This window comes from Triticum aestivum, chromosome 4A (genome assembly GCF_018294505.1).
Source record: "Triticum aestivum cultivar Chinese Spring chromosome 4A, IWGSC CS RefSeq v2.1, whole genome shotgun sequence".
NCBI lineage: Eukaryota > Viridiplantae > Streptophyta > Magnoliopsida > Poales > Poaceae > Triticum > Triticum aestivum.
Window position 1 is genome coordinate 589813987 of NC_057803.1, and position 72089 is coordinate 589886075.

Below are 72089 nucleotides of genomic sequence, written 5' to 3' on the forward strand. Positions count from 1 at the left end.
CCAAAGAGTTTACTAGTGTCACTAAACTAGTTCACATCATCACGTGATTAAGACTCAATGAGTTCTGGGTTTGATCATGTTTTGCTTGTGAGAGAGGTTTTAGCCAACAGGTCTGCAACATTCAGATCCGTATGTACTTCGCAAATCTCTATGTCATCTTGTAGATGCAGCTACTACGCTATATCTAGAGCTATTCCAAATAACTGTTCTACTATACAAATCTAGTTTACTACTCAGAATAATATGGATTAGTGTCAAAGTTTGCATCGGCGTAACCCTTTACGACGAACTCTTTTACCACCTCCATAATCAAGAAAATTCCTTAGTCCACTAGTTACTAAGGATAACTTTGACCGTTGTCCTGTGATCCATTCTTAGATCACTCTTGTACCCCTTGACTGACTCATGGCAAGGCACATTTCAGGTGCGATACACAACATAGTATACTGTAGAGCCTATGTCTTAAGCATAGGGGACGACCTTCGTCCTTTCTCTCTATTCTGCCGCGGTCGAGCTTTAAGTCTTAACTTCATACCTTACAACTCAGGCAAGAACTCCTTCTTTGACTGATCCATCTTAAACACCTTCAAGATCATGTCAAGGTATGTGCTCATTTGAAAGTACCATTAAGCGTTTTGATCTATCCTTATAGATCTTGATGCTCAATGTTCAAGTAGCTTAATCCAGGCTTTCCATTGAAAAACACTTTCCAAATAACCCTATATGCTTTCCAGAAATTCTACATCATTTCTGATCAATAATATGTCAACAACATATATTCATCAGAAATTCTATAGTGCTCCCACTCACTTCTTTGGAAATACAAGTTTCTCATAAACTTTGTATACACCCAAAATCTTTGATCATCTCATCAAAGCATACATTCCAACTCCGAGATGCTTACTCCAGTCCTCATAAGGATTGCTGGAGCTTTGCATACTTATTAGCATCTTTTAGGATTGACAAAACCTTCCGGTTGTATCACATACAACCTTTCCTCAAAAAATCGTCGAGGAAACAATGTTTTTGGCATCCTATCTGCAAGATTTCACAAATAATGCAGTAATTGCTAATATAATTCCAACAGACTCTTAGCATCGCTAGGAGTGAGAAAGTCTCACCGTAGTCAACTCCTTGAACTTGTCGGAAAACATCTTAACGACAAGTCGAGCTTTCTTAATGGTGATACCTACCATCATTGTCCGTCTTCCTTTTAAAATCCATCTGTACTCAATAGCCTTACGACCATCGAGCCGTTCTGCCAAAGTCTACACTTTGTTTTCATACATGGATCCTCTCTCGGATTTTATGGCCTCGAGCCATTTATCGGAATCCGGGCCCACCATCGCTTCTCCATAGCTCGTAGGTTCATTGTTGTCTAGCAACATGACTTCCAAGACAGGATTACGTACCACTCTGAAGTAGTACGCATCCTTGTCATCCCACGAGGTTTGGTAGTGACTTGATCTGAAGTTTCATGATCACTATCATAAGCTTCCACTTCAATTGGTGTAGGTGCCACAGGAACAACTCCTGTGCCCTGCCACACACTAGTTGAAGAGACGGTTCAATAACCTCATCAAGTCTCCACCATCCTCCCACTCAATTCTTTCGAGAGAAACTTTTCCTCGAGAAAGGACCCGATTCTAGAAACAATCCCTTATTGCTTTCGATCTGAGACAGGAGGTATACCCAACTGTTTTGGGTGTCCTATGAAGATGCATTTATCCGCTTTGGGTTCGAGCTTATCAGCCTGAAACTTTTCACATAAGCGTCGCAGCCCCAAACTTTTAAGAAATGACAGCTTAGGTTTCTCTAAACCATAGTTCATATGGTGTCATCTCATCGGAATTACGTGGTGCCCTATTTAAAGTGAATGTGGTTGTCTTTAATGCCTAACCCATAAACTATCGTGGTAATTCGATAAGAGACATCATGGTATGCATCATATCCAATAGGGTGCAGTTATGATGTTCGGACACACCATCACACTATGGTGTTCCAGGCTGTATTAGTTGTGAAACAATTTCCACAATGTCTTAATTCTGTGCCAAACTCGTAATTCAGATATTCATCTCTATGATCATATCATAGATCTTTTATCCTCTTGTCACGACGATCTTTCAACTTCACCCTGAAATTACTTGAACCTTTCAATAATTCAGACTCGTGATTCATCAAGTAAATATACTCAACATCTACTCAAATCATCTGTGAAGTAAGAACATAACGATATCCACTACACGCCTCAGCACTCATTGGACTGCACACATCAAAATGTATTACTTCCAACAAGTTGCTTTCTAGTTCCATTTTACTGAAAATGAGGCTTTCAGTCATCTTGCCCATGTGGTATGATTTGCATGTCTCAAGTGATTCAAAATCAAGTGAGTCAAAACGGTCCATTTGCATGGAGTTTCTTCATGCATATACACCAATAGACATGGTTCGCATGTCTCAAACTTTTCAAAAATGAGTGAGTCCAAAGATCCATCAACATGGAGCCTCTTCATGCGTTTTATACCGATATGACTTAAGTGGCAGTGCCACAAGTAGGTGGTACTATCATTACTATCTTATATCTTTTGGCATGAACATGTGTATCACTATGATCGAGATTCAATGAACCATTCATTTTAGGTGCAAGACCATTGAAGGTATTATTCAAATAAACAGAGTAACCATTATTCTCCTTAAATGAATAACCGTATTGCGATAGACATAATCCAATCATGTCTATGCTCAACGCAAACACCAATCTCGATGGTAGAGGGAGCGTGCGATGCTTGATCATATCAACATTGGAAACACTTCCAACACATATCGTCAGCTCACCTTTAGCTAGTCTCCGTTTATTCCGTAGCTTTTATTTCGAGTTACTAACACTTAGCAACCGAACCGGTATCTAATACCCTGGTGCTACTAGGAGTACTAGTAAAGTACACATCAACACAATGTATATCCAATATACTTCTATCGACCTTGCCAGCCTTCTCATCTACCAAGTATCTAGGGTAATTCTGCTCCAGTGGCTGTTCCCCTTATTACAGAAGCACTTAGTCTCGGGTTTGGGTTCAACCTTGGGTTTCTTCACTAGAGCAGCAGCTGAATTGCCGTTTCATGAAGTATCCCTTCTTGCCCTTGCCCTTCTTGAAACTAGTGGTTTCACCAACCATCAACAATTGATGCTCCTTCTTGATTTCTACTTTTGTGGTGTCAAACATCGCGAATATCTCAAGGATCATCATATATGTCCCTGATATATTATAGTTCATCACGAAGCTCTAGCAGCTTGGTGGTAATGACTTCGGAGAAACATCACTATCTCATCTGGAAGATCAACTCCCACTTGATTCAAATGATTGTTGTACTCAGACAATCTGAGCACAAGCTCAACAATTGAGCTTTTCTCCCTTAGTTGCAGGCTAAGAAAATCGTCGGAGGTCTTATACCTCTTGACGTGGGCACGAGCCTGAAATCCCAATTTCAGTCCTTGGAAACATCTCATATGTTCTGCGATGTTTCAAAAACGTCTTTGGTGCCTCAATTCTAAACCATTTAGCATTACGCACTGAACTATCATGTAGTCATCAAAACGTGTATGTCAGATGTTCGCAACATCCACAGACGACGTTCGAGGTTCAGCACACTGAGCGGTGCATTAAGGACATAAGCCTTCTATGAAGCAATGAGGACAATCCTCAGTTTACGGACCTAGTCCGCATAATTGCTACTATCAACTTTCAACTAAATTTTCTCTAGGAACATATCTAAACAGTAGAACAGAAACGTGAGCCACGACATAATTTGCGAAGACCTTTTGACTATGTTCAGGATAATTAAGTTCATCTTATGAACTCCCACTCAGATAGACATCCCTCTAGTCATCTAAGTGATTACATGATCCGAGTCAACTAGGCCGTGTCCGATCATCACGTGAGACGGACTAGTCATCATCGGTGAACATCTTCATGTTGATCGTATCTACCATACGACTCATGCTCGACCTTTCGGTCTCTTGTGTTCCGAGGCCATGTCTGTACATGCTAGGCTCGTCAAGTCAACCTAAGTGTTTCACATGTCTTCCGAGGCCATGTCTGTACATGCTAGGCTCGTCAACACCCGTTGTATTCGAACGTAAGAATCTATCACACCCGATCATCACGTGGTGCTTCAAAACGACGAACTTTCGTAACGGTGCACAGTTAGGGGGAACACTTTCTTAAAATTTTAATGAGGGATCATCTTATTTACTGCCGTCGTTCTAAGCAAATAAGATGCATAAACATGATAAACATCACATGCAATCAAATAATAGTGACATGATATGGCCAATATCATATAGCTCCTTTGATCTCCATCTTGGGGCTCCATGATCATCTTGTCACCGGCATGACACCATGATCTCCATCATCGTGTCTTCTTGAAGTTGTCTCGTCATCTATTACTTCTACTACTACGGCTAATGGTTAGCAATAAAGTAAAGTAATTACATGACGTTTATGTTGACACGCAGGTCATAAATAAATTAAGACAACTCCTATGGCTCCTGCCGGTTGTCATACTCATCGACATGCAAGTCGTGATTCCTATTACAAGAACATGATCAATCTCATACATCACATATATCATTCATCACATCCTTTTGGCCATATCACATCACATAGCATACCCTGCAAAAACAAGTTAGACGTCCTCTAATTGTTGTTTGCATGTTTTACGTGGCTGCTATGGGTTTCTAGCAAGAACGTTTCTTACCTACGCAAAAACCACAACGTGATATGCCAATTGCTATTTACCCTTCATAAGGACCCTTTTCATCGAATCCGATCCGACTAAAGTGGAAGAGACAGACACCCGCTAGCCACCTTATGCAACTAGTGCATGTCAGTCGGTGGAACCAGTCTCACGTAAGAGTACGTGTAAGGTCAGTCCGGGCCGCTTCATCCCATAATGCCACCGAATCAAGATTGGACTAGTAACGGTAAGCATATTGAACAAAATCAACGCCCACAACTACTTTGTGTTCTACTCGTGCATAGTAACTACGCATAGACCTAGCTCATGATGCCACTGTTGGGGAACGTAGCAATAATTCAAAATTTTCCTACGTGTCACCAAGATCTATCTATGGAGTCATCTAGCAACGAGGGAGGAGTGGATCTACATACCCTTGTAGATCACGCGCGGAAGCGTTCAAGAGAACGGGGTTGATGGAGTCGTACTCGTCGTGATCCAAATCACCGATGATCCTAGCCGCCGAACGGATGGCACCTCCGCATTCAACACACGTACGGAGCAGCGACGTCTCCTCCTTCTTGATCCAGCAAGGGGGGAGGAGAGGTTGATGGAGATCCAGCAGCACGACGGCGTGGTGGTGGAAGTAGCGGGATTCCAACAGGGCTTCGCCAAGCGCTGCGGGAGGAGGGAGATGTGTCATGGGAGGGAGAGGGAGGCGCCAGGGCTTAGGTTAGGCTGCCCTCCCTTTCCCCCACTATATATATGGCCAAGGGAGAGGGGGGAGGCGCAGCCTTGGCCCTTCCTCCAAGGAAGGGTGCGGCCAGGGAGGAGTCCCTCCTCCCCAAGGCACCTCGGAGGTGCCTTCCCCCTTTAGGACTCTTCCTTTCCCTTGATTCTTGGCGCATGGGCCTCTTGGGGCTGATGCCCTTGGCCCATATAGGCCAAGGCGCACCCCCTACAGCCCATGTGCCCCCCGGGGCAGGTGGCCCCACCCGGTGGACACCCGGGACCCTTCCGGTGGTCCCGGTACAATACCGGTGACCCCGAAACTTGTCCCGATGGCCGAAATAGCACTTCCTATATATAATTCTTTACCTCCGGACCATTTCGGAACTCCTCGTGATGTCCAGGATCTCATCCGGGACTCCGAACAACTTTCGGGTTACCGCATACTAATATCTCTATAACCCTAGCGTCACCGAACCTTAAGTGTGTAGACCCTAGGGGTTCGGGAGACATGCAGACATGACCGAGATGACTCTCCGGTCAATAACCAACAGCGGGATCTGGATACCCATGTTGGCTCCCACATGTTCCACGATGATCTCATCGGATGAACCACGATGTCAAGGACTTAATCAATCCCGTATACAATTCCCTTTGTCTAGCGGTACGATACTTGCCCGAGATTCGATCGTCGGTATCCCGATACCTTGTTCAATCTCGTTACCGGCAAGTCTCTTTACTCGTTTCGTAACACATCATCCCGTGATCAACTCCTTGATCACATTGTGCACATTATGATGATGTCCTACCGAGTGGGCCCAGAGATACCTCTCCGTTTACACGGAGTGACAAATCCCAGTCTCGATTCGTGCCAACCCAACAGACACTTTCGGAGATACCTGTAGTGTACCTTTATAGCCACCCAGTTACGTTGTGACGTTTGGCACACCCAAAGCACTCCTATGGTATCCGGGAGTTGCATAATCTCATGGTCTAAGGAAATGATACTTGACATTAGAAAAGCTTTAGCATACGAACTACATGATCTTGTGCTAGGCTTAGGATTGGGTCTTTGTCCATCACATCATTCTCCTAATGATGTGATCCCGTTATCAATGACATCCAATGTCCATGGTCAGGAAATCGTAACCATCTATTGATCAACGAGCTAGTCAACTAGAGGCTTACTAGGGACATGGTGTTGTCTATGTATCCACACATGTATCTAAGTTTCCTATCAATACAATTATAGCATGGATAATAAACGATTATCATGAACAAGGAAATATAATAATAACCAATTTATTATTGCCTCTAGGGCATATTTCCAACAGTCTCCCACTTGCACTAGAGTCAATAATCTAGTTCACATTGCCATGTGATTAACACTCACAGGTCACATCGCCATGTGACCAACATCCAAAGAGTTTACTAGTGTCACTAAACTAGTTCACATCATCACGTGATTAAGACTCAATGAGTTCTGGGTTTGATCATGTTTTGCTTGTGAGAGAGGTTTTAGTCAACAGGTCTGCAACATTAGAATCCGTATGTACTTCGCAAATCTCTATGTCATCTTGTAGATGCAGCTACTACGCTATATCTAGAGCTATTCCAAATAACTGTTCTACTATACGAATCTAGTTTACTACTCAGAATAATATGGATTAGTGTCAAAGTTTGCATCGGCGTAACCCTTTACGACGAACTCTTTTACCACCTCCATAATCGAGAAAATTCCTTAGTCCACTAGTTACTAAGGATAACTTTGACCGTTGTCCTGTGATCCATTCTTAGATCACTCTTGTACCCCTTGACTGACTCATGGCAAGGCACATTTCAGGTGCGATACACAACATAGTATACTGTAGAGCCTATGTCTTAAGCATAGGGGACGACCTTCGTCCTTTCTCTCTATTCTGCCGTGGTCGAGCTTTAAGTCTTAACTTCATACCTTACAACTCAGGCAAGAACTCCTTCTTTGACTGATCCATCTTAAACACCTTCAAGATCATGTCAAGGTATGTGCTCATTTGAAAGTACCATTAAGCGTTTTGATCTATCCTTATAGATCTTGATGCTCAATGTTCAAGTAGCTTAATCCAGGCTTTCCATTGAAAAACACTTTCCAAATAACCCTATATGCTTTCCAGAAATTCTACATCATTTCTGATCAACAATATGTCAACAACATATATTCATCAGAAATTCTATAGTGCTCCCACTCACTTCTTTGGAAATACAAGTTTCTCATAAACTTTGTATACACCCAAAATCTTTGATCATCTCATCAAAGCATACATTCCAACTCCGAGATGCTTACTCCAGTCCTCAGAAGGATTGCTGGAGCTTTGCATACTTATTAGCATCTTTTAGGATTGACAAAACCTTCTGGTTGTATCACATACAACCTTTCCTCAAAAATCATCGAGGAAACAATGGTTTTTGGCATCCTATCTGCAAGATTTCACAAATAATGCAGTAATTGCTAATATAATTCCAACAGACTCTTAGCATCGCTAGGAGTGAGAAAGTCTCACCGTAGTCAACTCCTTGAACTTGTCGGAAAACATCTTAACGACAAGTCGAGCTTTCTTAATGGTGATACTTACCATCATTGTCCGTCTTCCTTTTAAAATCCATCTGTACTCAATAGCATTACGACCATCGAGCCGTTCTGCCAAAGTCTACACTTTGTTTTCATACATGGATCCTCTCTCGGATTTTATGGCCTCGAGCCATTTATCGGAATCCGGGCCCACCATCGCTTCTCCATAGCTTGTAGGTTCATTGTTGTCTAGCAACATGACTTCCAAGACAAGATTACGTACCACTCTGAAGTAGTACGCATCCTTGTCATCCCACGAGGTTTGGTAGTGACTTGATTTGAAGTTTCATGATCACTATCATAAGCTTCCACTTCAATTGGTGTAGGTGCCATAGGAACAACTCCTGTGCCCTGCCACACACTAGTTGAAGAGACGGTTCAATAACCTCATCAAGTCTCCACCATCCTCCCACTCAATTCTTTCGAGAGAAACTTTTCCTTGATAAAGGACCCGATTCTAGAAACAATCCCTTATTGCTTTCAGATCTGAGACAGGAGGTATACCCAACTATTTTGGGTGTCCTATGAAGATGCATTTATCCACTTTGGGTTCGAGCTTATCAGCCTGAAACTTTTCACATAAGCGTCGCAGCCCCAAACTTCTAAGAAATGATAGCTTAGGTTTCTCTAAACCATAGTTCATATGGTGTCATCTCATCGGAATTACGTGGTGCCCTATTTAAAGTGAATGTGGTTGTCTTTAATGCCTAACCCATAAACTATCGTGGTAATTCGATAAGAGACATCATGGTATGCATCATATCCAATAGGGTGCAGTTATGATGTTCGGACACACCATCACACTATGGTGTTCCAGGCTGTATTAGTTGTGAAACAATTTCCACAATGTCTTAATTCTGTGCCAAACTCGTAATTCAGATATTCATCTCTATGATCATATCATAGATCTTTTATCCTCTTGTCATGACGATCTTTCAACTTCACCCTGAAATTACTTGAACCTTTCAATAATTCAGACTCGTGATTTATCAAGTAAATATACTCAACATCTACTCAAATCATCTATGAAGTAAGAACATAACGATATCCACTACACGCCTCAGCACTCATTGGACTGCACACATCAAAATGTATTACTTCCAACAAGTTGCTTTCTAGTTTCATTTTACTGAAAATGAGGCTTTCAGTCATCTTGCCCATGTGGTATGATTTGCATGTCTCAAGTGATTCAAAATCAAGTGAGTCAAAACGGTCCATTTGCATGGAGTTTCTTCATGCATATACACCAATAGACATGGTTCGCATGTCTCAAACTTTTCAAAAATGAGTGAGTCCAAAGATCCATCAACATGGAGCCTCTTCATGCGTTTTATACCGATATGACTTAAGTGGCAGTGCCACAAGTAGGTGGTACTATCATTACTATCTTATATCTTTTGGCATGAACATGTGTATCACTATGATCGAGATTCAATGAACCATTCATTTTAGGTGCAAGACCATTGAAGGTATTATTCAAATAAACAGAGTAACCATTATTCTCCTTAAATGAATAACCGTATTGCGATAGACATAATCCAATCATGTCTATGCTCAACGCAAACACCAATCTCGATGGTAGAGGGAGCGTGCGATGCTTGATCATATCAACATTGGAAACACTTCCTACACATATCGTCAGCTCATCTTTAGCTAGTCTCCGTTTATTCCGTAGCTTTTATTTCGAGTTACTAACACTTAGCAACCGAACCGGTATCTAATACCCTGGTGCTACTAGGAGTACTAGTAAAGTACACATCAACACAATGTATATCCAATATACTTCTATCGACCTTGCCAGCCTTCTCATCTACCAAGTATCTAGGGTAATTCTGCTCCAGTGGCTGTTCCCCTTATTATAGAAGCACTTAGTCTCGGGTTTGGGTTCAACCTTGGGTTTCTTCACTAGAGCAGCAGCTGAATTGCTGTTTCATGAAGTATCCCTTCTTGCCCTTGCCCTTCTTGAAACTAGTGGTTTCACCAACCATCAACAATTGATGCTCCTTCTTGATTTCTACTTTTGTGGTGTCAAACATCGCGAATATCTCAAGGATCATCATATATGTCCCTGATATATCATAGTTCATCACGAAGCTCTAGCAGCTTGGTGGTAATGACTTCGGAGAAACATCACTATCTCATCTGGAAGATCAACTCCCACTTGATTCAAATGATTGTTGTACTTAGACAATCTGAGCACAAGCTCAACAATTGAGCTTTTCTCCCTTAGTTGCAGGCTAAGAAAATCGTCGGAGGTCTTATACCTCTTGACGTGGGCACGAGCCTGAAATCCCAATTTCAGTCCTTGAAACATCTCATATGTTCTGCGATGTTTCAAAAACGTCTTTGGTGCCTCAATTCTAAACCATTTAGCATTACGCACTGAACTATCATGTAGTCATCAAAACGTGTATGTCAGATGTTCGCAACATCCACAGACGACGTTCGAGGTTCAGCACACTGAGCGGTGCATTAAGGACATAAGCCTTCTATGAAGCAATGAGAACAATCCTCAGTTTACGGACCTAATCCGCATAATTTCTACTATCAACTTTCAACTAAATTTTCTCTAGGAACATATCTAAACAGTAGAACAGAAACGTGAGCCACGACATAATTTGCGAAGACCTTTTGACTATGTTCAGGATAATTAAGTTCATCTTATGAACTCCCACTCAGATAGACATCCCTCTAGTCATCTAAGTGATTACATGATCCGAGTCAACTAGGCCGTGTCCGATCATCACGTGAGACGGACTAGTCATCATCGGTGAACATCTTCATGTTGATCGTATCTACCATACGACTCATGCTCGACCTTTCGGTCTCTTGTGTTCCGAGGCCATGTCTGTACATGCTAGGCTCGTCAAGTCAACCTAAGTGTTTCACATGTCTTCCGAGGCCATGTCTGTACATGCTAGGCTCGTCAACACCCGTTGTATTCGAACGTAAGAATCTATCACACCCGATCATCACGTGGTGCTTCAAAACGACGAACTTTCGTAACGGTGCACAGTTAGGGGGAACACTTTCTTAAAATTTTAATGAGGGATCATCTTATTTACTGCCGTCGTTCTAAGCAAATAAGATGCATAAACATGATAAACATCACATGCAATCAAATAATAGTGACATGATATGGCCAATATCATATAGCTCCTTTGATCTCCATCTTGGGGCTCCATGATCATCTTGTCACCGGCATGACACCATGATCTCCATCATCGTGTCTTCTTGAAGTTGTCTCGTCATCTATTACTTCTACTACTACGGCTAATGGTTAGCAATAAAGTAAAGTAATTACATGACGTTTATGTTGACACGCAGGTCATAAATAAATTAAGACAACTCCTATGGCTCCTGCCGATTGTCATACTCATCGACATGCAAGTCGTGATTCCTATTACAAGAACATGATCAATCTCATACATCACATATATCATTCATCACATCCTTTTGGCCATATCACATCACATAGCATACCCTGCAAAAACAAGTTAGACGTCCTCTAATTGTTGTTTGCATGTTTTACGTGGCTGCTATGGGTTTCTAGCAAGAACGTTTCTTACCTACGCAAAAACCACAACGTGATATGCCAATTGCTATTTACCCTTCATAAGGACCCTTTTCATCGAATCCGATCCGACTAAAGTGGGAGAGACAGACACCCGCTAGCCACCTTATGCAACTAGTGCATGTCAGTCGGTGGAACCAGTCTCACGTAAGAGTACGTGTAAGGTCGGTCCGGGCCGCTTCATCCCACAATGCCACCGAATCAAGATTGGACTAGTAACGGTAAGCATATTGAACAAAATCAACGCCCACAACTACTTTGTGTTCTACTCGTGCATAGAAACTACGCATAGACCTAGCTCATGATGCCACTGTTGGGGAACGTAGCAATAATTCAAAATTTTCCTACGTGTCACCAAGATCTATCTATGGAGTCATCTAGCAACGAGGGAGGAGTGGATCTACATACCCTTGTAGATCGCGCGCGGAAGCGTTCAAGAGAACGGGGTTGATGGAGTCGTACTCGTCGTGATCCAAATCACCGATGATCCTAGCGCCGAACGGACGGCACCTCCGCGTTCAACACACGTACGGAGCAGCGACGTCTCCTCCTTCTTGATCCAGCAAGGGGGGAGGAGAGGTTGATGGAGATCCAGCAGCACGACGGCGTGGTGGTGGAAGTAGCGGGATTCCAACAGGGCTTCGCCAAGCGCTGCGGGAGGAGGGAGATGTGTCATGGGAGGGAGAGGGAGGCGCCAGGGCTTAGGTTAGGCTGCCCTCCCTTCCCCCCACTATATATAGGGCCAAGGGAGAGGGGGGAGGCGCAGCCTTGGCCCTTCCTCCAAGGAAGGGTGCGGCCAGGGAGGAGTCCCTCCTCCCCAAGGCACCTCGGAGGTGCCTTCCCCCTTTAGGACTCTTCCTTTCCCTTGATTCTTGGCGCATGGGCCTCTTGTGGCTGATGCCCTTGGCCCATATAGGCCAAGGCGCACCCCCTACAGCCCATGTGCCCCCCCGGGGCAGGTGGCCCCACCCGGTGGACACCCGAGACCCTTCCGGTGGTCCCGGTACAATACCGGTGACCCCAAAACTTGTCCCGATGGCCGAAATAGCACTTCATATATATAATTCTTTACCTGCGGGCCATTTCGGAACTCCCCGTGACGTCCGGGATCTCATCCGGGACTCTGAATAACTTTCGGGTTACCGCATACTAATATCTCTATAACCCTAGCGTCACCGAACCTTAAGTGTGTAGACCCTACGGGTTCGGGAGACATGTAGACATGACCGAGATGACTCTCCTGTCAATAACCAACAGCGGGATCTGGATACCCATGTTGGCTCCCACATGTTCCACGATGATCTCATCGGATGAACCACGATGTCAAGGACTTAATCAATCCCGTATACAATTCCCCTTGTCTAGCGGTACGATACTTGCCCGAGATTCGATCGTCGGTATCCCGATACCTTGTTCAATCTCGTTACCGGCAAGTCTCTTTACTCGTTTCGTAACACATCATCCCGTGATCAACTCCTTGATCACATTGTGCACATTATGATGATGTCCTACCGAGTGGGCCCAGAGATACCTCTCCGTTTATACGGAGTGACAAATCCCAGTCTCGATTCGTGCCAACCCAACAGACACTTTCGGAGATACCTGTAGTGTACCTTTATAGCCACCCAGTTACGTTGTGACGTTTGGCACACCCAAAGCACTCCTATGGTATCCGGGAGTTGCATAATCTCATGGTCTAAGGAAATGATACTTGACATTAGAAAAGCTTTAGCATACGAACTACATGATCTTGTGCTAGGCTTAGGATTGGGTCTTTGTCCATCACATCATTCTCCTAATGATGTGATCCCGTTATCAATGACATCCAATGTCCATGGTCAGGAAACCGCAACCATCTATTGATCAATGAGCTAGTCAACTAGAGGCTTACTAGGGACATGGTGTTGTCTATGTATCCACACATGTATCTGAGTTTCCTATCAATACAATTATAGCATGGATAATAAACGATTATCATGAACAAGAAAATATAATAATTACCAATTTATTATTGCTTCTAGGGCATATTTCCAACAGTATGCGCGGGAGGCTGTGGAGGGAGACGAAACTTCCCTCCCACACAAGTGGTTGGCGGATGGAACGCTCTCCAAACCAACATCCCATAACTTTTCGGATACTTGCGGGCTGTATATGGAGCGTTCTCTATATCAAGGGTCGAATGAGGACTCTACTTGAATATCCTTTTTGTCAAGATCACCCATGTATGATTATTATGTCGACCGACCCAATATACAGACTCTTCTAGAGTTGTTCTTATTTTGACGAGCCTGGCCATTCCTGCATGAGTGCGGTCTTGGATAGAACGAACAATAGTGTTGGCTTTTGCAATATGCAATTGTGGTGTGGGTCTCAAAGACCGCCCTGAAGCATGAAATATACTAGCAAAAGGACCCGTGCGTTACAACGGGAGAAAAAAAATCGTTATCTTTAAAGACCATGACAACATTTTGCTGCTTCACCGATAACATTTTGGCGAACATTTTCTTCAATTCGCTTAACATTTTTTAATACAGGAACTTTTTCTAAGACTCATGAACATTTTTTTATTTCCCAAACTTTTTTTTCAAAATTGTGAATATTTTTTGAATATGCATATTTTTGAATCCACAAAGATGTTATGATTTACAAAATTTTAGTCTTAAAGTCATATTATTTGGAATTTTCAGCTCAATCAGAATATATTTGAGTGAATATTTTTCTTTTCTTTTCTTTTCTATTTTATTTTTGAAAATTGAGAATTTGTTCAGCAATGCTCAGTGCTCCCAAGGCCTAACCGGCCGAACCGGCCGAACAACTTTGCCACAGAGATGTGATGCCCCAAAGGCGTCGATAAAGTCGCTTCGGTGCTTGTGGTGCGGTTGATTGGCCACAGAAAGAACACTTGTAACAACCCGCCGTAGGTAGCTTTGCAGAATGAGATTCTATATTAGCTTTCGTGTGGTTTCAGGATGCATGTTTAGCTTGCCATCATTTGTTTAAAAAAGTTGCTATTCTAAACGTCGCGGCACATAGATTTCTGTATGGTGTAATTGTCTCTCCAAAGACCTGGACTCATTGATATTCAAAGACCTGTGAGATGATGGCGTTCTGTTCGGGACAAATCTTGCTTTTAATCAATTAGAATCCGTGTTAGGGCTAGATATTTTGAACTGGCACATGGAGCAATAATCCTGTCCATTTTCATTTATCCTGCAATGGAAAAAAGGAACATAACGGGTATTGATAATGGCAGGAATGGGCATTTATTTTGAACAATGCATGCGCTGTACGAAGGCGTGGTTTACATGCGCTGCCACTGTGCAAAAATGAGTAATACGGTGCCGTGTAAAACGCCTATTAAAATAGAAGAAAAAAACACCACCGCACCACACGCACCCCACATCCATCTCCACCTGCCACGATTCCTCCCACCAGCCCCCACCTCCCTCCTCCTCTAGCGCATCTCCCCCAGATCCATCTTCTGCCTTTCTCGGGGTGCCGCGCCGCCCACTCCCACGGGCACCGCGGCCTCCTCCACCTGGTTTCTTTCCCCGTCGGCACCGTGGCCTCCTCTCCCGCCCAGCTTCTTCCCCACCGGCATGGCGGCCTCCTCTCCCGCCCAGCTTCTTCCCCGCCAGCACGGGGGCCTCCTCTCATGCCCGGCTTCTTTCCCGCCGGCATGGCGACCTCCTCCCCCATCCGGCTTCTTCCCCCGCCGGCACCACGACCTCCTCCCCGGCGCCACCGCGAACCCGGTTGTGCGCCACCTGGGGAGCGACCCCCCCTGCTCTGGCGTGCGCGTGCGGGCGCGCAATCCGCCGCGGCGGCAGCCACCAATTTCCGGAGCGGCGCGCCACGGACAGACCGATGGCGGCGTCCCGGCCCCGATTCGGTGACCGGCCCTTCCCTCCCTCCTTCCATGCCACGCGACACACACACGCGCACCTGCCACCGCCAGGGCACCAGCTCGCCCCCCCGCTGGCCCTTCCCTTCCTTCCATCTCTGTCCCTCTTGCGCCGCCTCCTCTAGCCACCACCGTATCAGCTGCGCACCCCCGCGCCCGGGGCAAGCGTTGCCGCCGGCGAGCTCCTCCTGTGCGCATCCCCTTCCTTTTCTCTGCAGGTGTGTTTTTGCAAAACGAAGCGTTTCTCTTAGATTCCAACTTAAAATAGGAGTGCGGGTTAATTTCTTATAAACAGAGGGACTTTTTTGCAAAATTGCTAGCGACGACGGACGACCAGAAGCACTCCGTGCTTTATTAGTAGGGAAAGATAGGGAAAGATTAGTCTAGTCATGACCATTGTTTAGCCGGCTGCGACCACATTTCTCTTAATTGAACGTTGATGGTACCGCGACCACATTTTCAACATATAAAAGCCCGACATTTTGACCGTTTTGCGTGTTTCGTCTTTAACATTACAAAATTACAACAATTTGTTTGTGTTTCATTATGTCTACATTTAATTACTTACGGTGTTTATGAAGTTGACATTACATGGCTATAAACTCCTCTACTTCTAATAATAATAGTCTAATGATACGCACGGTCGTCGCCTCGTCAAAACCTGTGTCCCGACGCGGCGGCTAGAAGCTGGAAATTAAGCTTTCGACGTGTCCCGTAGCCGCTAATTGGTCAGGTGACCTGGCCTCCAAGGCATGGATCACGCACGTACCGACTCCTCAGAGCCAAATGCATGATCCCGACAAGAAAATCAACGTACAGTACTTTGTTCATAGGAGCGCTTGACTTTCCCCCCTTTTGACGTGCTAATGTCTGGAAGGTGGAAATTCAAGAAATATCTCTCTCAAGTCCATAGACCGGCCTCTACTTTATAGATCCTTCGCCGAACAAACTTATCGAAACACCTTTGTTCGTACACTATATCAAATAACTAGTATTACCACCAATCCAAAATACATATAGATCTTCAAAGAACATTGAACACCAAGTTCATACTTTGATCTTTGACCATCTATTGTGTATCTCATAAAACAACACTTGCTTCCACACACTCATATTGCAACCTCCTAACGGACCGTTAACTCGCTCTTGTGACGAGGATGTGTGTGCACATTCCTCACTTTCATTCATGTCTGAAAAGCCACATTAAAAAGAAGTCCTAAAAGGTGCGTTTTTTAATGAGAAAGAAATCCATATTATACTCCGAACTGTCATGCTTGGTTAACAAAATATAAATATATGGTTTCATATTTTGCGTACATATGAGTTTATTATAAGGACGTGGGGCGAAATTTTGTACAACAATATTCCTTATATTTATGATTTTTTCACCTTTTCTGAAAACACTTAAAAAATGCAAAGTCTCTATCCAACACGGGCTATGTTTGATGTTAAACAGACTTATAAAAGTTTACGTTTTATATGGTCAGTTTCATAGTTTTGGATTACAAAAGGTGAACCTGGCACTATAGTTCAGAATATAAAATTGACTTTCTTTTCCTTGAAACCATGATCTACAAAAAGTATGTTTACTGTATTCTGAAAACGAAAAACTCTAGAAACACAAGAATTGAAAAAGGAGAAGTAAGATGACATGGCTAGTCTTGAGACCCCCGAAGGAAAAAAAAAATAGTGTAAGACCCATGTGATTTATTTCCACGAGGCTTGAGCTCGTGTTTGAATTCTTTCAAAATTTCCATGAATTGAGTCATTGCATATACATCCTCATTCGTCTAATCTAAATGGCATCTAGAGAAAAGGAACGCACAAGCTTTACCAAATGTGAGACATCCATCCTTGATCCGACAACCTGTGTTCAGTTTTTCTATTCTCACTCTAAGTAGTCTTCAAAGGGGTCTGTAGTTTTTTGAAAGCCTGTCAACAAAGTGTGCTTGTTATAGAAGAAACTAAATGCTTTGGACCTTGCAAACTAGTACTTGCTGTACCACGGAGGTCAAGCCCCATGTTTGCTGAAATTAAGCATTTGGGTCGGTTCCACCGGAGACCACACCATCTTTGTAAAATGCTTCTGAGTTTTTTGACCGACATTTTACGTTGAGTGACCACCCTTTAGTCAGTTTGTCAGGGTTTGAAACGGAGCCAAATTTCCAAGTCTTTGTCAAGTGGAATAATTCAATTCTGTGTATGTGGAACACACGCCCATTCATCGGACTTCTTTGTCAGGATATGGGTATTTTTGGGTCAAGTTCAAGCACCAGGCCAGGTACAACGGTTAATTAGGAAAAGGTAGACTTCTTAGCACGTCATTAGTTTTGGATCTAGCAACATTTCCCTGTTTTGCAAACAGGTGACGCCTGAATATGCATTCATCTCAGGAAATTTTGTGATCTGACACAATGTATATGGTTCAAAAGTCCAGGTTCAAGGTCAAGGGTCCTTAACAAAACATTCCACTTGTTAGCAAGGCACCGGTATTTTCTTTCCAGTTCTCATTCAGGGAAAAAAAGTATATTTCAGTTCCATATTTACGGCTCCATGTGCATGAAACAGTACGGCTTGGGTGTTGAACATTCTTTTCTTTCGAAAACAAGAACATGCTCTCGGCATCTGCATCGACCGATATACACAACCATTCACAAGTTTAAAAGCCACTGCTTTTTGCCAAGTCACTCGACCCACTTGGCCATCAAGGAGGAAATAGGAGACATACCAGAACAAAATCTGAAAATGGTGCCCACCAAAACAAAAACAAAAACCGTACCAGAGCTCGATGTCGACGAGAGAGAGATAAGAGGGGTCCCCATGAACACACCTTGGATGGCTGCGATGGTGCACACAAACAAGAGCAAGAACAGCCAGCCACGCCCTGTGGCTTTGGCTTTGGCGTTGGTGAGCGGTGAGTCGGAAAATTGTCTTGTACCACCAAGGATTTTTGGGCTGCTCACCTTTGGTTCCCATGTCCTGTCGCATCAGCATTGTTGGCATCAGCATCAAGGATCTTCCATATTCTTGGATGTTTTTGTCCGGTTTAACCCGTCCTATTCATGTTCTTGTCCATGTGATTCCAAGTATTATTTGACGCATTTCCATGATGGATCTACGCATGTATGTTCTGTCATAAATTAGGATGTCTTCTCTTGTTATGTGTGTAAGTAAAGCCATCATCAGTTAAGGTAATAGTCAAGAGCTCACTCATAAATAAGCAGATCTAAAAAGAGGACTATCATTACGAGTTACTGCTACAAACTAAGCTTATGGTTCAAGCAACCATAATTCACAGTCGTGGGCTCCAGCTCTGTTTGTTTGGTATAGGATTATGCCCTTGACATCACACTCAATCAGTTCAAAATACAAGGCGGCATAATGAGGGAGCAGACCAGCTGGTGAGGAACTGAGGGCTATGGCTGAATATCCCCAGAAATATGTTCCATCCCAATGGAAATGTCATTTGAGACCTTCTCAGAAGTAATCTTTCAACATGCCAAGCAGTGATTCCGAGAGTTTTTCAACACATGGGCCTCGAGTCCACCCAAATTGGATCCCTGACTGAATAATGTATCCTTTGAAGTTTAAATAATTGCAACAAGATATTTTCCACCATCTCGCAAAAAAGTCGCAATTACCGCTTCTGGGGAGACTGACACATGGGAGGCACAATGGCCACATGGGGGCATAGGTAGCTCTTCCCAGCAAACAATGAAGGAGGAAAATGTTGCTCAAATTTTTTAAAAAGGAGGAAAATGTCGCCAATAATAATGTGTGGAAAAGAAAGAAAGGGAGATGCAGCAAAGCAAAGGGAGTACAACTCAGATGCATGCACGCATCAAACTCCAACCTAAGCTGCAAGCAGAAAAGGTTAACTCACATGATCTCTTTCCCAGATAGGCTAAGGGCCAACCTGGCGGCGCTTAATTGGGCAAATGATGCACCAACCAGTGATCTCCCAATGCTAATTTTCGATTAGTTCTCATAGATCTATCAAGAGAAAACAGACAAGCCGAGCCGAAGATTGTAAGGTACATCAAGATGCTAAATGGCACACCGTTCTGGAACAGCACCAACTCTACATGATTAATGCTACTAGCAAAGGCATATCTATTGGACTCTGAACTTTAACATGGACAATTTGAGAAATTGCATGGCGATGTGCTGGCCACTAGACAAAAATTTGCCTAATATGGCCATACTGATAATGTAGATTATCTCCCGATAACTAAAAGATATGAACCATGCGACTCTATGATATGGAAGCATCTAGGTTCCGTGTAACCTTCTGATCAACATCGAATAAACATTTCATATGCGTGTGTGCGCATGATTGGTTCACAGCTAGTTTGCGTTTGTACTTCTCCACATGGGAGGTCCAAGTAAAAGCACATGGCTACTTCAATAATGTTTGGAACAGAAATACTTCAACAGATAGCATGAAAATTGCAGCCAGTGGATGGGCATGGTCTAGAGCAGGAGATAGCATGCAAAATGATGTAGTGGCTCATGGACAGGGACATGCCCAGGCTGTCAGACAGAGTAAGAGGCTAGGCCGCAATACTTACAGTGCTTAGCAGGGAGCTGGCCAGCAGAAAACTAATGGACTTGGGAACCATCCATATTCATTTCTGAAAATGAACACTTGATTACTGTAACTGATCTCGAAACAACATAGCTTGTAGCTTGAAAGTGAAGAAACCTATCACTTTCAGAAAAGCAAAAGCACGGATGGGGACATCATGCACAATGACAACAAGACCACTTAACAAAGGATAGCAGGAATAGGAGTTCACGATCGTCGTTTCACCACCTTACAAACAAAGTAGAATCTGCTGCCTGATATTTTAATTATGAGTTACTCTCAAAAGCTATTAATACTTCACAATTAATACGAAGCATCCAAAAGGGCAAGACACAAGCTGGACTAGCTATCTATTAATAGAACCAAAACAAGCCAACATAATAGGGTAAGACATTTCCAGCACTGCTTACCTAAATACTAAATATACGTTAACGTTTCATTGCTTTCTCCAACTTCTTGACTTCTTAATGTTCCGAAGTGCCAGACAGCACATATGAACCAACTTCAGCTTTATTTCTTGAGTTTGGCTTTCTTTTCGTGGATCAGTCAGTACAGGTTGTCAAGGTCCCAGAGCATTTCATTCTATCTTAAATTTGTCATCAGTCACTAGTACTTCGGTAGCAAAAAAGTTATGATACTACGATGTAGCTGACGCTGCATTGTCGAAGTACTGGCCCCTATTTAAACCAAGTGGGTGATTGCTCACCAAGTCAGCACACAGTCCACACATTAAGTCATGCATCTTTACTTGCAGTACACATTGCATTTGTTTCCAGTTGCAATGATCAGGCAAAACAATGCACTAACCATTTTGCTTGAATGAATGGGTGGTTCAGCGGAAATCCCATCTCATTCAGGCAGTAAGAGGTTTATATACTCGGAGTGTTCTGCCTTGCAAGAGAAATATATTACTTAATCAAAGTTTTTAGACAAGGTGTGGAAGCTTCTAGCACTGGGTCTATCCTTTTAAGAATTTTTTGACAACTTTCTTGTGCTATTTTTGTTTCAGAAAATACACATTCAGTGTAAGATGAGCAGTTTTACACCAGCATAAACAAATAGTATCATAAGAGAAATAGAAACCCACTTATCAGTTATAGACGACAAACAATGAAGGAGCGCAAGAAAGTAGTTAAATAGGATTATAATTTCCAAAAACGACAAAATGATGGTGTTAATCCATGGAAAATACGAAAATGTATTATCGGATAAAACAGTCCTAGAAAACTGTTTTACTCCACAATACAAAAGCAATGGATCACAAGATACTGTATAAGGTGGCAAACATTGTCGCAGTCATATCAATTATCACAAAGGTAAAATGTTGTATGTGCTCATAAAATTCTCTATGAAGTGGCAAAACAAGAGCCTTGAAAAATAGTGTTGTTCTGTCAAAGACCGCATCCAAATGAATCGAAGTGCACTACCATCTTGGTGAATGACAGACGTGCATACATCTACTACAATAATGGAACACCGAAGTTTGCAGATGAGTCAGCATGCTCTTGTAAGTTAATAAAGCAAGTATTCGCCTGAAAGTGAAAGCCATCCTTTCTTTAAACACTGACTATTAAGGTCCAAAACGGGTTGAAGTGTCGCCAAAGCAACTTCATAACGTGTCTTATTTGAAAACAACACCATGTCTGTTCAGTCATGGTGGATCACATGCAAGAGTTATTAATAAAAACCATGGAAGATGTCATTGTTGTGTAGACATATTGCCAGGAGATTTGCTGATATCGTTTATCAATAATGATGTTCTATTTCAATTACTCAATACTAGCACATATCTATGTCGCTCCTCCACTGAGTGGCACAGGACTTCCAAGCATTATATACCCGCACATCTATTTCTTATGCCCTATATGGCTTGGCTAGAACAGTCAGCAACAGTTACTGGGCCCTAGTTAACAAATTATTGAACTTTTCTCTCTATCACGTACCATACATCAATAGTGAAGGCAAGCCTAGGTCAGTTGGTAAATGTTCATATCAAATATTCCAAGCATCTGACATCACAATTGGCAAAACGATTCAACAGTTAGCTGATAAGCAAATTCTACTACTTCAGTTCCACAGACAAACACTTGGGCCAGACAGGTAGACATGTCAAGTGCAATGCCTCAGTTATGCCGGCTACTGGGCCTGGCCTTCTGATCTGGCTGAAATGGGGCACCGGGTAGAAAGATTCTTGTGGCAAGTGTAAGGCATCATTTATGCCGGTTAATAGGAAGGCGGGCAGCCCAGCTCGTCTGGTAATTTGAAAAGCTTATAGCCAACTTTAAAGAGAACGTTCTCTGCCCACAGTGTTAAACAAACCTTGATTAAAGCTAATAGCTGTTATACTTAAAGCTGGTTTTTTTGGGTCAAAGATACCGCAATAGTTTATGGTTGAGATTTATTTATCATGCCGAAGTTATTTAAATACATTGGCATTGTCATGAGTCCAAGCATCGTATGTTGCCCGCCGATTGTGGATACGACTCCAAGGAGCAACGGTAGGCCGACTGTGGCTCTGGAGATGAGAGGGAGAGCATAAGTGGCTCTGGAGTATAAGTGAAATAGTTTGAACCATTTTGTCAGTCTTTGCAGTTTCATATGGGCTCATCCTTGTGGCAGACCATTGATTAAGCCTTGCAACTAAGACGTATTGGAGGATCAGTAAAACTACAGAAATGCATGACAGTAGCAAGATCCATGAGACAACCATCTAATTTGCAGTAGGGAATGTTTCTTGTTCATTGGGAAATACATCAAACAACCTGTTCTAGTGAAATAAAGTTATATCTTGCATTTTCTTTAATTTATAACCAACATCTTGCATCACACTAAATGGTATGTTTCTTGACTTTAAATTAGATGTCAGAAACAAACACCCACAAAAATATATATGAACTGGACAAGCAGGTAACTTACGGAGTTGAAATTCTGCTATATGTTTGCTGTTTGGGTTGTAACATGAATAAAAAGATACCCCCAGCAACAGAAACATTCAGAGATTCAAAAATACCTTCCATAGGAATGCTTACAAGATCACAAGCTTGGACGGTCTCTTCAGAGAGGCCATTGCCCTCACTTCCTAACACTAAGCATAGTGACTCACTCATCAGTGAGTCTGCAAGCTCTTTGGACAGCACATGGGTTTTTTCAGATCCATCACTGCTACTTTCTGGATGGCCTGCCAACATCTTCATGCCATATCTAGTTACCAAATCATGCAGATCACACCAGTTGCCAGAGATAATTGGAAGCTGCAAAGAGGCTCCACGAGCTGCACGAAGAACCTTTTCATTGAAAGGATCACAGCAAGCCGGAAGAAGAAATACCCCATCCTGTTGGTTGTTTGTCTTACATGTTAGTAAGAATCAACGTTCACAAGTGAAAACTGAAAAGAACTAAATGCATTTAGCGGACACACAATCCCTGAATCAAAGATACATAATCAGTGTAAAAACTACATGTTTAATTTAACCCATCACAACCAACTCAACCTACTTTTGCCTAATGAAGCATCGACTTAGAAATATCCTTAATGCCACTAAGGATTATACTATCACCCTCTTAAATGTCTGGAAACCAAACAATTGCATGCTTTCAGTTCTATTGCACGTCATCTTACCTTGCTGATCACATAAGTTTTAAATAGATTACTGAATATAAAACAAAAGTTGTCATAGTTAACTTCATATATACAATAACAGAAGAATGTGTCATGTGAATCGCGCAAGCTCCAGAAAGCATGTACAATAGCTGAAGGACAAAATGGCATACCCATTTGAACGCGCAAGCTGACCTTATCAACGTTCCAAGGTTACCCGGATCCTGCCAAGTATCAGAATCACAACCGGCATCAGATGCGCTGTACAAAATTCGAATCCGTGCTTATGAGATGTACTACTAATAAACCACTTCAGAGCTCAAATAAGCAACAGCCCCCAGAGATATGCCTCATTTTCTACACAAAAAGTCTGCTACTGAACAATGGCGGGATGTCGCTCATCGTCTTCACCTGAATCCCATCAAGGACTAGAATCCTCTTTGGAGACAGGAACGACGCGTCAAGACCAGCTCCACCCTCATCATCACCGAGGTCACAGAAATGCTTAGGCATGTGCATGACAGCAATCGCCTCGGTTGAATCAACCGACTGCATCCCGGAGATCTTCTTCATCACAGTGGCGCTGACATACACAACATTGCCACCAGAGAGCTCATGCAGTTCACCCGGGACCTCTGCGCCGTCCAGGAGAAGCAAGCAATCGATTGCGGCGAACCCAAGCCTGCAGATCTCCCTGCAGCGGACAGCACGGAGGAGGAGCAAAGAATTAGAAATGAAAGGGCGCTGAAAAGGATCAGAGCGACGGGGCGGGAGAGAAGGGTACAGGATGGGGGCGAGGCCGACGAGGACGAGCCGGCGGCAGGACCGTCGGTAGGCGGCCGAGTCCCGGAGCTTCACGCAGTGCTTCACCAGGGGGTTCGCCACGCTCGCCACCTGCTTGCGCCTTTGCCCGACCCGGAGAGAAGGCGGGTTGGACGCGGCCGTCGCGGCGGCACCGGGAGCAGCGAGGCGGCGACGGCGGAAGGCGCGCACCGAGAGCGCCGGGGAGTTGAACGCCGACGGCGGGGCGCGCGCCAGTAGCATCCCGGCGGCCGACGGTGGCGTGGTATCGCTCGCTCCGCCAACTTCGCTTCGGGGGTTCAAAGCCCGCCTTATCTACTTTGCGCTCAACGTGTCATTTTTTTTTCTATTGACAAAAAATAATACTCCCTATATAAACTAATATAAGAGCGTTTACATAATTAAAATAGTGATCTAAATGATTTTATATTAATTTACGGAGGAAGTATGTACGTATCTGTTTTCGAACAAAGGAGCGGAAATGGGTTATTTAAAAAAAATGATCTATTCGCCCAGTGTCAAGGTAGTACAAATAACATCAAAAATAAAAAAATACATTAGGTTCATAGACCACTTAACGACGACTACAAACACTGTAGCGCGTCGAAGGCACGCCGCCAACATCGCTCCTCACTCATTGGAACCGGACAAATCTTATTGTAGTATAAGGTCAGAAAGTTATCGTGATAAGGCCTCATAAGACCAGCACACCAGAACAACAACCGCTGCCAACGAACAGAAATGTAGATTAGAAGGATCCAAAGTATAGACACACGAACAAATACCATATCCACATGGATCCACCGAAGACAAACGCCTATCGAATCCCGCGAGATTCGCCGAAGACAAACTTTCACATGCCCTCCAGTGATGCTAGAAACATCACCAAGATGGGACTAAATGGGAGAACCTTATTTCATGAGTCGTTGCCGCCTTGCCTTTGCCTCTCTGAGGATGACACAAATTCTAACAAAACTCAAAAGGCAAAAAAAAAAAAAAAAACAAGCCCTCCCGCCACGCACAAATATCCAAATCATGGGTTCAAATGCTTAAACAGAAGCAACTAAGAATATGGAACAAGAGACTCTAAGGCCTTGTACAATGCTAGATGTTTAGGAAGAAAAATAAACCGTGTTTTTCTGAAGCATCAGTGCCTATTTCTACAGAAAAGATGCCTGATTAAGTGTCTGCCCTGTATAAATAAGTATCGGTGCTTAAGAAAAGCCTGATTTATTTCTTCAAACATCTACCTTAAGCACCTTACATTGTACGATGCGTTGTTCGACCTTAGCCTCGGTTTTTCTTCTTTAGGGAAATGACATCATGCCTAACTTATTTTATTTTTAGTTTCTTTATATGTAATTCTTCTTTTCATGTTATTTACAAAGTAAAAGATACAAGCCAGTTTTTTTATTTCATAGTGATACAAAAACACACACAAAAAGGTAAAACACATAAAAGTTAGGTTTTTTTAGGCACACAAAAAAAATTAGTAACATGAGTAAGCCCATCTGAGAAAACAAAAAAACCAGCAAAAATAACAGCAGTCATAACAACTAGAGTGTTTCTAGATCTTTTTCAAGTTTTGTTAGAGTTTGTGTTCTGCTCGGAAAGATGAGCCAGTGGCAGCTCCCTAAAGATGGAATAAATGTCTCCACATCTAGTCCCCGTTCCGTTGATGCATCTAGCATCGTCGATAGACGTATAGAGGTGTGCCTCCGAAGGATCTGTCTTTGGTGGATTTGTTCGGATTTGTTCGTCTTTCGTCTATGTTCTCGTGTCTTTAGATTGAATTTTTTTTGATCTTCACTCTTCATCAATGGCTGGTGTTGTTCTAGTGCGTTGGTTCTATGGTGCCTTAGCACGACGACTTTCCGACTGTCTACTACAACAAGGTTTGTCTGGCTCCGGCGAGAGAGTGGCGATGACAGGGGCACGCCTTCGACTCGCTTCAGTGCTTGTAGTTGTCGCTAGGTGGTCTATGGATCTGAATATAATTTTTATTATTTCTAGTTTTTTTTAAATAATTATTTCTAGTGTTCGTTATACTATCATTATTGAAGATAAATAGATATGAAGTCCCCCAAAAAGAGTGTTTCTCAAAAAAAAAAACAGAGTCATTCTACGACAACCACAAATCCTATTTCCTGAGCGGGTCGAGGGACAGCGACCAAACGCGCAATCCCGCCCGCAGAAATGGGCCGGCCCGTTACTCTGTCTCTGCGTTTTCTTTTGTCGGTCTTTTTTTTCTTTATTCGTTTTCGTCTTTTCTGTTTTCGCTTTCTCTTTTCTGCTTTTCCTTTTTTTCAAATTCACAATTTTTTTTTGCAAACTGTATGTAAAATCGCGAACAACTTTTTAATGTATGAACTTTTTTGAAAATTGCACTAATTTTTAAAATCATGAACATTTTTTAAAATTTAAGGAAAAAAAACAAACTCGCCAACATTTTTTAGAATGTGTGAATATATTCTCAATTCGTGAACAAACTAGAAGGGGCCTACTGAGCCAAACTTTAAGGACTGGGATTAATGTTCTTTTGAACCAGCATTTTGTGTAATGGCTAATAAAACAGACTTGGAAAAATTAGGCCCAGGACGTAAAAAAGAAGGAACAAATGTAAATAGACAATCATGTTATCGCACGACTAACATGGTGAATTCTAGCACGCACTAAGGTGATGTTTATAAACTTTAATGCGACAAAAACTCAAGTACCGTGTTGCAAACTGGGAAGACCCATCTGCGTAGAGACCATCCTGTGCCTAGATAGTGGTGACACCACACATAATATTTATCATTACGAAAAAGATCATAGTGGTTAGGTTATTATTTCCAGCATTTTATTTCCAGAACAGCAAAGTGTACAAGCACTGTCTGTTATTCCTAAGCAACGGCCACAACATCCATATGAAACAACATAATCTACACCCCAAATGTTTGCACAAAAAGCAGCAGCAGCAGCAGCAGCAGCATCAGCAGCAATGATGATGATGATGATGATGATGATGATGATGATGATACCGGAGGCATTGTGCACTAGTACTACAGCAGATCAATCGTCGACAAAGATGAGAACAAAGTTACAGGGCAATGATCACTTCACCATGCTAACTTGCTAAGCATAAATTAACCGCTGCTTTCTCTCTAGTTTTCTTTTTAACTTGCTGCTTTCTCGCTAGTTTAGTCCTCCCCAAGCACCCCAAAGCGGGAACGGCAAAGCGCAAAAGCCAACTCCTTTCGAGACTGCACTGTCTGTCCCCCGTCTTGATTACCCCAGCGCCCGATGTCCTTGCCGTCTGCTTATCCATCACTACTACTGCTGCTGCTGTACCACTACCTAATCTGGACAGTGGCATGTTCTCCCTCCCTTCCAGTTTAAATGGCCCATCTCAAAATTCTCTTCCCGCGCTGGTGACTGGTGTGACTTGGGGCAAAAACAAAATAGATGCAGGCGCTGGGGGTTGGGGACGAAGCGCAAGTCTGATCCGACGGCTGGGAGTTTTGACGCATCGGCCGCACAAGATGCAACGGTCGCCCGGCGCGGCAAAAGACACAAATTTGACCTCAGGGCGAAACTATTTTACAAACTAAACTGGTTTTTGAAAGTATTTCACTCAACTGACCCCTAATATGCAGTGCCTGACAGCAAGATGTTGCACTCTACTGTGCAGCGCCTAACACTCAGGCGCCACACCTGTGTGCAGTGCCTTGCTGTCGGGCACTGCACAAAAGGGTCAGCGGTGTGAAATATTTTTAAAAACAGTTTAGTTTGTGAAATACTTTCGCTCTGAGGTCAAATTTGACAATTTTGCCACCCGGCGCCCTTTAAACGGGAAGTACATACTCTTGTAAGATATCTTTGTAACAGAATTACTACTGCATTTTCTTGTCTGCCTGACATTAGTTGATAGCAAATTAGCCTTAGAAAGGCGTGTAACACCCGTGCTCATTAGCCTGACATCTTTCTTGCCCACCTGCGCAGTTATTTTCTATCAGTTGTAAGGGCAGGAAGAGGACGAGACTGACATGGCAAGTTCACAACACCCACTATAATTGGCACTATTCTCATACATTAGCTGACAGCAGGTCCTTTACCTTTCTACATGAACTCGGATCATGAAAGAGATGCATGGCCAACCTGAGATAAGTTCCACACACTACACAAATCATCTTAATGTCATGTCTGATCAAGTGCTCATTCTTTTCAGGCAAATTTGTGACCTCGCATGGTTTCTGAAGAAAAACTTGGAATTGAATTGCATGAACTAAACCCCCTGACTAATCAGAGGTGATTTATGTAGTATTAATAGAATTTCATGACGACGACGACGACGACTTCATAACATCTTACATACAGAATATTCACTCGCTACATATGTTACAAATACAGACTACCTCAGTTCTAACATGACATGACATGGCATTCTCTCACGGTACCTTGAGCCTTGCCGCAGAGTTCATATGCGAGGTACCATTATCGGACTACAAGTCGTACTCCGGTCGCGGATAATCGGCTGCCCAGCCCAGCTTTTACGATGGACCTGGTTCCAAGGACAAACGTACAGATAAGCTTCTGCAACAATTGATAAAAAACACAAAAACTCATATGATGTCTGCATAATGAATAAGCCTGACCTAAAGCAAGAGCTGTTGTGCTGTCGGAGCTGCATATTGCAGATCCACCGTTCGTGTCCCCAACCAGTGATGGAAAGGAGGGGATCGATTTCAGTATCAGCTTCCGCCCTCCTTTTCGGTTTGGTGAAATGCTGAGTGCATTATGTGGCGGTGAAACTCTTTTTCCATTAGGGGAACAAGTCTTCACGATACCAGGAGAAGAAGGCTCCCTTAGAATATCAGGCATTTCCTCAATGAACACGCTATCACCAACCTTCGAGATTTTGCGAGACTGAACTGTTACAGAGGCTTTTGAAGACCGAGAGGAACTCCCACTGCGGGCTTTACATGGTCTAGGTGGCTTTGCATTTGAGAAGTTTGGCTGTTTGAGCAAAGAACTGGAAAACATCGTACAGCTATTAATAAAACATGTTAAAATGCAGCTATTTTTTGAACTTGTTTGAATATTCCACATATTAGACTAAAATGTACCAACAAACCTGGAAACATCCAAAGGTGGTGTTATTGGGACGACAAGCTCAACCAGTTTGTGATCTTCACTGTGTACATTAGCCTTTTGTTGGTCATTTTCCTTCTCTTTTTCACAACTTTCAGTCTGTTCGCCTTCTTGCTTCATTTCTTCATTCTCAGCTGATACGGCAACTGACAAGAGAATATAAATATCAGATTGAAGTAGAAACGGCAAAAACCAGGGTAGCTGTGTTCACTTAATCATTTCAGACACTAAGTTGGGCACATTAGGCGCTCCATAATCTATATCCTAGATACCTCTAAAGTCTGAATGAAAACAGACATGTAGCACTGTCATGCATACAAAATGTTGATCATTCAGAGTGAAACTGTATTAGAAGACGATGTGTGTCATTAAAAACCTAAAGTTGTGAATGTAAGGCGCTACGACCCAAGTTATCAATACATAAAAAAATGCAACATATTGTGCTTGTTTCTAGAAAAATGATTTGCATGTCTGTAAAGTAGCATGGCTGGACAGATTACAAAAGCAGAACGCTCACCATCTCTAGTGCCAAAAGTGTTTTTGCACGTTTCGCATCTGCAGTTGTTGGAGCAACCAACACCTCCCTTTTATTAAATCAAACAGTTCAAGCATAAGTAACAAACCAGAAGTATAATTCCAAATGAAGTCACCAATATCAGTTTCCAAAGCAATTATAATACCTGATAGCATTCACAGTACTTCTTGAGACAGCTTGACTTCTTGCAATTGCATCCTCTCTTATGACGAGCAGAAGCAGGAGTGTTTTTAGGATCTTCCTGTGATTCATTACATTGTCTCAGCATCATATAATAGGGTATAATGAGCAACAGAAGTAGATATGAATTTATTAATAAAATTACCCACCTGAGTCTCCTGACCAGCCTCAGACATGCGGATCACTTTTGGAGCAAATGCCAGCGGATTCCGGAATTCTATCTGCTTTCGCGTGGAGAGAACAATTTCCTCATGTATAGGCTTGTTAAGACATCCTTGACATGAACAAGGTTCAGAACAGTACACGCCAGCAGCAAAGCACTCACAATAACTGCACATGGCAACATTGCACACAGATTATCAAAGGCGTACAACATAGATTCAATTGACTGTACACATACTAAAATGTGCAGTATAAGTAAATGGGGTGGTGGCACAAATTTCCATGGCCAAGAATTTTAAGAAGAGGGTTCCTGTGATTAGGTTGAAAAGATCTCAACTATGGAAAACTGACTCACAGTTTCAAGCACTTTGACTTTTTACAGCTGCAACGCTTGCATGAATCATCATCGCCATTATCTGATTTACGCCTGCTCTTCAACGTAAAGATGTCAGGTAACTGGATTATAATGAAACACACAAATCAAAGAGGCTATCACTCCCAAAGTAATCAGAAGTAGAAACAAACCTCTTCTTTGGGGGGCTGCTGCTTTGACTTGAATTATGATCATTTCCAAGAAAACCTCCAACTGAGCAATCATCATTATCCATCTGAAGGTCTAACGAACCACTGCCTGAATGGAAAAAATTTCCTCCAGCAGACAGCAAATTCCCATGCACGACCTGTTCAGTTTTCAGTGATGGAACCAAGGCAGTAGCCAAAGGGTCCTGACAAGCCATTTTGTCTTTTGATGTTAAGGCAAGAGCATTCAAATGAAGACCAATACCACGGAATACGTGTGGTGATGGAGTTTTTCCTGGATTTCTGTGATTTTGGGCAGAACTTTTGCCTTTGCATGTTGAGAAGGACAAATCCCCAGCAGATTCTTTCTGCACAGTCCTATGTGAATACCCAGCTGCCTCAAAAACAAGGCAGCGTCTTCGAACTCCTCGTTGTTGGGTCTCAACCTAAACATGCCAGCAGGAAGAAAAAATAATTAGAGAATATTATGATGGAATATTTAGCCATAATACCATATTGAATTCATACTCCAGACAGTTGCTCTAAAAGTCTGAACTTATGGAGAGAGGCGGGCAATAATATTTCAACACTCGCCCTCAAGGCAAGAAGACTCTTAGAGATAAGATGGATGCAATTCCTATCTAATCCACTGCAGTGTAGGAATACCAAATATGTCTCTAACAACAGTAACCTACTGCTTACAAATTTCCCGCAAAAAAAAAAACTTACTGCTTACAAATGAAGTTAGAACTACGTGAAGCATGAGGAAGATTGCATAGTGTCAGTACCTTGCAGCCTAATGGAATACATGCATTCTCTTCATTAATATTATCCTGTATTTCTTCACTTAAGATTGTTTTTTTATCTTCAGGAAAGAGCTGGCCATTTTCTGTCTTATCTTCTCCCACCACCATCTCATGATAGTATGCTTGACTGGATGTAGTGGGGTGTGTTCTATCAGAGATGTCAGCACCTCCTGCAAGTTTTGATAGCAAATATCCACAAGATTCTGCATTATTAACTGCCAGCTGAACTCCTGTGTGATGTTGGTCCATTGATGAGTCAAAGGCCAAAAGTTCACCCGAAGTGACAGAAACTAAGTCGTCCCATTCACATCCCATAACTTCATTATTTTCTTTTGCAGGCTGGCAACCATCCTGGAGCTGCATGTCAGTGGAAAACAAACATTTCCTTTTCTCCACAGTATTATTAGTGGTTTGGACTGCTTCTAATTTTGGACATTTGTCCTGTTTAAGATCTGATCTAACACTAACACCGTGGCAAGGCGCTGTGTTGTGATCCGGACTGCCAGAATCGAATCGACCAGGTTGAGGCAAATCATTAGGCCCTTTGGGAGGATCAACAATGCCTTCATTTACTGAGCAGGTAGTCATTGTGTGGCTCTCTCGAGTTATAGTGCTAGTGCAGGCGAACAATCTAACGGCCGTTGAAGAAGTGGGTGACTTATTTTTATCGGTGCCTTCCTCCATGCAAAGCTCATTTTCAGTGTAGTCAGCGAAAGAGCCCCTGAGAAGAATAGGTACCAGCATGAGCATCAGGATTAGCTCCAAAATTAAAATATTTTCACTCAGTAAGTATCCACAAGTGTGTGAAAGAAAGAAAAGATGGCACGAGCGAGCCTACTTGGAGAGTTTCGATTCCTTGTGTGCATTGTGATGCGGGGATGTGAAGATTGAGGAAACGGAGGTGACGTTGAGCGACTGATGGTATGCTTGGAGGCCATTCCCGGAGTAGGCAGACTTGAGAGGCTCGATCGGAGACAAGCTGTCGATGAAGCTGAAAAGCGGCGAGTCCTGCATTCAGAAAAGCAAGAAGGTCAGGGGGTGCAGAGCAGCAGATCAGGACACAATATATTGGAACAGTGACAATTAACAACCATTCAACAACAGCAAAACAAGTGCACCCGCAAAAGTAGACCAAAGTTGCACTTAATGCAGTACCAATGAACAACACATGCTGTGCAATTTGTGCATATAATTCCTCTTGAGTTACACTTTTTTTGCAAGCAAAATGATAGGTGGTTCATCTTGCCTACTCGCGACTAGACTATGAATGAAAGTCGTATTTCTGACAACAAAGAGGTAAATCCTCCATCCAACTTGTGGGTACACGACAACACCATGAGTGCAATCATTTGCACCAAAAAAAAAGCCACCCGCAGGAACCACAAGTCAAACCTTGAAGCGAAATGGATCTGACCCTGCCGGCTGCCGGAGGGTATGCATGAATTTCAACAGCAGAGACCACACTGCAAGAACAGGACGGAGCACTTGTCTCCAGGACAAGATGAATGAGTAGATCTAGAGCGAACCGCACGCGCATTCTGACTGCGCAAATGTCACGCCTGCGCTGCCGTGCCGCGTGCGGCCTTGGCCAAGGTTAAAAGGTATGTCCTGCTGTGTACTGAACTCTGAACCTATCTGAAAGTTCTCTGCCAATCTCCTATCTTCTTGTTCCTCTCTCTCCAGGCTTCCTGTACGAACTGGATCCCGCGGCCTCCCAGTCCAAGGTTCGTTAGTTGGAGCAGAACCGCTGGGTTCCGAGATAACCGCTGTATGGATTTCCCCAACCCAACCTCCGCGGCGAAAATGGCTGTAACGACTCCCGGCAGCACCAAGAAGACGAAGTGCAAGAAATCAACCTCCGCGACAGACACAAACCCCGACGATTTGGCCCGCCGGCGGAACCGGCCGGCCAATTGGCCGGAGGAAAGGTCTTCCCACGGCCGGGCGGAGGGGAATCCGGCGTCTAAACCGCCGGAATCGAAGCAGGAGGGGGCGAGAAACCAGCCAGCCAACCGTCGAAGCGCTCCCCCCGCCGAAAAAGCAAGCAAAAAATTGAAGAAAAACCGGTCCGGCGCTCGCGGTTGCCGGATCCCGCTCCTCCCCGCGGAGCAGAGGGAACGCGACGGCACCGGCACGGCGGAGGCGGCAGCGACTCATATAAACAAAACAAGATCCCCCGGAACAGAGTAAACGGAATTGGGGAAGGGAGGGGGCGGCGTCACCTCCGCCCTGGCCGCCGCCGGGGCCGCCGCGCGGTCGGGCGTGTCCATCAGCCTCCGCCCCGCCACCCGCTCCTCCTTCCTCTTCCGGCAGCCTCAGCCTCGCTCTCCTCCCCGGCCCTCGCGCGTCGTCGTCTCTCCCCCTCTGTCCCTCCCTCTCTGTCTGGGACCCTTGCGTTGGATGGAGTAGTATACGGGGTGCCACGGATCGATGCGATGCGGCGATAAATTTGAGAGGCGCGAGGGCGGGAAGGCCGCCTCTTTTGGGGCTTCCTTCCTTCCGCTTTTCTTTTTTCTTTTCCGGCTGCAGGCAGGCCGGCTCGGATCTGATCCACTGGACCGGGCGTACAGCAGGAGTAAATAAAGGAATTTAAAAGGAAGCGAAGGCCGCGTGACCAGCAGGCGGAGACAGGTGGGGCCCCAGCATCTATACACGTATACTAGTACGTAGTACAATACTTTACTACCAATCACCGCAGCTAATTAAATACTGTACTAGTACTTTGCATTTACGACCCAGGCCCTGTATCCAGATGTGTACACACGTCAGGTAACCGGCTCGTGTTCTCCTGTCTCGAAGACGTTATTGTTGAAGAAATCTCGTCATTTATGTGATGTCATTAGATGGTTGGTGCTGATATGATTACTTTGTAGTTTGCTGACCGAAGATCGAATTGCTTTGGGTTTTTTTTTCCTTGTCATGCATTGCATAGCTTTGGTTTTATACGACTTTGTTATTTGTCTTGGTGTCTTTTTGTTGTGTGTGTGCGCGTGTGTTAGTGTTGGTTGTGTGCATCCTGACTATGCGGAGCTTGGGTGTGTGCTTATTGTGTTCTGTATCCTTTTGATGCTTCATTTTGAGCAAATAAAATCCACCGTTTCTCTACTCATATAAAAATCTGAGTTGATGGTAATGGCGTGTCTTCCATTCTTGATTTACAACCATCGGATCTGTATTTAATGGATATGAGGCAATTTGTGGAGATTTTGCATAAACGCGCCTGCACTGAGGATGAGCACGTACATGTGGAAATAAAAGATCTCAATGAACGGTATATTGATGCATGTGTGGGATCGTATCCAGCCAATGTGACATAGAGATTAACTTGTGTGTATGGAGAGCCAAAGATAGAAAATAGACATTTTATGTGGGACACATTGAGACAGCTGAAATCCAAGTAAGATTCGCCATGGACCGTCATGGGGTGATTTCAGCGAAGCGCTATGGCAATTTGAGCACTTTTCCTTCACCGCTCGAGCTGAAGGGCAAATGATGGCCTTCCCAGATGCCCTTGATAATTGTGAACTTGTTGATCTGGGCTTTAAAGGAGTTCCCTTCACTTATGATAATAAAAGGGGAGGTAGGAAGAATGTCAAGGTGAGGCTTGATCGTGTCGTGGCTGACGCAGGTTGGGGAGATACTTTCTCTAATGCCGCTGTCAAACACATTATTTCCTCATGCTCTAACCATTGTGCACTGCTGGCCCGTCTTCAAACTAAGAAATTGCCACAAAATAAGAGACGATGCCGGCAGTATGAACTCTTTTGAGAAAGGGCGTCTGATTTGCCGGAAATTATTGATCAGGCTTGGGCTGCAACTGGTGATAAAAGTGACCTGGGCGCTATCCAGGACTGCCTAGGGAGCGCGATGGAATCGTTGCAAGCTTGGAGCAGTCCCAAATTTGGTAACATACTTCGTGAGCTTGAATCGGTCCCTTCTGAACTGAATAGTTTGCTGCTACGTGGAGCTGGCAGTAAGGAAGTGATGAAGCTTTCGAACAAGCTGAATGAAATATCTACTCCTAATGGAGCAGTTAGTAGTCTCCGTTCCACGATTTTTTCGTCCCACCTCCCATCCTTCGCCTGGTTTATTTTCGTCTCTTCTCCCACCTCTGAGTTCCCTCGCATGTAACGACCCGTAGACAAAAAACCAACCAAAACCAGGGAGAGCGATGCCTCCAATCCCCTCGCATGCCTCAACCAAAAAAACAGCGAAAAAAAACACAGGGTAAAGAAAAACCGCCAAGATCTCATAGTCTCATCCAACACGCTGCATCGGGCCGCGCCGCGCCCCGCAGTTCAGCGCACACACCGAATGCAAACTACACATATGAAATCCCATTAATTTCTACAATTAAATGAAAGAATAAGAAGATGAGTGCGGCGTTTCTGCTCCAGGGTTCAGCTGCACCCGCGCTGACGAAAAAAATCAAAACAAATACTAGAAAAATTCCAAAAATTCCAAAAAAATTGGGTGGTAGAGAATTTGATGTGTGAGGTTCGCTGCAAATTTTAACTCATTTGGACATGTGAGCAGCTCTATGCAAAAAAGAAAAAATCGGGGTCTGTAAAAAAGTTTACTGTTCACACACTGTTCGTGGAGATTAACTTGTGTGTATGAAGAGCTAAAGGTAGAAAATAAACATCTCATGTAGGACACATTGAGGCAGCTGAAATCCAAGTCAGATTTGCCATGGACCGTCATGGGTGATTTCAACGAAGCGCTATGGCAATTTGAGCACTTTTCCTTCACCGCTCGAGCTGAAGGGCAAATGGTGGCCTTCCCAGATGCTTTTGATGATTGTGAACTTGTTGATCTGAGCTTTAAAGGAGTTCCTTTCACTTATATCTCTATTTCTAATGTCTCAATTGTTAGTCTCTGTTTCGGATTTATTTTTGTCTCACCTATCATGTTTTTTTTGATACCTGCTCCCACCTAACGCTGAGCCGCGTAGAACCAAAAAAACCTAGCTAGGCCCCACCCAGTTCACGCGCAAACCTCCCTCGCGCCAAAGAAAACGGCCGAAAAAAACCTATGAAAAAAAACCGAGAACGAATCGCACGAGCGAGGCCTCCTGCCTTCGAGCGACCAGTCGCATGCGCGACTCGCACACCAGATCCCTTCGCCGCCGCCCACCATCCTTCGCCACCGCAGATCCATCCCGCCGCCGCCGCCGCTCCATCCCTCTCTTCCCTCCAAGCTTGTCGCCGGCGACGAAGCGTACGGCGCTCCATCCCTTTGCCTCCATGAACCTACCACCCGCGCCGAGGCGAGGGCCTCGTGGACTCCGTCCGTCGCCGCTTGGCCGACGACCCCGCCGCCGGGCAGGAGAAGTGTTCCGCGCCGTGGGGAACCCGCCACGCGCGTCAAGGCGAGGCACCTCCTGGGCTCCGTCCGTTTCCAGAGCGAGCGCCCGCGAATACCTAGCTAGCCACCACCGTCGTGACCGTTCCAGCCACCGCCAAGGTAAGGTGCTTTCTCCATCTCAATTTTCTTCCCTCCCCATCAAGGTTAATTTGGATGCGTACTTAAGTGATTTTGGTGTTGTATATGTACGTACGTGTGTCTTCGATCTGCTTCGTTTGGATACGTTGTTAAGTAATTCACATCTTCCCCGTTACAATACATGCATGATCTTGTCTTCGATGTGCTTGCTTAATATCTGTCCTATTGCCTGAAATCAACAGTCAATTTGTTCAGGAAAAGAAACCCACTTATTAGGAAGTAAAGTGAAGCAACCATATTGATCCATCAATTTGTTCATTGTATTTTGTTCATAACAGCACACACAACCTGTCATGTTGTTAGTCAAATATATAGAGGTAAAGTACTCACTTAGGGAAGTTCACGTGATGCACTTATTTTCTGAAGCTTCATACTAACCTGGTCATGCAAATGTTTTAAGAACCTCACGTGATTCACCGACGTATGCGGGTTTCAGGAACCTCACTTCATACTAACCAACCTTGGAAGTTCAATCGATCTAATTTTTGTCCTTATTACCCTCCGAGGAGAGAAGGATCATCGGACATGAGCGGCGGCATCCGGCGCCAGTTCCTAAACCTGGGGCTGTTTGACGGGCGCAAACGCGCGTATTCGCTGCGCCGCTTGGACCTCTCCAAAATGGATTTTTTTCACCGGACCGCATGTAACGCCCTCGATGCGGCTATAGCTCCCACGTGTCGAGGCACGACTTAGAGGCATAACCGCATTGAAAGCAATGTCGCAAGTCAGGCAATCATTACAACATCCCATGTAATACATAATAAAAGGGGGAGATAACATAGTTGGCTTACACTCGCCACGTCACATCAGAGTACATAAATAACATCCATCAAACAAACACTCATGGCCCGACTACGGCGCCAAAATAGAAAAGACCCCCAACATGCGACAAGGTCCTGAATCGATAACCCCAACTAGGCACCACTACTGATCATCTGGAAAGGACACGTAGTAACGCTGAGAGTCCTCGTCGAACTCCCACCTGAGCTCGTAATCGTCAACTGGAGCAGAATCACCTGGACCTGCATCTGGAGTTGTAGTATCTGTGAGCCACAGGGACTCAGCAATCTCACACCCACGCGATCAAGACTATTTAAGCTCATAGGAATGGATAAGGCAAATATATGTGGAGCTGCAGCAAGCGACTAGCATATGTGGTGGCTAACTTATACGCAAAAGAGAGCGAGAAGAGAAGGCGAAGCACGAGCGAGAAGCTAAAGGAACATCCTGCGCAAGCATAACTCCAACACCGTGTCCACTTCCCGGACTCCGCCGAGAAGGGGCCATCACGGTAACACACACGGTTGATTCATTTTAATTAAGTTTAGTTCAAGTCATCTACAACCGGACATTAACAAATTCCCATCTGCCCATAACCGCGGGCACGGCTTTCGAAAGATCAATCCCTGCAGGGGGTCCCAACTTAGCCCATAACAAGCTCTCACGGTCAACGAAGGAATAGACCTCCACCCAAGACACACCGATCAGACTCGGTATCTCGGTACAACAAGATGATTCGACAGGTTAAAACAAGTCCAGCAACACCGCCCGAATGTGCCGACAAATCCCGATAGGAGCTGCACATATCTCTTTCTCAGGGCACACTCAGATGAGCAATCCGTACAACTAAAACCAAACCTTGAGTTTCCCCGAGGTGGCGCTGCACAGGGCTCTAGTTCGGACCAACACTCAGAGGAGCACTGGCCCGTGGGGGGCTAAAATAAGATGACCCTCGGGCTCCGGAAACCCAAGGGAAAAGGGGCTAGGTGGCAAATGGTAAAACCAATGTTGGGCATTGCTGGAAAAGCTTTAATCAAGGCGAACTATCAAGGGGTTCCCATTATAGCCCAACCGCGTAAGGGACGCACAATCCGGGAACATAACACCGGTATGACGGAAACTAGGGCGGCAAGAGTGGAACAAAACACTAGGCGAGAGGCCGAGCCTTCCACCCTTTACCAAGTATATAGATGCATTAAGATAACATAGCAATATAATGATATCCCAACAAGAATATAAATGTTCCAACAAGGAACGGCTCCAATCTTCACCTGCAACTAACAACGCTATAAGAAGGGCTGAGCAAAGCGGTAACATAGCCAATCAACGGTTTGCTAGGACAATGGTGGGTTAGAGGTTCAACATGGCAATTGGGAGGCTGACAAGCAAAAGGTAGGCATCGTAGCAGTGGCAAAGCAAAAGAGCGAGCAAACTAGCATAGCAAAGATAGTAGTGATTTCGAGGGTATGATCATCTTGCCTGCACAGTTGTCAGAGTTGACTGGATCCTCACAAGCAAACTCAACGGGCTCCTCGGTAGCGAACTCGTCTCCCGGCTCTACCCAACAAGACAAACAAGCAACAAGGATACAATCAACCACGGGCAAGACCAAGCAATATGATGAAATGACGATATGCTATGCGGGATGCGATGCGGGATGCAAAATGCAAGATATGACAGGAAATGCATGAACCTGGCATCAACTTGGAAAACCAAGTGTGCCACTGGATAGAGGGGATGAAATCGCTTGAAAACGATATAAAGATCATAGGAATCGGAGCTACGGTTTGGAAATGGCAAGCGTTTTAAGATATGACACCGGTCTGCGATTTACAGCAAGTAGGCATCTAAATGCAACGAAATGAACATGCTACAGCCACCAAACATGAAAACAAAATACATGGCAGTGATGTACACAAGATGGTTGACAAAACACTAGCACTGAGCCATAGGCAAATTCATCCATTAAGAGGTTCAAACAAGCATGGCTAAAACGCAAATGCAAAACAGATTTCAGACTTAGTGAAATTAACACTAGTCTGAAATTTCAGATCACGAAGCTCTCTTCGGAGCAGCAAAACAACATGATAGAAAACCTGAACATGACAAGTAAGAACATGGCATGGAGCTACTCAACAAGCTTAATAAAACACCCAAAGTGACCTGGGGCCAAAAGGGTTCACAAAATACTCTACCGAGCTCACGAACATCGCTCGAACACAATCAGTTTTCAGACTTAGTGAAAACTGAGACATGCTGAAATTTAACTCACGAAGGCATGTAAACGAGCTCGATGCACTCACTACGGTGCAAGTCATGGCAAGGAAAGCATATAACCAGCAAGAAGGCACAAAGTGCTAGCTACACATGGCAAGAACGAAGGCATAGCATGCATGGAACACTAACGGTAGCATCGGCGAAATCGCAAACAAGTTGACGATCTGCCCAGATTAACAACGAAGCAAAAGTTGAGCTCGATTGAGTCAACCTAGAGCACTCCACAAATGCCAACAAAGACATGGATGGATAGAGCATAACATAAATATCAAAACTCCCTTACTGATCATCCTCAAAAGAGGCACGGATCACTAGGAAACAAGCTGGACATATAGCATCATGAACTAAAATATCCCAGACTTAGTGAAAATCACTAAGTCCCTGAAATCTGCAATCTCAGGTACCTCTCTTCGCAAGCTTGCACAAGACAACACACACATCCTAAAAATGCATGGGTGGCACCTCTGGAAAGAAGACAAAATGCTTCACAATCATCCCAAAGGGGCACAGGCATATCATGCACGAATTAAATATAGCAAAAATGACAAAAGTGCATGATGAACTAACGGATCTGCAATTTAACTCACGAAGCCTCCTTCTAACAGCATTTTGGGTATCAAGATGACCTCAAATGCAAATGATGCAATGGAATGAAATGATGTACATGTCGAGACGAAGATTTTGACATATCATACGCCTAAAACGGATCTACGGTTGCGGAGATACGCGCAGACAAAGAATGCATAAAATTAACGGAGAGAGGCAAAAGTCAACCCTAGGGTTTCGGATCTGAGATCCAGATCGGGATCTCGCGGGCACGGACTTCGAGGTTGACCGCGGGGCACTGTTCACCGGAGTTGGAGCTCGCCGGAGGAGGACCGCAGGGGCGTGGGGAGGCTCGCCGGAGCCCGACCCGGCCGCCGGAGGAGACGGACGAGGGCGGCGGGGCCCGGTGGTGGCCACGGCGAGGTTCGGCGGCGGCGGGCGCGCCGGCGGATGGCGGGGCCGCGGCTCGAGGAGCGGGCCGGCGACGATGGCGAGCGGCGGCGCCGGTGCCCCGGGTGGCCGGCCGCGAGGAGGATGGCGGCGGCTGCGGGCGTGAGGCGGCGGGGCGATGACGCGGGCTGGGGAGGGCCCCGCGTGGGCCTGCGGGCCGGCGGGCGCGGCGATGTGGGCGCGCCCACGTGGCGGCACGGCGATGGCTGGGCGGGCGGCGGGTGGAGCGGACGCTGTCCGGCGCGGGGCCGGACACGTCCGTCGGCGGCGGAGGAAGGAGATTTTTTTTTTTAGGGTTTCGGGGAGAGGGAGAGATCCGAAAACGGAGGGGTGTATATATAGGCATAGAGGGAGCTAGGAGAGTCCAAATGAGGTGCGGTTTTCGCCCACACGATCGTGATCGAACGCTCTAGGACATGGAGCAGAGTTTGGTGGGTTTTGGGCCAAATTTGGGGGGTGTTGGGCTGCAACACACACGAGGCCTTTTCGGTCCCTCGGTTAACCGTTGGAGTATCAAACGAAGTCCAAATGACCCGAAACTTGACAGGCGGTCTACCGGTAGTAAACCAAGGCCGCTTGGCAAGACTCGGTCCAATCCGGAAATGTTTAAACCCCACACAAGAAAGAAAGGTAGAAATGACCACCGGAGGAGAACGAAGCGCCGGAATGCAAAACGGACAACGGGGAAAATGCTCGAATGCATGAGATGAACATGTATGCAAATGCAATGCACGTGATGACATGATAAGAGATGCACGAAAAAGAAAACAACACACGGAGACAAAGACCCAACCCGAGAAATAAATATAACTTAGCGCCGGAGACGGCAAGAGTTGGATACAAATATGGAAAGTTACATCTGGGGCGTTACAACACTCCACCACTACGAAAAGATCTCGTCCCGAGATCTAGGACTGAAAGAACTCCGGGTACTCAGAACGGAGGTGATCCTCGCGTTCCCAGGTAGCTTCACGGTCGGAATGGTGTGACCACTTGACTTTGAGAAATTTGATTGACTTGTTGCGAGTCTTGCGTTCAGTCTCTTCGAGAATAGCAACTGGGTGCTCACGATAGGAGAGATCTTCTTGGAGCTCAATGTCCTCGAAGTTGACGGTGCGGTCAGGAGTCTTGAAGCACTTTCGAAGCTGAGAGACATGGAACACATCATGAACATTTGCAAAGTTTGAAGGAAGCTCGAGTTGATAGGCGAGGTCGCCTCTCTTGCTGACAATCTTGAAAGGTCCCACGTATCTAGGGGCAAGCTTCCCTTTGATACCGAAGCGACGAGTACCTTTCATGGGAGAGACGCGGAGGTAAACATGATCTCCAATCTCGAAAACCAGATCACGATGCTTACTATCATAGTAGCTCTTCTGGCGGGACTGGGCTGCTTTGAGGTTATCACGAATGACTTTGCACATTTCTTCTGCTTCTGTGATTAAGTCATTACCCAGCAGCTGACGTTCACCGGTTTCAGACCAGTTGAGAGGGGTACGGCACTTCCTGCCATACAGAATTTCGAAGGGGGCCTTGCCCGAACTTGCTTGAAAGCTGTTGTTGTATGAGAATTCAGCATAAGGAAGACAATCCTCCCACTTCATGCCGAAGGAGATCACACAAGCCCTGAGCATATCTTCAAGAATTTGGTTGACACGCTCGACTTGACCGCTCGTTTGAGGATGGAAAGCTGTGCTGAAGCGGATGTTGGTGCCCATGGCCTTCTGAAAAGAATCCCAAAACTTGGAGGTAAAGATGCTGCCACGGTCTGAAGATATCACTTGAGGAATACCGTGCAGAGAGACAATGCGAGAGGTATAGAGTTCCGCCAATTGAGCTGCAGTGATTGACTCTTTGATAGGCAGAAAATGAGCCACTTTGGTGAGCTTGTCGATGACGACGAATATAGCATCATTGCCACGCTTGGACTTTGGAAACCCAGTCACGAAGTCCATTTCAATGTGGTCAAACTTCCATTCTGGAATGGCAAGAGGTTGGAGGAGACCAGCTGGCCTTTGGTGTTCTGCCTTCACTCTTCTGCAGACATCACATTCGTTCACGAATTGAGCGATCTCGCGCTTCATTCGAGTCCACCAATAAGCTTGCTTGAGGTCCTGATACATCTTCGTACTACCAGGGTGGATGGAGAGGAGAGAGTTGTGAGCCTCGTTCATGATCACCTTACGAAGTTCACCTTTGGGCACAACAATTCGATCCTCGAAGAAGAGAGTGTCCTTGTCATCAAGTCGGTAGCACTTGTACTTGGACTGACTCTTTGCAATACCAATCTTCACCTTCTTCACCATAGCATCAAGAAGTTGGGCTTGGCGAATCTGGTCTTCTAAGGTAGGAGAGACTTGAAGGTTGGCGAGGAAACCTTGAGGAACAACTTGCAGATTAAGTTTGCGGAAAGCTTCACAAAGCTCGGGTTGATAAGGCTTGAGAATCAGACTGTTGCAATATGCTTTTCTGCTCAAAGCGTCAGCAATCACATTAGCCTTGCCTGGAGTATACTCGATACTCGGATTGTACTCTTGAATCATTTCGACCCATCGAGTCTGCCTGAGGTTGAGATTAGGCTGAGTGAAGATGTACTTGAGACTCTTGTGATCAGTGAAAATATCCACTTTCCTTCCCAATAGAAGATGTCTCCAAGTCAACAAAGCGTGCACAACTGCCGCCAACTCGAGATCATGAGTGGGGTAGTTCTTCTCATTAGGTTTCAACTGGCGAGAGGTATAAGCAACAACTTTCTTCTCTTGCATCAGTACAGCACCGAGACCTTGGAGAGAGGCATCACAAAAGACCTCGTACGGCTTGGTTTCATCAGGCGGAGTCAGAACTGGAGCAGTGACCAATTTCTCTTTCAAAGAGTTGAAAGCAATATCACACTCCGGAGACCAAACGTACTTGACGTGCTTCTGAAGAAGATTTGAGAGAGGCTTGGCGATCTTAGAAAAGTTTTCAACGAATCTTCTGCAATAGCTTGCGAGACCGAGGAAACTGCGGAGTTGCTTCACGTTCTGAGGAGGTTCCCAATTCACAATTGCGGACACCTTCTCAGGATTCACGGAAATGCCCTTGGCAGAGATGATATGACCAAGATAAAGAACCTCATCGAGCCAAAATTCACACTTGGAGAACTTGGCGTAGAACTGATGTTCTCTGAGCTTGTCAAGAACCAAACGCAAGTGCTTGGCATGATCTTCCTTGTTCTTCGAGAAAACCAGAATGTCGTCGAGATAGACCAAAACGAATTCATTGGTGTAGGGGTTGAAGATGAAGTTCATCATGCGAGAGAACGTCGGAGGAGCGTTGGCGAGGCCAAAAGACATGACGGTGTATTCATATGAACCAAAGCTTGTTCTGAACGCCGTCTTGGGAATATCTTGCTCACGAATACGAATCTGATGATAACCCATACGGAGATCAAGCTTGGAGAATACTTGAGCACCCTTGAGTTGTTCGAACAGCTCATTGATGTTGGGAAGTGGGTATTTGTTCTTGATGGTCTTCTTGTTTACTGGACGGTAATCAACACAAAGTCGACTCGATCCATCCTTCTTCTTCACAAAAAGAACACCACAACCCCACGGAGAAGTACTAGGCCGAATGAGACCCAATCTTTCTTGCTCATCGAGTTGTTTCTTCAACTCCTTCAACTCTTCGGGGCCGAGCTTGTAGGGACGTTTGCACACAGGTTCCGTACCGGGCTCAAGTTCAATAACAAATTCAACCGGCCGGTTTGGAGGCATCCCTGGAAGTTCTTCTGGAAAGACGTCTTGATATTCGCAAACGACAGGAATTTGCGAAATAGCATCCAATTCACCCTTCTCATTGAGAGAAAACAACCGGATGGAATTATCCCGAGCGGCAAAGACAATTACATCCTCAGACGAATGAGTCAGTTGAATCTGCCTGGCTGCACAATCAAGCTGAGCTTTATGCTTAGAGAGCCAGTCCATCCCGAGAATAAGATCGATATCGGAATTGCCAAGAACCACCGGAGAAGAGAGAAACTTGCAGTCGCCCAAAGTGATTGTAACATCCGGAACACACACTCGAGATGTCAAGAGGCTGGCCGGAGAGTCAATAGACAACGGTCTCGGCAACATTTGAGTAACAAAATCATGCTTGGAAGCAAAAGGTCTCGAGATGAAACAATGCGATGCACCAGTGTCAAAAAGAACTTTTGCAGGAATATCATTAACAGAAGGTTACCCATGATCACATCTGAAGAATCCTCTGCCTGAGCTGCATTCACCATATTGACCTTGGCGTGCTTGGGATTGTGCTTGACCACAGCTGTACTTGCCGATCTGACAGGAGGAGGAGGAGGAAGACGCCTCTGGTTGGTACACTTGTTGGCATAGTGACCCTTCTGTTGGCACTTGTTGCACGTGACCTCTGAAAGCGGACGGTGATACGGAGCACTCGATCTTGGAGCTTGAGACGAAGCCTTGTTCTGAAAGCCTGGGTTGGGTGGGTGGGAGAAACCACTGCCACCTTTGCTCTTCTGCTGATACGGCTGACGGAACGGAGGAGGAGGAAGCCAATACTTCTGCTGCTTGACCACTTGAGTAGAGGAAGACGGAGTAACATCTCTGGCACGCTTCCTGGAAGCATCACATCTCATCTGAGCAGCCTCTTGCTTCAGTGCCATGTTGTAGAACTCATCGTATCTCAACGGCTCAAAGAGGACAAGAGCGAGCTGAATTTCCTCACGAAGACCACCCCTGAACTGATAGATCATGCTCTTCTCATCAGGAACATCCTGCTTGGCAAAACGGGCGAGCTTCTGGAACAACTTGTTGTAGTCATAGACAGACAAAGAGCCTTGCTTCAGATTGCGGAATTCCTGACGCTTACTCTCAACCACACTTTGAGGGATGTGATGAGCGCGGAAATCTTGACGGAAATCGTCCCAAGTGATAACACGTCCACCTCTGGAATCCTTGTACTGCTGGAACCACTCTGCAGCCTGATCTTTGAGCTGGAAAGAAGCGAACTTGACGAAATCTTCAGGCCTGACGTTGCTGCATTCAAAATGCTTGCCCAGATCCACTAGCCAATCGTCAGCATCGGTAGCCTCAACACAACCGCTGAACGTCTTTGGGCCATTAGCAAGGAACTGGTTCAGAGTAGCAAAGTGGTGCTGATTGTGGCCTTGATTCCCTTGACTGCCTTGATTGCGCTCTTGGAGGAATTTGCATGATCAACTGTGTGTTTGCATTAGTAGCGGCCATCACAGCTTGCCATGCTTCCGGAGGAGGCGGAGGTGGAGGCGGATTAGGATTCGGAGTCGTGCGCGTTGGAGGAGCCATCCTGAAGAGGTTGACCACCATTAGCACATAGATAGACAACAATATAGAAGCTGAATCCAACGGAATGAAAATTGCAACATATAGTCTTCACATCCGAACAAAATGAACGAATGCATTCCTCTTCAAATGATCACATATCCATAAATTGAGAAGCCACGAAGAATTAAGGTAGAGAAATAAATCAACAAGGTACGGATCAAGAACGAATAATCGGTAAGAAATCCCAATCTCAAACCAATATCCGTGGAAGAAGAACTAGAGCTACTAGAATTCCCACCTATGAAACTCCCGAACCTTTCCGGTTATGCAATCAGGTGTTGGGGATACAGGGGAAGCACAATATCTCACCCAAACTAGCAAATCCTACATCCAGCTGTATCCATCCTTCAACACATAACCAGGAAAACTTCGGAAACCATCTACCTCAACCTTCGAAAAGCATCCGTTATACAAGTTATGGCGATACTCCCGAACTCCCGCCCCAGTACTGGGTGGCGTCGAGGTTATCTCACCAACGAACTGCATAAAAGAGATTTTCGATGTCGGCGAACATATCTCAAGTATACCAGAATTGCAACGATAAAATTGTGACGACAACACCTCGGAGCTCAACTCCCCGGGACACTGCCACAACCCCTAAAGACAGGAGGCACCAAGAACAATGTTCTCGTCACAAAACCATCGGAACAAAACCAAGATACTCGCGTGATCCTAAAAATTTTTTTGTGAAATTTGAGAAGAGAAGAGTCAAAACTCTACGCCAGGATGCCTTACCAGAGCGATGAGGAGACTGGGAAGTAAAAAGAATTCCTAAGCTCTCCGATATATAATTCCTAAGGACTCAAAACATTTTTCTAGACACAACTCGGCTGCTAAAAACGATCAAGCAATGGGGCTCCTAAGGTCGGGGATGGCTCTGATTACCAACTTGTAACGCCCTCGATGCGGCTATAGCTCCCACGTGTCGAGGCACGACTTAGAGGCATAACCGCATTGAAAGCAATGTCGCAAGTCAGGCAATCATTACAACATCCCATGTAATATATAATAAAAGGGGGAGATAACATAGTTGGCTTACACTCGCCACGTCACATCAGAGTACATAAATAACATCCATCAAACAAACACTCATGGCCCGACTACGGCGCCAAAATAGAAAAGACCCCCAACATGCGACAAGGTCCTGAATCGATAACCCCAACTAGGCACCACTACTGATCATCTGGAAAGGACACGTAGTAACGCTGAGAGTCCTCGTCGAACTCCCACCTGAGCTCGTAATCGTCAACTGGAGCGGAAACACCTGGACCTGCATCTGGAGTTGTAGTATCTGTGAGCCACAGGGACTCAGCAATCTCACACCCACGCGATCAAGACTATTTAAGCTCATAGGAATGGATAAGGCAAATATATGTGGAGCTGCAGCAAGCGACTAGCATATGTGGTGGCTAACTTATACGCAAAAGAGAGCGAGAAGAGAAGGCGAAGCACGAGCGAGAAGCTAAAGGAACATCCTGCGCAAGCATAACTCCAACGCCGTGTCCACTTCCCGGACTCCGCCGAGAAGGGGCCATCACGGTAACACACACGGTTGATTCATTTTAATTAAGTTTAGTTCAAGTCATCTACAACCGGACATTAACAAATTCCCATCTGCCCATAACCGCGGGCACGGCTTTCGAAAGATCAATCCCTGCAGGGGGGTCCCAACTTAGCCCATAACAAGCTCTCACGGTCAACGAAGGAATAGACCTCCACCCAAGACACACCGATCAGACTCGGTATCTCGGTACAACAAGATGATTCGACAGGTTAAAACAAGTCCAGCAACACCGCCCGAATGTGCCGACAAATCCCGATAGGAGCTGCACATATCTCTTTCTCAGGGCACACTCAGATGAGCAATCCGTACAACTAAAACCAAACCTTGAGTTTCCCCGAGGTGGCGCTGCACAGGGCTCTAGTTCGGACCAACACTCAGAGGAGCACTGGCCCGTGGGGGGCTAAAATAAGATGACCCTCGGGCTCCGGAAACCCAAGGGAAAAGGGGCTAGGTGGCAAATGGTAAAACCAATGTTGGGCATTGCTGGAAAAGCTTTAATCAAGGCGAACTATCAAGGGGTTCCCATTATAGCCCAACCGCGTAAGGGACGCACAATCCGGGAACATAACACCGGTATGACGGAAACTAGGGCGGCAAGAGTGGAACAAAACACTAGGCGAGAGGCCGAGCCTTCCACCCTTTACCAAGTATATAGATGCATTAAGATAACATAGCAATATAATGATATCCCAACAAGAATATAAATGTTCCAACAAGGAACGGCTCCAATCTTCACCTGCAACTAACAACGCTATAAGAAGGGCTGAGCAAAGCGGTAACATAGCCAATCAACGGTTTGCTAGGACAATGGTGGGTTAGAGGTTCAACATGGCAATTGGGAGGCTGACAAGCAAAAGGTAGGCATCGTAGCAGTGGCAAAGCAAAAGAGCGAGCAAACTAGCATAGCAAAGATAGTAGTGATTTCGAGGGTATGATCATCTTGCCTGAACAGTTGTCAGAGTTGACTGGATCCTCACAAGCAAACTCAACGGGCTCCTCGGTAGCGAACTCGTCTCCCGGCTCTACCCAACAAGACAAACAAGCAACAAGGATACAATCAACCACGGGCAAGACCAAGCAATATGATGAAATGACGATATGCTATGCGGGATGCGATGCGGGATGCAAAATGCAAGATATGGCAGGAAATGCATGAACCTGGCATCAACTTGGAAAACCAAGTGTGCCACTGGATAGAGGGGATGAAATCGCTCGAAAACGATATAAAGATCATTGGAATCGGAGCTACGGTTTGGAAATGGCAAGCGTTTTAAGATATGACACCGGTCTGCGATTTACAGCAAGTAGGCATCTAAATGCAACGAAATGAACATGCTACAGCCACCAAACATGAAAACAAAATACATGGCAGTGAAGTACACAAGATGGTTGACAAAACACTAGCACTGAGCCACAGGCAAATTCATCCATTAAGAGGTTCAAACAAGCATGGCTAAAACGCAAATGCAAAACAGATCTCAGACTTAGTGAAATTAACACTAGTCTGAAATTTCAGATCACGAAGCTCTCTTCGGAGCAGCAAAACAACATGATAGAAACCTGAACATGACAAGTAAGAACATGGCATGGAGCTACTCAACAAGCTTAATAAAACACCCAAAGTGACCTGGGGCCAAAAGGGTTCACAAAATACTCTACCGAGCTCACGAACATCGCTCGAACACAATCAGTTTTCAGACTTAGTGAAAACTGAGACATGCTGAAATTTAACTCACGAAGGCATGTAAACGAGCTCGATGCACTCACTACGGTGCAAGTCATGGCAAGGAAAGCATATAACCAGCAAGAAGACACAAAGTGCTAGCTACACATGGCAAGAACGAAGGCATAGCATGCATGGAACACTAACGGTAGCATCGGCGAAATCGCAAACAAGTTGACGATCTGCCCAGATTAACAACGAAGCAAAAGTTGAGCTCGATTGAGTCAACCTAGAGCACTCCACAAATGCAAACAAAGACATGGATGGATAGAGCATAACTTAAATATCAAAACTCCCTTACTGATCATCCTCAAAAGAGGCACGGATCACTAGGAAACAAGCTGGACATATAGCATCATGAACTAAAATATCCCAGACTTAGTGAAAATCACTAAGTCCCTGAAATCTGCATTCTCAGGTACCCTACTTCGCAAGCTTGCACAAGACAACACACACATCCTAAAAATGCATGGGTGCACCTCTGGAAAGAAGACAAAATGCTTCACAAATCATCCCAAAGGGGCACAGGCATATCATGCACGAATTAAATATAGCAAAAATGACAAAAGTGCATGATGAACTAACGGATCTGCAGTTTAACTCACGGAGCCTCCTTCTACCAGCATTTTGGGTATCAAGATGACCTCAAATGCAAATGATGCAATGGAATGAAATGATGTACATGTCGAGACGAAGATTTTGACATATCATACGCCTAAAACGGATCTACGGTTGCGGAGATACGCGCAGACAAAGAATGCATAAAAATTAACGGAGAGAGGCAAAAGTCAACCCTAGGGTTTCGGATCTGAGATCCAGATCGGGATCTCGCGGGCACGGACTTCGAGGTTGACCGCGGGGCACTGTTCACCGGAGTTGGAGCTCGCCGGAGGAGGACCGCAGGGGCGTGGGGAGGCTCGCCGGAGCCCGACCCGGCCGCCGGAGGAGACGGACGAGGGCGGCGGGGCCCGGTGGTGGCCACGGCGAGGTTCGGCGGCGGCGGGCGCGCCGGCGGATGGCGGGGCCGCGGCTCGAGGAGCGGGCCGGCGACGATGGCGAGCGGCGGCGCCGGTGCCCCGGGTGGCCGGCCGCGAGGAGGATGGCGGCGGCTGCGGGCGTGAGGCGGCGGGGCGATGACGCGGGCTGGGGAGGGCCCCGCGTGGGCCTGCGGGCCGGCGGGCGCGGCGATGTGGGCGCGCCCACGTGGCGGCACGGCGATGGCTGCGGCGGGCGGCGGGGTGGAGCGGACGCTGTCCGGCGCGGGCCGGACACGTCCGTCGGCGGCGGAGGAAGGAGATTTTTTTTTTTTAGGGTTTCGGGGAGAGGGAGAGATCCGAAAACGGAGGGGTGTATATATAGGCATAGAGGGAGCTAGGAGAGTCCAAATGAGGTGCGGTTTTCGCCCACACGATCGTGATCGAACGCTCTAGGACATGGAGCAGAGTTTGGTGGGTTTTGGGCCAAATTTGGGGGGTGTTGGGCTGCAACACACACGAGGCCTTTTCGGTCCCTCGGTTAACCGTTGGGGTATCAAACGAAGTCCAAATGACCCGAAACTTGACAGGCGGTCTACCGGTAGTAAACCAAGGCCGCTTGGCAAGACTCGGTCCAATCCGGAAATGTTTAAACCCCACACAAGAAAGAAAGGTAGAAATGACCACCGGAGGAGAACGAAGCGCCGGAATGCAAAACGGACAACGGGGAAAATGATCGAATGCATGAGATGAACATGTATGCAAATGCAATGCACGTGATGACATGATAAGAGATGCACGAAAAAGAAAAACAACACACGGAGACAAAGACCCAAACCCGAGAAATAAATATAACTTGGCGCCGGAGACGGCAAGAGTTGGATACAAATATGGAAAGTTACATCTGGGGCGTTACACCGCACAAGAGGCGGCCACACATGGCAAGGTGGTGCCAACACTGATGCCCGCCAAGGCATGTGCGTCCAACAGGAGAAGGATATGCAAGACCGACTTGGCGACGGCAGAGGCGGCGGCACCCAAGATCAATCCGCCAAAAAGCGAGCTGCTCGTGAGGCCACCGGAAGTCTCCTACTCCATAAGGTCTCCTCGTTGTCTTCATTTCTTGCCCACGGCCTCGGAGAGCAAGGTCATCTTGGCTGATCACGCGAACCGCATGTTACGCTTCGACACCATTGACAGTTGCAGCTACATTGATACAATGCCTAGCCTCCACGGGTACAAACACTCGTAGCTGGCCATCTCTATCCCTCCGACGGACTTGCACCTCCTTGGACGGCGAAGACACCGGCAACCTCTACATCATTGACGCCCACCTGCAAGGTCAACCCCCCCGTCCTTCCCCGACATCATCAGGGCGCGCCTGGGGGGCCTGGCGCGCCCTGGTGTCTCCTGCTCACCAGGCGCCCCCTTCGGTAGTTATTTGCTCCAGTATTTTTCATATATTCCATAAAAATTCCTCGTGAAGTTTCAACTTATTTGGAGTTGTGTAGAATAGGTAGCCTGACGTACCTTTTTCAGGTCCAGATTTTCAGTTGCCGGAATTCTCCCTCTTTGTGTGAACCTTGCATATTATGAGAGAAAAGGTATTAGAATTACTCCAAAAAACATTATTATGCATAAAAACATAATAAATAACAGTAGGTAAACATGATGCAAAATGAACGTATCAACTCCCCAAAGTTTAGACCTCGCTTGTCCTCAAGCGAAAACCAAAATAAAAAAACATGTCCACATGCTTAGAGAGAGAGGTGTCAAAAAACAAAATACAGACATAGAAGCATCATGTATATTATTATAAACAACAACAAACTTTAACATAAAACTTTTATCATAGACTTCTCATGAATAAGTAACAATTTATCACAACATCGAAGTATAAAGCATAAACTCTACTGGAAACCAACATAATATGTTCTCAGTCAACTTTGCAACTAAAATTCATTATTTTTTAGGAAGGGTCACGTATCGGAGCCTTTAGGAAAGTCCACATACTCAACCATCATATAGTCTTCTATGATTGCTAACACTCACCGCATACACATGAGCAAAACGTTTCAACCGGACACATAGAAAGATAGGGGCTTATAATTTCGCCTCTCAACGTATTCACCTCAAGGGTGATGTCAACAATAATAACTCATGCTATCCATATCCAACTGGATATATGTGCCTAGATCTTTCCTCGCCACATGATGCTTGCCAAAAGAGAAAAACAAAAAGGAATAGAGAGAAAAATTTTGACTCTTGCATGAAAGTAAATACATAAAAGTAAAAGATAGGCCCTTCGCAGAGGGAAGCATAGGTTGCCATGCGCTTTTTGTTTGTATGCTCAATCACTTACTGCAAAAAAACATCACATTATATTGCCCCTTGTGATAGCAACCTTTATTATGCAATCTGTCGCTTTTATTCTTTGCCATCACAAGTTCGTACAACGCTCAGTTTTCCCTTACACTAAACTATTTAACACTTTTAAAAGCAATTTTTATTGCCTTATTGCACCGATAACAACTTACTTGAAGGATCTTACCCAATCCTTAGGTAGGTATGGTGGACTCCTGAAAATACGATTCGGGTTTAAGGGTTTTTTAATGCACAAGTATTATCTCTACTTGGTGCGGAATTTTTGGCTAGCAAAGATGAGGGGTAAGCACCACATGTTGAGGATCTATGACAATATAACTTCTATATGAATATGAATAAACATAAATCATTACGTTGTCTTCCTTGTCCAACGTCAACAGTTTTGGCATATAATATTTTGATGGGGGCTCACAGTCACAAAAGATTTCCAAGATGGTGTATTTGCATGTGAATCTTCTCTTCCCTTATTAATTCTTTCATGAATTGCATCATTGACCAATGCTATATTTTGTCAATCTCCAATAAAATTTTCTACTTATACTTTTCCTTATGTGGTGTCATTACTTACCATAAGATTAGCATATGATCTTTTTCATTTATTTTCTTTCCTTTTTATTGAACATGAAAGTAAAGAAAACAAAACTCAAACTAAACTTTATTATATATCTCGCACACGATTACAAAGATTCGCCTTTTCTTCACCTCTCTTCCATTCCTCTTCTTCGCTTGCTTTTTGTGTGCTTGTGTGTTGGATTGCTTGCATTGTCATTATGGCTCAAGATAATACCAAATTGTGTGACTTTTCCAATACCAACAACAATGATTTTATTAGTACTCCGATTGCTCCCGATGCTAATGCAGAATCTTGTGAGATTAATACTGCTTTGCTGAATCTTGTTATGAAAGATCTATTTTCCGGCCTTCCCGATGAAGATGCCGCATCCCATCTTAATAATTTTATTGATTTGTGCGATACGCAAAAGAAAAAAGATGTGGATAATGATATTGTTAAGTTGAAGTTATTTCTGTTCTCGCTTAGGGATCGCGCTAAAACTTGGTTTTCATCTTTGCCGAAAAATAGTATTGATTCATGGAATAAGTGTAGAGATGCTTTTATTTCCAAGTATTTTCCTCCCGCTAAGATCATCTCCCTTAGGAACGATATTATGAAATTTAAGCAACTTGATCATGAACATGCTGCACAATCTTGGGAGAGGATGAAATTGATGATTAGAAATTGCCCTACTCATGGTTTGAATTTATGGATGATTATACAAAATTTTCATGACGGATTGAATTTTGCTTCTAGAAATCTTTTAGATTCGGCCGCAGGAGGTACTTTTATGGAAATTACTTTAGGAGAAGCTACTAAACTCCTAGATAATATTATGGTTAACTATTCTCCATGGAATACCGAAAGATCTTCAACTAGTAAAAAAGTGCATGCAATTGAAGAAATAAATATTTTGAGTGGGAAGATGGATGAGCTTGTGAAATTGTTTGCTAGTAAGAGTGCTCCTATTGATTCTAATGACATGCCTTTGTCTACTTTGATTGAAAACAATAATGAATCTATTGACGTGAATTTTGTTGGTAGGAGCAATTTTGGTAATAACGCGTATAGAGATAATTTTAATCCTAGGCCGTTTCCTAGTAATTCCTCTAATAATTATGGTAATTCCTACAACAATTCTTATGGAAATTATAACAAGATGCCCTCTGAATTTTAGAATAGTGTTAAAGAATTTATTAGTTTGTAAAAGAATTTCAATGCTTTGATTGAAGAAAAATTGCTTAAGATTGATGATTTGGCTAGGAACGTGGATATAATTTCTCTTGATGTTGATTCTTTGAAACTTAGATCTATTCCACATAAGCATGATATCAATGAGTCTCTCAAAGCCATGATAATTTCCATTGATGAATGAAAAGAACCGCTAAGATACGTGCTAAGAAAGATTGGTTTATAAAAGCGTGTTCTTCTAGTTTCCATGAAAATAATGATGAAGATCTAAAAGTGACTGATGTGACTCCTATGAATCTTTGTTTTCAATGTAAATCTTGATAAAGATGGCACTGGAGATGAGTCAACTTTAGTTAGAAGGCGTCCCAATGATTCAGAGTTTTTAGATCTTGATGCAAAAATTGATAAAAGTGGGATTGAAGAGGTCAAAACTTTAGATAGCAATGAACCCACTATTTTGGATTTCAAGGACTTTAATTATGATAATTGCTCTTTGATATATTGTATTTCCTTGTTGCAATCCATTTTGAATTCTCCTCATGCTTATAATCAAAACAAAGCTTTTATTAAACACGTCGTTGATGCTATGATGCAATCTTATGAAGAAAAGCTTATTTTGAAAGTTTCTATTCCTAGAAACTTTATGATGAGTGGGAGCCTACTATTAAGATTAATGATTATGAATGCTATGCTTTGTGTGATTTGGGTGCTAGTGTTTCCACGATTCCGAAAACTTTATGTGATGTGTCAGGTTTCCGTAAATTTGATGATTGTTCCTTAAACTTGCATCTTGCGAAGTCTATGTGAAGAATTAATGATGTTCTTATTGTCGCAAATAGGAATTAAGTGCCCGTAGATTTCATTGTTCTTGATATAGATTGCAATTCCACATGTCCTATTATTCTTGGCAGACCTTTCCTTAGAACGATTGGTGCAATTATCGATATGAAAGAAGGAAACATTAGATTTCAATTCCTGTTAAGGGAAGGCAGGGAATGCTTTCCAAGAAAGAAAATTAAATTGCCTTATGAATCTATTATGAGAGCCACTTATGGATTGCATGCGAAAGATGATAATACTTAGATCTATTCGTGTTTTTATGCCTAGCTAGGGGCGTTAAACAACAGCGCTTGTTGGGAGGCAACCCAATTTTATTTTTGTTCTTGCTTTTTAGGTCCTGTTTTGCTTTGAATAAATCATCTAGCCTCTTGTTAGATGCTTTTTTGTGTTTTAATTAGTGTTTGTGCCAAGTAAGACCTTTGGGATAGCTTATGGTAATAGTTGATTTGATACTGCTGAAAAACAGAAACTTTTGTGCCTAGGAGATTAGTTTTAGTTTTTAAAAGAAGCATGATAAAATACTGATTCATTTTGTAGAGGATTAATAAACAAATTATCTAGGACTTCCTAATTTCTCAGGATTTGTGGAGTTACAAAATTATTCTAAATATCCAGATTTCTACAGATTGTTCTGTTTTTGACAGATTCTGCTTTTCGTGTGTTGTTTGCTTATTTTGATGCATCTATGGCTAGTATCGGGGGGGGGGGGGTATGAACCATGTGAAAGTTGGAATATAGTAGATATTAAACCAATATAAATAAAGAATGAGTTCACAACAGTACCAAAATAGGTGATTTATTTTCTTATACTAACGGAGCTTACGAGATTTTCTGTTGGAGTTTTGTGTTGTGAAGTTTTCAAGTTTTGGGTATGGATTTGATGGACTATGGAATAAGGAGTGGCAAGAGCCTAATCTTGGGGATGCCCAAGGCACCACAAGTTAATATTCAAGGATGTCAAAAAGCCTAAGTTTGGGTATGCCCCGGGAAGGCATCCACTCTTTCGTCTTCGTCTATCGGTAACTTTAGTTGAGGCTATATGTTTATTCACTACATGATATGTGTTTTGCTTGGAGCGTCTTGTATGATTTGAGTCTTTGCTTTTTAGTTTGCCACAATCATCCTTGCTGTACACACCTTTTGAGAGAGACACACATGAATCGTGATTTATTAGAATGCTCTATGTGCTTCACTTATATCTTTTGAGCTAGGCAAACTTTGCTCTAGTGCTTCACTTATATCTTTTTAGAGCATGGTGGTGGTTTTATTTTATAGAAATCGATAACTCTCGTACTTGACTTATATTATTTTGAGAGTCTCTAAACAGCATGGTAATTTGCTTTGGTTATAAAATTAGTCCTAATATGATAGGCATCCAAGAGGGATATAATAAAACTTTCATATAAAGTGCATTGAATACTATGAGAAGTTTGATTCCTTATGATTTTTTTGAGATATTAAGATGGTGATATTAGAGTCATGCTAGTAAGCAGTTGTAAATTTGAGAAATACTTGTGTTAAAGTTTGTGAGTCTCGTAGCATGCACGCATGGGGAACCGTTATGTTATGAAGTCGGAGCATGATTTATTTTTTGATTGTCTTCCTTATGAGTGGCGGTCGGGGACGAGTGATGGTCTTTTCCTACCAATCTATCCCCCTAGGAGCATGCGCGTAGTACTTTGTTTCGATGACTAATAGATTTTTGCAATAAGTATGTGAGTTCTTTGTGACTAATGCTGAGTCCATGGATTATAAGCACTCTCACCTTTCCGCCATTGCTAGCCTCTCTAGTACCACGCAACTTTCGCCGGTACCATAAACCCACCACATGTCCTTCCTCAAAACAGCCACCACACCTACCTATTATGGCATTTCCATAGCCATTCTGAGATATATTGCCATGCAACTTTCCACCGTTCTGTTTATTATGACACGCTCCATCATTGTCATATTGCTCTGCATGATCATGTAGTTGACATCGTATTTGTGGCAAAGCCACCGTTCATAATTCTTTCATACATGTCGCTCTTGATTCATTGCACATCCGGTACACCGCCGGAGGCATTGACATAGAGTCATATTTTGTTCTAAGTATCGAGTTGTAACTTGTAAGTAAATAAAAGTGTGATGATCTTCATTATTAGAGCATTGTCCCATGTGAGGAAAGGATGATGGAGACTATGATTCCCCCACAAGTCGGGATGAGACTCCGGACGAAAAAAAGAGGCCAAAAAATGAGAGAAGGCCCAAATAAAAAAGAGAGAGAGAAAAAGAGAGAAGGGACAATGTTACTATCCTTTTTGCCACACTTGTGCTTCAAAGTAGCACCATGATCTTCATGGTAGAGAGTCTCCTATGATATCACTTTCATATACTAGTGGGAATTTTTCATTATAGAACTTGGCTTGTATATTCCAATGATGGGCTTCCTCAAATTGCCCTAGGTCTTCGTGAGCAAGCAAGTTGGATGCACACCCACTTAGTTTCTTTTTGAGTTTTCATAAACTTATAGCTCTAGTGCATCTGTTGCATGGCAATCCCTACTCACTCACATTGATATCTATTAATGGGCATCTCCATAGCCCGTTGATACGCCTAGTTGATGTGAGACTATCTCCTTCTTTTTGTCTTCTCCACAACCACCATTTATTCCACCTATAGTGCTATGTCCATGGCTCACGCTCATGTATTGTGTGGAAGTTGAAAAGGTTTGAGAACATCAAAATTATGAAACAATTGCTTGGCTTGTCATCGGGGTTGTGCATGATTTAAATATTTTGTGTAATGAAGATGGAGCATAACCAGACTATATGATTTTGTAGGGATACCATGTTATTTTGAGAAGACATAATTATTTTGTAAGTATGCTTGAAGTATTATTGTTTTTATGTCAATATTAAACTTTTGTTTTGAATCTTACGGACCTGAACATTCATGTGACAATAAAGAGAATTACATGGATAAATATGTTAGGTAGCATTCCACATCAAAAATTATGTTTTTATCATTTACCTACTCGAGGACGAGAAGGAATTAAGCTTGGGGATGCTTGATACGTCTCCAACGTATCTATAATTTTTGATTGTTCCATGCTATTATATTATCTGTTTTGGATGTTTTATATGCATTAGTATGCTATTTTATATGATTTTTGGGACTAACCTATTAACCTAGAGCCTAGTGCCAGTTTCTGTTTTTTCCTTATTTTAGAAGTTCGCAGAAAAGAAATACCAAACGGAGTCCAAACAGAATAAAACTTTCGTGATGATTTTTGTTGGACCAGAAGACACCCAGGAGACTTGGAGTGCAAGTTAGAGGAGCCTTGAGGCGGCCACAAGGGTGGAGGGCGCGCCTAGGGGGGTGGGGCACCCCCCGACCTTGTGGGCCCCTCGTAGCTCTCCTGACCTAATTCTTCCTCCTATATATACTCTTATACCCCAAAAACATCTAGGGGAGCCACATAACCACTTTTCCACCACCGCAACCTTTTGTACCCATGGGATCCCATCTTGGGGCCTTTTGTGGCATCCTGCCAGAGGGGCAATCGAGATCACGGAGGGCTTCTACATCAACACCATTGCCTCTCCGATGAAGCGTGAGTAGTTTACTTCAGACCTACGGGTCCATAGCTAGTAGCTAGATGGCTTCTTCTCTCTCTTTGATTCTCAATACCATGTTCTCCTCGATGTTCTTGGAGATCTATTCGATGTAATACTCTTTTGCAGTGTGTTTGCCGAGATCCGATGAATTGTGGATTTGTGATCAGCTTATCTATGAATATTATTTGAATCTCATCTGAATTCTTATATGCATGATTTGATATCTTTGCAAGTCTCTTCGAACTATAGATTTGGTTTGGCCAACTAGATTGGTTTTTCTTGCAATGGGAGAAGTGCTTAGCTCTGGGTTCAATCTTGCGGTGCTCGATCCTAGTGACATAAGGGGAACCGACACGTATTGTATTTTTGCCATCAAGGATAAAAAGATGGGGTTTTCATCATATTGTTTGAGTTAATTCCTCTACATCATGTCATCTTGCTCAATGCATTACTCCTTTCTTTATGAACTTAATACTCTAGATGCATGCTGGATAGCAATTGATGTGTGGAGTAATAGTAGTAGATGCAGAATTGTTTCGATCTACTTGATACAGACGTGATGCCTATATTCATGATCATTGCCTTAGGTACCGTCATAAGTTTGCGCTTTTCTATCAATTGCTCGACAGTAATTTGTTCACCCACTATAATAACTTCTATCTTGATAGAAGCCTCTAGTGAAACCTATGGCCCCCGGGTCTATTTTACATCATATTAGTTTCCCGTCAGCTTGCCAATTTCTGTCACCATTCCCTTACTTTGCAATCTTTTACTTTCCGTTCCATAAACCAAAAATACCAAAAATATTACTTTATCCATCTCTATCAGATCTCATTTTCCCTTCAAAGATAAAGGGAAAACCTTCTTCTTAGATTCATCTCCAGGTAAACCTGCAAGCCTAAATAATCCACAAATTTCTTCCACATATATCAAGTGCATATCAGGATGTTTGGTTCCATCTCCTCCATAAGGATTAGCTAGCAGTTGTTCTATCATACCCGAAGGAATTTCATATTCAATATTTTCAGTAGGTGAAGTAGGTTGAGGGGTGACTAATTGTGGTTCCGGTCAAGGTGAAGATACCCCGAACAAACCCCTCAAAAGATTGTTTTCCATACTAACAAGTGACAGTAAAGTTCAACACGTAGTAATAATTTTTCCTTACCAATTTCCAGTTACCAATAGCGCTTCACTCCCCGGCAACGGTGCCAGAAAAGAGCCTTGATGACCCACAAGTATAGGGGATCAATCGTAGTCCTTTCGATAAGAGTGTCGAACCCAACGAGGAGGAGAAGGAAATGACAAGTGGTTTTCAGCAAGGTAATGTTTGCAAGCACTGAAATTATAAGTAACGAGTAGTTTGATAGAAAGATAATTTGTAATGAGCAAGTAACAATAATAGTAACAAAAGTGTATCAAGGTAGCCCAATCCTTTTGAGGCAAAGAACAGGCCAAAACAGTCTGTTATGATAAGCAAAGTGTTCTTGAGGGTACACGGGATTTTCATCTAGTCACTTTCATCATGTTGGTTTGATTTGTGTTCACTACTTTGATAATTTGATATGTGGGTGGACCGGTGCTTAGGTGTTGTTCTTACTTGAACAGACCTCCTGCTTATGATTAACCCCCTCGCAAGCGTCCGCAACTACGAGAAAAGTATTAAGAATAAATTCTAACCATAATATAAACTTTTGGATCCAATTGGTCCCTTACGGAATAGCGCATAAACTAGGGTTTAAGCTTCTGTCACTCTCACAACCCATCATCTAATAACTACTCCACAATGCATTCCCTTAGGCCCAACTATGGTGAAGTGTCATGTAGTCGACGCTCACATGACACCACTAAAGGAATCACAACATACATACCATCAAAATATCGAACACATATAAAATTCACATGCTTGCAACAAGATTTCTTTCGTGACCTCAAGAACAAAAGTAACTACTTTCACAAATGATAATCATGCTCATGATCAGAGGGGTATTAAATAGCATATTGGACCTGAACATATAATCTTCCACCCAATAAACCATATAGTAATCAACTACAAGATGTAATCAACACTACTAGTCACCCAAGTACCAATCTATAGTTCCGGTACAAAAATTGAACACAAGAGATGAACTAGGGTTTGAGAGGAGATGGTGCTGTTGAAGATGTTGATGGAGATTTCCCTCCCCAAGATGGGAGAGTTGTTGGTGATGATGATGACGATGATTTCCCCCTCGGGAGGGAAGTTCCACGACGGAATCGCTCCGCCAGAGGGCAAAAGTGCTCCTGCCCAAGTTCCACCTCGAGACGGTAGCGCTTCATCCCGAAAGTCCTCTCCTTATTTTTTATAGGTCAAAATGATTTATATACCAGAAGATGGGCATCGTAGGTGGGTTGGGCTGAGCACAACCCACCAGGGCGCGCCCTGGTGTCTTATGCTCACCAGGTGGCCCCCCTCTGGTAGTTATTTGGTCTAGTATTTTTCATATATTCCATAAAAAATCCTCATGAAGTTTCAGCTCGTTTGGAGTTGTGCAGAATTGGTAGCCTGATGTAGCTTTTGCAGGTCCAGATTTCCAGCTGCCGGAATTCTCCCTCTTTGTGTGAACCTTGCATATTATGAGAGAAAAAGCATTAGAATTACTCCAAAAAGCATTACTATGAATAAAAACATTATAAATAACAATAGGTAAACATGATGCAAAATGGACGTATCACTTTGGATGGTGTGTATTAATCCTATGTTGTGGTTCAAATACTTAGTTGTGGTGGGCGCTTAGTGCAGGCCACCACTTCAACTTAGCTATAGCGGGTGCTTAGTACCGCCCCCACTTGAAGTTAGCGGTGGTGGGCATTGTGTGCTGCCCACCATTGCATGGCATCGCCTTATCCACCCGCAACTGCTCATACTTTATCCACAAAAAATTCTTTCTCCCCCTCGCTCTCTCGTCACCGCCGTCGCCATCGTCCTGGCGCCCTTCCACGTCGCCATCATCGCCCTTTCTGTCCACTGCCTCCAACATCCTCGCCCCCCAGGCATACAAGTCAGGCCGTGCTAAAAGGACCCTAGACCCGCGCCCTCTATGCAACATTGCCAGGGAAACTGTCGGTGCGCTGCATCAAACCCGCCACTGCGCCCCTGACGCCACCCTCCAGCTTTCCCGCACCGGCGTCTCCGTTGTATCTATAATTTTTGGTTGTTCCATGCCAACATTATACAACTTTCACATATTTTTGGCAACTTTTTATATGATTTATTGGACTAACCTATTGATCTAGTGCCCAGTGCCAGTTCCTATTTTTTGCATGTTTTTTGTTTCGCGGAAAATCCATATCAAACAAAGTCCAAACGTGATAAAAATTTACGGAGAATTATTTTGGAATATATGTGATTTTTGGGAGTTGGAATCAATGCAGACAGAGACCCACGGTGCCCAGGAGACACCAGGGCGCGCCCCAGGCTCTAGGCGCGTGGTGGTGGGTTGTGCTCACCTCGTACATTGGTTGGAGCTCTACTTCGGGCGTAAGTAAGCTTATATCCAGAAACAATCGTGTTAAAATCTCAGCACAATTGGGGTTACGGATCTCTGGGAATATAAGAAACGGTTTTCGGCCAGATATAGGGAGCGCGTAACAGAAGAGAATAAAGAGGGAGATCCAATCTCGGAGGGGCTCCCGCCCCTCCACCGCCATGGAGGCCATGGACCAGAGGGGGAACTCTCCTCCCGTCTAGGGGGAGGCCAAGGAAGAATAAGGAGGGGAGGGGTGGTCTCTCCCCCTCTCTCCCGGTGGCACCGGAGTGCCGCCGGGGCAAGGATCATGACGACGATCTACATCAACAATCTTGCTACTGTCATCACCAACTCCCCCCCTCTATGCAGCGGTGTAACACCCTTCTCCCCGCTGTAATCTCTACTTAAACATGGTGTTCAACTCCATATATTATTTCTCAATGATATTTGGCTATCCTATGATGTTTGAGTAGATCCGTTCTTGAAAGTGCGTTATATCGACTAGAGGGGGGTGAATAGGCGATTTTTATGAAAGTCTTCAAAACGTGGAAGTTATGAAGACAAGCAGAGAAGATTTTGCCTATTACTTTGCAGCGGAAGTTAGATTACACTAGGCAAGCCATGGTCAAGTATTCAATAGAGTGAAAGCACAAAGACAAACAACTGCAGTGTAATAAGGATCAGGTAGGAAGAAGTTATGAAGCCAAACAGATCATACATTCATGTTGTGAAGACAAAAGATAGAACAAGCATGCAATGGCTTCACAATGAGTAACAGTAAGAAAAAGGAAGTGAAGATGAAACCAGTGACTCGTTGAAGACAATGATGTGTTGGACCAGTTCCAGTTGCTGTGACAACTGTACGTCTGGTTGGAGCGGCTAGGTATTTAAACCTTAGGACACACAGTCCCGGACAACCAGTCCTGAACACGCAGCTCAGGACACCAATTCCTCACCGTATTCTGCTTGAGCTAAGGTCACATAGTCCTCGCCCAATCACTCTGGTAAGTCTTCAAGGTAGACTCCCAAACCTTCACAGACTTCGTTCACTGGCAATCCACAATGTCTCTTGGATGCTCTGAATGCGACGCCTAACCGTCTGGAGGATTCACAGTCCTCAAGTGTAATAAGTCTTCAGATCACACATACAAGAAGACTTAAGTGATGCCCAATGTTCTCTGGCTTTGGGTGGTTAGGGCTTTTCCCCTCACTAGGAATTTTCTCTCAAAGGCTTCAAGGTGGGTTGCTCTCAAACGACAAAAGCCGTGCACTGAAATCTGAGCCGCCAACCGTTTATGGTTGTAGGGGGTGGGCTATTTATAGCCACTTGGCAACCCGACCTGATTTGTCCGAAATGATCCTGGGTCACTAAGGAACCGACACGTGTCTCAACGGTCAGATTTCAAACTCTCATGGCAACTTTACTTGGGCTACAAGCAAAGCTGACTTGTCCGGTTCTGGACAAGATTCGCTCTCATTGTCTTCACTCGAAGACATAGGTTTTTGGTTTAGGCATCACTTCAGTCATTCTGACTGGTTCTCCTGGACCCCACTTAACAGTACGGTGGTTCCTATGACTCAACACAAAAGAAAAAGAACTACAAAGTCTTCGAGCTCCATAGGCTTCATAACGTGTCTTCTTTTGTCATAGTCTTCAATGTGAATATCTTCATATACCACCTTTGGCTTCAATGTCTTCATACATTTTTAGGGGTCATCTCTGGTAGTAAAACCGAATCAATGAGGGACTTCTACCTATGTTATCCTGCAATTCTCACAAACACATTAGTCCCTCAACTAGGTTTGTCGTCAATACTCCAAAACCAACTAGGGGTGGCACTAGATGCACTTACAATCTCCCCCTTTTTGGTGATTGATGACAAACCAGTTGAAGTTTTCAACGGGGAATATAGTCTGTGAAATTGTAAAGGATAGGGAATTGTCTTCATAAGTTTCAAGGGCTCCCCCTGAAGATGTGCATATAAGTTAATTTTCTTTTGGAATGCAAATGCACATGGCAGGTTGTACTTGGAGATCCACTTCAGCTTATGATGACAATCCACTATGCATGTGAAAGTATATGAAGATCATGACATGCATAATGGAAAATGGACGTCTGCAGAATGAGCTAAGTGCGGAATTTATCTTCGCAAAATAGGGTGGCAAACAAGTAGCAGACGACCATCTGGTTTAAGTGTTACAACTCATAAGAGCCAAATGAAGCAAAAATGAGAGTTGTAAGCACGAAGCAAAATATAGCAAAACATAAAGCACCCGCCCATATGGACCCGCTTGAAGACTATCAACCCATATGCTTCTCCCCCTTTTGTCAGCAAGGACCAAAAAGGTTTGAAGACATAGAGTGTCTACTCGTTCCCAGGAGCAGCAGGGTCGTTGGAGGTGTGTGGCGGTGCAGAAGATCTTGGAGGTGCTGAAGCAGGTGGCGGTGATGTAGCATCGTCTACTTCATCAATGATTCTGGCAGTGACTGTGGCAGCAGATGAAGAAAACTCAGAGTCTTCAAGTGATGGTGTGTTGCGTATCACAACCCTTCTAGGAGGTGTGGTGTCAAACTTGAATCGCTCTGTGAAGCCATCCTCTTCAAGTTCAGCTTCAGTACATATCATTGAGAGCCCTTTCCAGGTACGACGACAGGTTTCATGAGTGACGAAAGCATTCTTGGTGGCAAGATTTCGAAGTCGATTAACATCCACCAAGAGGCTTTTCATCTGACGCTTTAGCCAGTCGTGATGCCTATCTTGTTTTTGATGAAGGGCCACAAGAAGCTCTCGGTCAGTGAGAACACGAGTGCGCTTCTTGGGTCTTGAAGCAGGTGCACTATCAGTGGCTTCAGTTGAAGCAGGGTGTGGCGCACGTGTAGTGCCAGCCAAAGGATACACCCTGGAGATGGCTTCAACACCTTCATCGTTCTGAGTGAAGCTCTGGTGTTCTGCATTCTGAAGACTCAACGGTTGCTTGGCAGGCTCAGGATATATAGCTTCAGAGGAGGTATCCACATCTGGCAAGAAGATCCGATGGTTTCGAGCTGAGGGCTGATACGAGATCGCAGAGTGCAGTTTGATCAGCCTCATCACCCAAGGAGCATAGAACTTCAAACCAAATAAATCTGAGCCTGACGCTGCAAGTTGGCGTATGAAGAAATCCTGTGCGTTGAAGCATTTGCCATGAAGGATACAGAATATCATAGTCTTCATTGCACCCTCGATCTTGGCATTTGGAGAGTGTCCCTTAATGGGCCAGAGAGTCCGCCGGATGATGTGATATATGGTCCTTGGAAGGAACTCAAAGTCTTCAACGAAGAACTCTGTTGGATAAGGAGCATCATGGGGAAATGGCTTCATCATTGAGAGCATCTGACTCATATTTGGTTCAGGCCTCTGGAATATGCTCTCAATAGCTTCAGCATGTAGTTGACAACCTTCCTCGAAGAATTCGCTAGGAGTGGGTAGGCCGGTGAGCTCAATGATATCAAATGCATTGGCTTCATGATGGACATTGCCGGTCATCCACTCCAGGACCCAAGTCTTCGGATCTCTGTTGTATCCTTTAATGTGGAGGGTGGCATAGAACTGAAGCAGAAGCTCTTCATTCCAGTGCTCTTCATCTGTGACAAACGGCAGCAGACCCACTTGCTTAAAGCAATCCAAAGCTTCCTCTAAGCAGGGCAGACCAGCAATGGCTTCAACATCAAGGCGCTTGTGCGGGAAGATGCGACCTTGGTTGTATAGGATGCATGAATAGTAGCTGCGCTAAGGATAGCTCCAGAACCTATCTGATGAAATCCTTTCCCTTGAATAGAGGTTCTTGGAGCTGTTGAAAAAATTATTGTCTGCCTTGAAGCTATTGATGTCAAAGGAGCCAGGTGCTGATGCAGGACCTGGGAACCTTGGCAGCCTTGGGACTGGCTTCTGGACATGAGGCCTGTGCTCAACATGGTAATCAAATTGAGGACCTGCAGCAGACTCAGGAACAGAAGTGTCTTGATCAGTAGCTTCGCTGTCTGCTGAAGCTTTTGGTGGGGAGGGCTCCACATTGGCTTCAGTGTTCGTTGTGGCAGCCTCAACATTTTCAGCCTCCACTCGACTAGCTGGAGGATCAGATTTAGGCACGTTCTCCTGGAGAACTCCTTCAGAGTGTAGCGGGGGAGTAGGATCTTGTGGTACTTCTTCATTTTCTTCGGCTGATGCAGCCGGAATATCTTCAGCACAGACTTGAGGCCTTGAACCTTTGCGAAGCCTGTGGAACGCAGACGACGCCTGTGGTGTTGGAGTGGGCTGGGCCTCAAAGTCTTCTTCCTCTTGAGGGCGATCCGCCCATGACGCATCTTGTGCAATTGGCGTCAGAGGACGACCAATGCTGATGACCTCGCTTTGTTCATACTGAGGAAGGGCTGCATCATCTTGTACATTGTCCTAATGACCAATGTCTTCAGCAGCAATGGGGTCGGCTGCTGGTATGTCTTCAGCTTCAGGAGCCTGTGTGGAAGCAGGCTCACGAACCGTCAGTTGACGTTCTGCGTTCGGGTGCACCATAGCAATAGGTTCAACTATCAAGGGCTCTGTGGGAGCAGCCCGAGATTTCTTGATCTTTCGTTTCTTCTTGCTGGGGGCAGTAGGAGAGGCTTCAGAGATTTTCCTTTTCCTTGCTTCAGCCTCAGCAGTTCTTGTCTTCTTGAGCTCTGAAGCTGTTGACCGGCTCTTTGGCTTCGAGCCAGTCGTTGCAGTTGCGAAGACAATTGGAACTGCTTCTTGCCTAGGTGCCTCTGGTTCAGCCATAGTAGGCTTCTTCTTCTTCTTCGTGGCCATCTTGGGGTCGATGCCAGGACGCCCAAGTGCCTTGCGCTTCTCAGCCTCATTGTAGGCTTGTACACATCTTTCAGCCAGAGACTTCATCCGCTCACGTGAGCCCTGAGCTTCTGCACACTTCTTCAGAAAATTTTCCTTGAGCTCATGCAACATGGTTTTGAAGCTCTTCACTTCTTGCACACTGAGCTTAGCCATATGCTTCTTGAACTGAGCCTTTTCATGATCAATTTTCTGCTTCAGTTCAACTATGCACTGGGCAATAGCAAGTTCTGAAGCAATAGCGCCTTGGAATGCGACGCTGAGGCCAACGGGCAGCTGCAGATCTTCGAAGCTGATGTCTGGTGAGGCAAACCATTCATCGATGAAATTGTGGATGATGGCGACATCAAAGAGAGGCAAATTGTTGAAGATTTCAGCTTCTTCTTTGCTCTTGATGAGCTGCTCTAGAGCGTCATCTCCAAGATCTTCATCACTTGACAGATCTATGGCTTCACTGCGCAGGATGGCAGCAGCTGTGAGCTCTTTGCCGGTGTGTGGCTGAGGCACTTTGGCCTTCTAGGGCTTGGAGACGCGGGATACGTCTTCAGACTGCACACTGTCTTCAGGAGGTGCAGTTGCCAATGGCTTCGCCCTTGAGATTTTTGATGAAGGGGCCGGCTTTGAAGCTTTTGGCTTCTTTGATTGCTTTGGCTTCGGTACAGCAAGAGCTTCATCAGACTCAGAGTCAGCTGGAGGGTCATTCACGGCAGTCCCTTGGACTAAGATGTGGGTGATGAGGCCTTCAAGGTTGGCAAACGGACCGATGATATTGGGTTCTGCGTCGCGTGTGCCATCTGCCCTTGGAGCTGAGGGACGAGGGTTGAAGTCTAGCCCAAATTTCTTCTTGTTCAGCTTCGCTGATTGTTGGGCAAATTGGAAGTTGCGCTTGAACAGATTGTCGTCACGACACCAGAGGAGTGACGACGGATGCGCATCATCAGGCTGTGGTCCTTGGACCATGCATGGGTAGAAGCCTTGAGCAATGGCTTCATCTCTGGTCCTGGGTATGAGATTCTTGTAAAGGATGTCCCCCCATGGTTTCTTGATGGCACATTTCTCAGCATACTCCTGAGTGACGAAGCGGTATTTGAACCATTGTTCTGCCCAATAGCGTCGAATCCATTGGATTCGGGTCTTGCGCTGTCCATAACTCTCTTCTGGATCTGTTTTATACATTTCTGCCAGGTCTTCAGGCAGATCTTTGGAAGTTCCTTCATGTCTTTGTCCGCCCCCCTTCCTTGCTGCAGCTTCTGAAGCCATAAACTTTAACTTGAAAGGCTTCAAAACTTTCAAAGACTTCAAAGGCTTTCTTTTGCTGGACCAACAAGAACTGGCTTCAGGAGAGTTTATGTGATGCTGTAGGAATTCTGCAAATGAATGCAGACTATGAGAACCGAAGGATTCTCCCACGGACATGTACCTGTGACAGCATTAAGGTGCGAGGGAAGGGGAAGAGGTCATATGCATTCTCAGAAGGTTTTGAAGATTAATCAGTTTAGAAGACATTGACCTCATCGTGCGAAGACATTCACTCATAGATAAGAAGTTGGTTCCAGATTTGTACGAACCCACAGATCAGTACAAGTGAGGAATCTAACTACTTTATGAAGCACAAGTGAATATACTAGGCATGGTATGAGATGCAGATTGAGAGATCTAACTTGTGTGGAGAGAAACTTCTTATGGTAGAAAGTGACAGAACCATGAGATCAAAAGGGGCTGTAAAAAGAAGTTTTATTTACCACACTTGGAACTGCTAGACGGAAGTGGGAGTTGATGCCGAGCAGTTCAATCCTCCGTGCCCTAACTTGGCGACGGAAGACACCTACGGCGACGGCGGAGAGGACGATGTCAGGCGTGAAGACAGCGTCAGAGAAGTTGCGGCAGCGTCTTGACGACTTCATGTTTGGTGATCTCAGTGGCGCCGAGGGCTTGAAGCTCATTTGTGATGTTAGTGAGCCGGTCAAATGTGTGCTGGACATTCTCATTGTCATTTCGCTTGAAGCAGTTGAAGAGGTTGCGAAGAACACTGATTCTTTGATCTCTCTGGGTTGAGATGCCTTCATTGACCTTGGAGAGCCAGTCCCAGACCAGCTTGGATGTCTTCAAGGCACTCACACGGCCATACTGTCATTTTGTCAGATGACCACAGATGATATTTTTGGCAGTAGAGTCCAGTTGAGTGAACTTCTTGACATCAGCAGCAGTGACACCTTCTCCAGCCTTGGGAACGCCGTTCTCGACGACATACCACAGGTCGACGTCAATGGCTTCAAGATGCATGCGCATCTTATTCTTCCAGTAGGGATATTCAGTTCCATTGAAGACGGCGCACACAGCGGAGACTTCGATTATCCCTGTAGTCGACATAGCTAAAACTCCAAGTGGTTAAACTGAATCACACAGAACAAGGGAGCACCTTGCTCTGATACCAATTGAAAGTGCGTTATATCGACTAGAGGGGAGGGTGAATAGGCGATTTTTATGAAAGTCTTCAAAACGTGGAAGTTATGAAGACAAACAGAGAAGATTTTGCCTATTACTTTGCAGCGGAAGTTAGATTACACTAGGCAAGCCATGGTCAAGTATTCAATAGAGTGAAAGCACAAAGACAAACAGCTGCAGTGTAATAAGGATCAGGTAGAAAGAAGTTATGAAGCCAAACAGATCATACATTCATGTTGTGAAGACAAAAGATAGAACAAGCATGCAATGGCTTCACAATGAGTAACAGTAAGAAAAAGGAAGTGAAGATGAAACCAGTGACTCGTTGAAGACAATGATGTGTTGGACCAGTTCCAGTTGCTATGACAACTGTACGTCTGGTTGGAGCGGCTAGGTATTTAAACCTTAGGACACACAGTCCCGGACAACCAGTCCTGAACACGCAGCTCAGGACACCAAGTCCTCACCGTATTCTCCTTGAGCTAAGGTCACATAGTCCTCGCCCAATCACTCTGGTAAGTCTTCAAGGTAGACTCCCAAACCTTCACAGACTTCGTTCACTGGCAATCCACAATGTCTCTTGGATGCTCTGAATGCGACGCCTAACCGTCTGGAGGATTCACAGTCCTCAAGTGTAATAAGTCTTCAGATCACACAGACAAGAAGACTTAAGTGATGCCCAATGTTCTCTGGCTTTGGCTGGTTAGGGCTTTTCTCCTCACTAGGAATTTTCTCTCAAAGGCTTCGAGGTGGGTTGCTCTCAAACGACAAAAGCCGTGCACTGAAATCTGAGCCGCCAACCGTTTATGGTTGTAGGGGGTGGGCTATTTATAGCCACTTGGCAACCCGACCTGATTTGTCCGAAATGACCCTGGGTCACTAAGGAACTGACACGTGTCTCAACGGTCAGATTTCAAACTCTCATGGCAACTTTACTTGGGCTACAAGCAAAGCTGACTTGTCCGGTTCTGGACAAGATTCGCTCTCATTGTCTTCACTCGAAGACATAGGTTTTTGGTTTAGGCATCACTTCAGTCATTCTGACTGGTTCTCCTGGACCCCACTTAACAGTACGGTGGTTCCTATGACTCAACACAAAAGAAAAAGAACTACAAAGTCTTCGAGCTCCATAGGCTTCATAACGTGTCTTCTTTTGTCATAGTCTTCAATGTGAATATCTTCATATACCACCTTTGGCTTCAATGTCTTCATACATTTTTAGGGGTCATCTCTGGTAGTAAAACCGAATCAATGAGGGACTTCTACCTGTGTTATACTGCAATTCTCACAAAGACATTAGTCCCTCAACTAGGTTTGTCGTCAATACTCCAAAACCAACTAGGGGTGGCACTAGATGCACTTACAGTTCTGTCCTGTGGGTTAATCGTGATCTTGGTTGGTATGATTGTATATTTTATTTATGGTGCTGTCCTACGGTGCCCTCCGTCTCGGCAAACGTGAGGGGGCCCGCTGTAGGGTGTCGCAATATGTTCATGGTTTGCTTATTGTCAGTGTTGCGGGGGTCACAACAGCCTAAACGCGGATAAGTGGGTTATGGCGTATGTGAATAAAGAGGACTTGATACTTAATGCTATGGTTGGGTTTCACGATCTTAATGATCTTTAGTAGTTGCGGATGCTTGCTAGAGTTCA

General features: G+C 44.5%; 2 protein-coding genes across 3 annotated transcripts; both read right to left on the reverse strand.

Moving 5' to 3' along the window:
- Window positions 1-23048: 23048 nt before the first annotated feature.
- On the reverse strand, window positions 23049-24869 carry LOC123087257 (uncharacterized tRNA/rRNA methyltransferase YsgA). Its single transcript, XM_044509224.1, has 4 exons — window positions 24523-24869; window positions 24150-24432; window positions 23912-23962; window positions 23049-23472 (listed from the first exon to the last, which is right to left on the reverse strand). The coding sequence occupies exons 1-4, from the start codon at window positions 24780-24782 to the stop codon at window positions 23053-23055; spliced, it is 1014 nt and encodes a 337-aa protein (XP_044365159.1). The 5' UTR covers window positions 24783-24869; the 3' UTR covers window positions 23049-23052.
- A 3933-nt stretch (window positions 24870-28802) lies between these two features.
- Window positions 28803-34395, reverse strand: LOC123087256 (protein tesmin/TSO1-like CXC 2). 2 transcript variants are annotated; one of them, XM_044509221.1, is made up of 11 exons: window positions 34097-34395; window positions 32713-32882; window positions 31857-32595; window positions 31075-31514; window positions 30905-30976; window positions 30537-30717; window positions 30353-30448; window positions 30190-30256; window positions 29656-29818; window positions 29177-29571; window positions 28803-29082 (listed from the first exon to the last, which is right to left on the reverse strand). In XM_044509221.1, the coding sequence occupies exons 1-11, from the start codon at window positions 34142-34144 to the stop codon at window positions 29072-29074; spliced, it is 2382 nt and encodes a 793-aa protein (XP_044365156.1). In that variant the 5' UTR covers window positions 34145-34395; the 3' UTR covers window positions 28803-29071. The 2 variants fall into 2 exon arrangements, with proteins under 2 accessions (XP_044365156.1, XP_044365158.1); XM_044509223.1 differs by having other exon boundaries at window positions 29177-29553; window positions 34097-34389.
- Between the last annotated feature and the right edge of the window lie 37694 nt (window positions 34396-72089).

What these genes read in the sequence shown, in the direction of transcription:
- LOC123087256 (XM_044509221.1), bottom strand. Translation starts at nt 34,144, where the DNA reads ATGGACACGCCCGACCGCGCGGCGGCCCCGGCGGCGGCCAGGGCGGAG. An exon ending in AGTACTGTGAATGCTATCAG is followed by an intron (nt 30,257 to 30,352) that starts GTATTATAATTG and finishes ATTTAATAAAAG; the next exon opens with GGAGGTGTTGGTTGCTCCAA. An exon ending in CACTTTTGGCACTAGAGATG is followed by an intron (nt 29,819 to 30,189) that starts GTGAGCGTTCTG and finishes TTCTCTTGTCAG; the next exon opens with TTGCCGTATCAGCTGAGAAT.
- LOC123087257 (XM_044509224.1), bottom strand. Translation starts at nt 24,782, where the DNA reads ATGCTACTGGCGCGCGCCCCGCCGTCGGCGTTCAACTCCCCGGCGCTC. An exon ending in TAGTCCTTGATGGGATTCAG is followed by an intron (nt 23,963 to 24,149) that starts GTGAAGACGATG and finishes GATACTTGGCAG; the next exon opens with GATCCGGGTAACCTTGGAAC. An exon ending in CAGCTTGCGCGTTCAAATGG is followed by an intron (nt 23,473 to 23,911) that starts GTATGCCATTTT and finishes AACAACCAACAG; the next exon opens with GATGGGGTATTTCTTCTTCC.